The sequence below is a fragment of the Gorilla gorilla genome, chromosome 6 (assembly GCF_029281585.2).
Source record: "Gorilla gorilla gorilla isolate KB3781 chromosome 6, NHGRI_mGorGor1-v2.1_pri, whole genome shotgun sequence".
Taxonomy (NCBI): Eukaryota; Metazoa; Chordata; class Mammalia; order Primates; family Hominidae; genus Gorilla; species Gorilla gorilla.
This window is the reverse complement of record NC_073230.2, coordinates 65,266,733-65,338,821: the sequence shown is the minus strand read 5'-3', so window position 1 is coordinate 65,338,821 and position 72,089 is coordinate 65,266,733. Positions and strand designations below refer to the sequence as shown.

The 72,089-nt window shown below is 41.7% G+C and overlaps 1 protein-coding gene and 1 pseudogene across 1 annotated transcript; both read right to left on the bottom strand.

Moving 5' to 3' along the window:
• Nucleotides 1–20,658: 20,658 nt before the first annotated feature.
• Nucleotides 20,659–44,245, bottom strand: ZNF716 (zinc finger protein 716). The gene is made up of 4 exons (XM_004045494.4): nt 44,095–44,245; nt 31,611–31,737; nt 31,029–31,124; nt 20,659–25,486 (listed from the first exon to the last, which is right to left on the bottom strand). Exons 1-4 carry the CDS (start codon nt 44,131–44,133, stop codon nt 24,261–24,263), a joined length of 1,488 nt encoding a protein of 495 aa, XP_004045542.4. The 5' UTR covers nt 44,134–44,245; the 3' UTR covers nt 20,659–24,260.
• Nucleotides 44,246–66,172: 21,927 nt separating this feature from the next.
• Nucleotides 66,173–67,544, bottom strand: LOC101150235 (suppressor APC domain-containing protein 2-like; annotated as a pseudogene).
• Nucleotides 67,545–72,089: the final 4,545 nt, after the last annotated feature.

Below are 72,089 nucleotides of genomic sequence, written 5' to 3'. Positions count from 1 at the left end.
AGTCAGTTCGATGATGATTCCATTCAATTCCATTCGATGATGATTCCATTCGAGTCCATTCCATGATGATTCCATTGGAGTACATTCGATGATGATTCCATTTGAGTCCATTCGATGATAATTACATTCGAGTCCATTCCATTCCATTCCATTCCATTCCATTCCACTGCATTCCATTCCATTCCTTTCTTTCAAGAGTATCTCACTCTGTCACCCAGCCTGGAGCACAGTGGCAAAATCTCAGCTCCCATTCCATTCCATTCCATTTGATTCCATTCGATGATTCCATTCGATTCCATTCGATGGTGATTCCATTCGATGATTCCATTCGATTCCATTCGATGATGATTCCATTCGAGTCCATTCGATGATGATTCTATTCGAGTCCATTTGATGATGATTCCATTCGAGTCCATCCGATGATGATTCCATTCGAGTCCATTCAATGATGATTCCATTTGAGTCCATTCGATGATGATTCCATTCGAGTCCAGTCGATGATGATTCCATTCGAGTCCATCCGATGATGATTCCAGTCAAGTCAATTCCATTCAATTTGAGTCCATTCCATTCCATTCAATTCCATTCCATTCCACTCCACTCCATTCCTCTCCACTCCTCTCCAGTCCACTCCACTCCACTCCATTCCATTCCATTCCACTGCATTCCTTTCCATTCTACTCTTGAGAGTATCTCACACTGTCACCCAGCCTGGAGCACAGTGGCACAATCTCAGCTCCCATTCCATTCCATTCCATTCCATTGCATTCCATTCGATTTGATTTGATTCAATTTGATTCCATTCCATTCCGCTCCACTCCACTCCACTCCACTCCACTCCATTCCATTCCATTTCACTCTGTTGCATTCCATTCCTTTCTTTCGACAAAATATCACTGTGTCACCCAGACTGGAGTGCAGTGGCACAATCTCAGCTCACATTACATATCAACTTTCCATTGCAATGCATTCTATTCCATTGCTTTCCATTCCATTCCATTGCATTACATTCCATTCCACTGCATTCCATTCCACTCCACTCCACTACATTCCATTACATCCAATTCCATTCCACTCCATTCCACTCCTCGCCACTGCACTGCACTCCACTCCACTCCACTGCACTGCACTCCACTCCTTTCCATTCCATCCCATTTCATTCCACTCCATTCCACTGCAATCCACCCCACCCCACTCCACTCCACTTCATTGCATTCCATTCCATACCATTCCATTCCTCTCCATTCCACTCCACTCCACTTCACTCCACTCCACTCCACTGCAGTCCACTCCATTCCATTTCTTTCCTTTCCACTGCATTGCATTCCATTCCATCCTTTCGATAGTATCTCACTCTGTCACTCAGCCTGGCATGCAGTGGCACAATCTCAGCTCTCATTCCATTCCATTCCATTTGATTTCATTTGATTCCATTTGATTCTATTCGTTTCATTTCCATTCAATTGCATTTGATGATTCCATTCGATTCCATTCGATGATTTCATTCGATTCCATTTGACTCCTTTCCATTCTATTGCATTCGATGATTCGATTCAATTCCATTCAATGATTCGTTTCAATTCCATTTGATGATGATTTGATTCGATTGCATTCGATGATGATTCCATTCGATTCCATTCAATGATGTTTCCATTTGATTCCATTCAATGATTCCATTCGAAGATTCCATTCAATTCCATTCGATGATGATTACATTCGATTCCATTTGATAATTCCATTCGATTCCATTCGATGATTCCATTCGATTCCATTTGATGATGATTACATTTGATTCCATTCGATTCCATTCGATTCCATTCGATGATGATTCCATTCAATTCAATTCAATGATTCCGTTTGATTCCATTTGATGATTCCACTCGATTCCATTCAATGATTCCGTTCAATTCCATTCGATGATTCCATTTGATTCCATTCGATGATGGTTATGTTCAATTCCATTCGATGATTCCACTCGATTCCATTCCATGATGATTCCGTTCAATTCCATTCCATGATTCCATTCGATGATGATTCCATTGGATTCCATTAGATGATTCCATTTGATTCCATTCGATGATGATTCCATTCAATTCCATTCGATGATGATTCCATTCGATTCCATTCGATGATTCCATTTGATGATTCCATTCGAGTCCATTTGATGATGATTCCATTCGAGTCCATTCGATGATGATTCCATTCGAGTCCATTCGATGATGATTCCATTCAAGTCCATTCCATTCCATTCCATTTTTTTTGGAGTCCATTCCATTCCATTCCACTCAACTCCACTGCACTCCACTCCACTCCTCTCCACTCCAGTCCACTACACTCCTCTCCATTCCATTCCATTCCAGTCCACTGCATTTCATTCCATTCCTTACTTTTGAGAGTATCTCACTCTGTCACCCAGCCTGGAGTGCAGTGGCACATTGTCAGCTCCCATTCCATTCCATTCCACGTGATTCCATTTGATTCTGTTTGATCCCATTCGATTCCATTCCATTCCATTCCATTAGATGCGATTCGATTCCATTCCATTCCATTCCATTAGATGCAATTCGATTCCATTCCATTCCATTCCATTAGATGCGATTCGATTCTATTCCATTCCATTCCATTCCACTCGACTCCACTCCACTCCACTCCATTCCATTCCATTCCATTTCTCTCCATTGCTTTCCATTCCTTTGTTTTGACAGCATATCACTGTGTCACCCAGGCAGGAGTGCAGTCACACAATCTCAGCCCACATTACATGTCAAGTTTCCATTGCATTGCATTGTATTCCATTGTATTCCATTCCATTCCATTCCATTCCTTTCAATTCCATTCCATTCCGCTGCGTTCCACTCCACTCCACTACATTCCCTTACATCCGATTCCATTCCACTCCTCTCTACCCCACTGCACTCCACTCCACTCCTTTCCATTCCATCCCATTCCATTCTGCTCCATTCCACTGCAATCCACTCCATCCCACTCCACTCCACTTCATTCCATTCCATTCCAGCCCATTCCTTTCCTCTCCATTCCACTCCACTACACTCCACTCCACTCCACTCCATTCCTTTCTTTCAGGAGTATCTCACTCTGTCATCCAGCCTGGAGTGCAGTGGCACAATCTCAGCTCCCATTCCATTCCATTCAACTCTATTCCATTTGATTCCATTCGATTCCATTCGATTTGATTCCATTTGATTCCATTCTATTAGATTCCATTTGATTCCATTCAATGATTCTATTCGATTCCATTCAATGATTCCATTCGATTCCATTAGATGATTCCATTCAATTCCATTCGATGATTCCATTCGATTCCATTCAATGATTTCATTCAATTCCATTCGATGATTCCATTTGATTCCATTTGATGATGATTCTATTCTATTCCATTCAATGATTCCATTCGATGATGATTCCATTCAAATCCATTCGATGATTCCATTCGATTCCATTCGATAATACCATTCAATTCTATTCGATGATGACTCCATTTGATTCCATTTGATGATTCCATTCGATTCCATTCGATGATGATTCCATTTGATTCCATTGGATGATGATTCCATTCGAGTCCATTCGATGATGATTCCATTCGAGTCCATTCATGATGATATCATTCGAGTCCATTCGATGATGATTCCATTTGATTCCATTCCATGATTCCTTTCAATTCCATTTGATGACTCCATTCGATTCCATTAGATGATGATTCCATTCGACTCCATTCGATGATTCTGTTCGATTTCATTTGATGATGATTCCATTCGATTCCATTCGATGATGATTCCATTGGATTCCATTCGATGATGATTCCATTCAATTTCATTCAATGATGATTCCATTCGAGTCGATTTGATGATGATTCCATTCAAGTCCATTCAATGATGATTCCATTCATGTCCATTCCATTCCCTTCGAGTCCATTCCTTTCCATTTGAGTCCATTCCATTCGAGTCCATTCAATTCCGTTCCATTCCACTCCACTCCACTCCATTCCATGGCGTTCCTTTCCATTCCATTACACTCCACTCCACTCCATTACAATCCACACCACTCCACTCCATTCCATTCCACTCCACTCCACTACATTCCATTCCGTTCCATCCCATTCCATTCCTCTCCATTCCACTCCACTCCACTTCACTCCACTCCACTTGAGTCCACTCCATTCCATTCCATTCCATTCCTTTCTTTTGAGAGTATCTCACTCTGTTACCCTGCCTGGAGCGCAGTGGCACAATCTCACCTCCCATTCCATTCCATTCCAATTGATTTGATTCGATTCCATTCCATTCCATTCCATTCCATTGCACTCCACTCCACTCCACTCCAGTCCATTCCATTTCACTCCATTGCATTCCATTCCTTTCTTTCGACAGGATATCACTGTGTCACCCTGGCTGGAGTGCAGTGGCACAATCTTAGCTCACATTACATGTCAACTTTCCATTGCATTGCATTCTACTCCATTGCATTCCTTTGCATTCCATTCCATTCTGTTCCATTCCATTCCATTCCATTCTCCTGCGTCCACTGCACTCCACTCGACTCCACTGCATTCCATTACATCTGATTCCATTCCAGTACTCTCCATTCCACTGCATTACACTCCACTGCTTCCCTTACCATCGCAATACATTCCACTCCATTCCACTGCAATCCACTCTACCCTACTCCACTTCATTCCATTCCATTCCATCCCATTCCATTCCTCTCCATTCCACTCCACTCCACACACCACTCCACTCCACTCCAGTTCACTCCATTCCATTCCATTCCATTCCACTGCATTCCATTCCATTCCTTTCTTTTGATAGTATCTCACGTTGTCACCCAGCCTGGAGCGCAGTGACACAATCTCAGCTCCCATTCCATTCCATTCGATTTCATTCGTGTCCATTTGATTTGATTCGATTCCATTTGATTCGATTAGATTCCATTCGATGATTCAATTTGATTCCCTTCAATGATGATTTGATTCAATTCCATTCAAAGATGATTCCATTCGTTTCCATTTGATGATGATTCCATTCAATGATTCCATTCGATTCCACTCAATGATGATTTGATTTGATTCCATTTGATGATGATTCCATTTGGGTCCATTCGATGATGATTCGATTTGATTCCATTCGATGATGATTCCATTTGAGTCCATTCAATGATGATTCCAGTCGAGTCCATTCAATGATGATTCCATTCGATTCCATTTGATGATGATTCCATTCAAGTCCATTCAATGATGATTCCATTCAGGTTCATTCGATGATGATTCCATTCGAGTCCATTCGATGATGTTTCCATTCGAGTCCATTCCATTCCATTCCTTTCCATTCCATTCCACTACATTCCATTACATCCGATTCCATTCCACTCCCTTCCACTCCTCTCCACTCCACTCAACTCCACTCCTTTCCATTCCATCCCATTCCATTCTGCTCCATTCCACTGTGCTCCACTCCGCCCTACTCCACTCCACTTTATTCCATTCCATTCCATCCCATTCCACTCCTCTCCATTCCACTCCACTCCACTTCACTCCACTTCACTCCATTCCACTCCACTCCAGTCCACTCCACTGCATTCCATTCCATTCCTTTATTTCCAGAGTATCTCACTCTGTCACCCATCCTGGGGTGCAGTGGCACAATCTCAGCTCCCATTCCATTCCATTCCATTCGAATCTATTCGATTCCATTCGATTTGATTCCATTCAATGCAATTCCATTCGGTTCCATTCTATTCCATTCGATGATTCCATTCTATTCCATTCAATGATTCCATTCGATTCCATATGATGATTCCATTCGATTCCATTCCATGATGATTCCGTTCGATTCCATTCGATTCCATTCGATGATTCCATTCGAGTCCATTCGATGAAGATTCCATTCAAGTCCATTCAATGATGATTCCATTCGAGTCCATTCGATGATGATACCATTCGAGTTCATTCGATGATGATTACATTCCAGTCCATTCGACGATGATTCCATTCGAGTCCATTCCATTCTATTCCAGCCCATTCCATTCCAGTCCATTCCATTCCATTCCACTCCATTCCACTCCACTCCACTCCTGTCCACTCCACTCCATTCCATTCCATTCCATTCCATTCCATTCCACTGCATTCCATTCCATTCTTTTCTTTCAAGAGTATCTCACTCTTTCAACAAGCGTGGAGCACAGTGGCACAATCTCAGATCCAATTCCATTCCATTCGATTCCATTCGATTCTATTCCATTCGATTTGATTCCATTCAATTCCATTCCATTCCATTCCATTCGACTTGATGCAATTCGATTCGATTCGATTCCATTCCATTCCACTCCACTTCACTCTATTCCATTCCATTCCATTTCACTCCATGGCATTCCATTCCTTTCTTTCAACAGGATATCACTGTGTCACCCAGGCAAGAGTGCAGTGGCACAATCTCAGCTCACATTACATGTCAACTTTCCATTGCATTGCATTCTATTCCATTGCATTCCATTCATTTCCATTCCATTCCACTGTGTTCCACTCCACTCCACTCCACTACATTCCACTACATCTGATTCCATTCCACTCCATTCCACTCCTCTCCACCCCACTGCACTCCACTCCACTCCTTTCAATTCCATCCCATTCCACTCCATTCCACTGCACTCCACTCCACTTCATTCCACACCTTTCCATCCCATTCCATTTCTCTCCATTCCACTCCACTCTACTTCACTCCATTCCACTCCACTCCACTGCAGTCCACTCCATTCCATTCCATTCCATGCCACTGCATTCCATTCCATTCCTTTCTTTTGAGAGTATCTCACTCTGTCACCGAGCCTGGCATGCAGTGGCACAATCTCAGCTCTCACTCCATTCCATTCCATTCGATTTCATTTGATCCCATTCGATTCCATTTGATTCCATTCGATTCCATTTGATTCATTTCCATTCGACTGTATTCGATGATTCCATTCAATTCCATTTGAATATTTCATTCAATTCCATTTGATTCCTTTCCATTCTATTGCATTCGATGATTCGATTCGATTCCCTTCCATGGTTCGTTTCGATTCCATCCAATGATGATTCGATCGATTACATTTGATGATGATTCAATTCGATTCCATTCGATGATGATTCCATTAGATTCCATTCGATGATTCCATTCGATTCCATTCGATGATGATTACATTTGATTCCATTGGATGATTCCATTCGATGCCATTCAATGATGATGCCATTCGATTCCATTTGATGATTCCATTAGATTCCATCCAATGATGATTACATTCAATTCCATTCGATGATTCCGTTTGATTTCATTTGATGATGATTCCATTTGATTACATTCTATGATTACATTCGATTCCATTCGATGATGATTCCATTCGTTTCCATTCGATGATTCCATTTGATTCCATTTGATGATTCCATTCAATTCCATTCGATGATGATTATGTTCGATTCCATTCGATGATTCCACTCGATTCCATTCCATGGTGATTCCGTTCAATTCCATTCCATTATTCCATTCGATGATGATTCCATTGGATTCCATTCCATGATTCCATTCAATTCCATTCGATGATTCCATTCGATGATTCCATTCGAGTCCATTCGATGATGATTCCAATCGAGTCCATTTGATTCCATTCGATGATTCCATTCGATGATTCCATTAGAGTCCATTCGATGATGATTCCATTCGAGTCCATTCGATGATGATTCCATTCGAGTCCATTCCATTCCATTCCATTTTTTTTGAGTCCATTCCATTCCATTCCACTCAACTCCACTGCACTCCACTCCACTCCTCTCCACTCCAGTCCACTACACTCCTCTCCATTCCATTCCATTCCATTGCATTCCACTGCATTCCATTCCATTCCTTACTTTTGAGAGTATCTCACTCAGTCACCCAGCCTGGAGTACAGTGGCAAAATGTCAGCTCCCATTCCATTCCATTCCATGTGATTCCATTTGACTCTGTTTGATTCCATTCGATTCCATTCGATTCGATTCCATTCCATTTCATTCCATTCCATTAGATGCGATTCCATTCCACTCCACTCCACTCCACTCCACTCCATTCCATTCCATTCAATTTCTCTCCATTGCTTTCCGTTCCTTTGTTTTGACAGGATATCACTGTGTCACCCAGGCAGGAGTGCAGTCGCAAAATCTCAGACCACATTACATGTCAAGTTTCCATTGCATTGCATTCTATTCCATTGTATTCCATTCCATTCCATTGTCCAGCGAGGCCAGCATTCCAGTGACAGGGATTGCTGCCATCACCCATTCCCGGCTTCCTCTTGCAGACCGTATCGTGGTGTGGCTTCATTTCTCAGAGAAGAGCCGTGAAAAGATACAAGCATCTTCTCTGACGTGGGTCCACTGCTCTCCTGCGGGACAAAGAGCCCCTGTGGGGCTCTTGTCCTCGGCTGCAGTGTGTTCATCTTGATCCTAGAAAAGAGGCCTCTCAGGATGGGGATGAGATTTCAGTTGCTCCGGGACGGACGCATCTCCTCACGTGGGCCAGGTCTTCACACACACAAAGCGGATCCGGGCTGGCGAAAACCATTGACAATCGGCCTCATGACCCAGGCAGAGACGCAGAAAGAGGCTCACCAAAGATGGGCTGCCATGCCAGAAACCGCTTTGTGGCGCACAGGGCACATTCAGCCAAAGACAAACACGCACACAGGCACACACACACAAACCCACAGAGAGAGGGAAAGAAACACACAGAGACCGAGGGACAGAGATAGAAGAGAGAATGGGTGACACACACACACACACACACACACACACACACCCCACACACACACATAGACCCACACACAGAGTCATACAGCAGAGGCATTGAATCACGCACCCCCAGGCAAGCCCTGAGGCTGCGGGGTTCTGCTCTCGAAGAGAACTACCCTCGGGTGAGAGAGCAGCCCAGGGGCATGCAGGCAGACCTGTCCTCGAGATGACGGTGGCACGACTTTTGGGGAGACTCACCCCAACCAACACCGTCCGGGCAGGCCTGAGGCTGGGATGCCATGCTGCCTCCCCCGGACTCGGCCTGGGGTCTCCTCATCCTGGTTGGCCCTTTGCGACTCCTGGCATCCGGAAATGTCCCCGTCGACCCCGTGGAGTGGTCAGGCCAGAGCCTCAGAGCCCCGACACCCAAGCACTGCCACGGAGGGCTCCTGTTAGCCAAGCCTCGGGGACTGGTTTCTAAGTATAAATATTGCCCCATTTTATTAATTATCTTGTTTATTTCTTTTCTTGGGTGGTTTTCAGTGTTTTATTGTCTGGATGAGTAGCCAGAAAGGCAGTCTAATGTTACCGTCTATTTATTCTTTGAATATGTCATGTGAGAAAACCCTTGTTATTTAAAGTAATTTTTGAAAAATGTAACTTTTTTGAGAGATGTATTTGTGATTAAAAACATAAAATTACCATTTTAAGTATTTTAGTGTTGTATACTTAAACTATATGTTGAGTGCTTTTAAGTATATTTACACTATTTTGAAACAGGTCTCTAGATCAATTTTATCTTTAAAAGTACAATTTGGCCAGGTGTGGTGGTTCACACCTGTAATCCCCGCAATTTGGGAGGCTGAGGGAGGTGGATCACCTGAGGAGTTCAGGAGTTCAAGACCAGCCTGGCCAACATAGTGAAACCCTGTCTCTACTAAAAATACAAAAAATTACCTGGGCATGGTGGCAGGCACCTGTAATCCCAGCCACTGGGGAGGCTGAGTCAGGAGAATCACTTGAACCCGGGAGGCTGAGGTTGCAGTGAGCCAAGATGGCGCCATTACACTCCAGCCTGGGCAACAAGAACGTTACTCAGTCTCAAAAAAAAAGTACAATTTAATATAAAATAAACTGTCTTCTCCTTCTCTCTTTTCTGTTTCTGAAGAACATCATTTTACTTTCTGTTTTGTCTGTCTCTTTTTGACTGTCTTGTTTTAGTCAATATATTTTTCCCACATCTTCAATTTTAACAAATAAGTTATTCTGCTTTCAGTTAAGATTCATCAGGAAATTGAATCATATCCAGAAGAATTAAAACTGAAAGACTAATATGTTTGTTAAAGCAATGCAGATTCCCATTCTAATAAACCCTAAAATTTCTAAGGCTTGGCAAAATAATACATTTTCTCACACATCACCATCCCCTTTGGTTTATTTCTGGTTAAGAAAACTTGGCCGGGCGTGGTGACTCACGCCTATAATCCCAGCACTTTGGGAGGCTGAGAAGGGCGGAGAACGAGGTCAGGAGATCGAGACCATCCTGGCTAATACATTGAAACCCCGTCTCTACTAATAATACAAAAATTTAGCAGGGCGTGGCAGCGGGCACCTGCAGTCCCAGCTACTTGGGAGGCTGAGGCAGGAGAATGGCGTGAACCCAGGAGGCAGAGCTTGCAGTGAGCCGAGATCACGCCACTGCACTCCAGCCTGGGCGACTGAGACTCCGTCTCAGACAAAAAAAAAAAAAAGAAAACTTCTTTGTGATTATTCAGATATTAGATTTTTTTAAATTTTCTCTCTGCACTCTCTCTTTCTTCAGCCAACAGATGAAAAAAGATTCAAGGAAGACACATTTGCTTTTTATTCACACATCACTTCCCGTCGCTATGCTGACCAGAGTCAATGTGAGCAGAGTTGAGAATAGCAATTTTCTGGCAGGACAGCCACTTCTCAGCAAAAAATTACGCAATACTAGTATAAATCTTTCATGGAAGGCTCATGTATTTTCAGCTAATTAAGCATATGCATGAATAAAATTCCTGTGGAAAAAAGGGTTCATTTTGTTGATTCCTATTGTAGTGTTGGATGAAAAGCAAGCAAATATAGAGCAAAAAATTATTTGAAATAGAAATATTGTGAAAAAGTTATTCTGTCAATTAAAGTAAAAATATTTTTATCTCACACTAGTCATCTTACCTATAGTTGTACAACATCAAATGCTACCTTGTATTAACAACTGTACTTCAAATAAGTATTCCATTTATATCACACTTATTCACTGTTTCAATGGCTTCTGCACTTCATATCAGTGAAAAACAGGCCAGCTGGTGCCAGGAAATTGATGTGGTGCTATTGCTACTTTAAGAGTGATGAGGAAGAGCACTTGTCTGAATTGTTCCCATGAGACAAACACTGTTCTCTGGCCCAAAGTACACACATTTCTTATTTTCCTCTAAATTTACTGATGAAATAAAATTCTTAGCTAAGAAAGGCTTGATCTCATTCAAAGATGTTTTATGATATTTGCTTGACATTTCAGTGTGTCTGATTTAAATGGAATATTGAAAATTTTTATGAATCCAAGTAGAGTGTTATACATGAACAATCTCTTACTAAAAGCCTTTCTAAGGCACAGTAAAATTCATAAAGTTTCTTTATAATATAGAAGAAATGTGTTAGCTATGCTCCCGGGAATCAACTCTGAACACTGAGCATTCTCAGTTCCCAGTATTCACCCTGAGCCATTCAGGAAAAATTGGTATCTCTGTAAGGAGACAGAAAAAGATGTTTGGGGGAGGGTCACAACATTGCACATAAATATTTTCTACATGCGCTTTTTAGGATCTTAATCTAATTGATCTATTATTTGCATGGCTAGTTACTGAAACTAGTCACACTATTTTGCTTTTTGCAGCTAATGATATCTGTTACCTATAAGTTTCATACAATAGCTTGCTCAGCTGAAACACGAATTTGTTGTTAATTTACCCTAAATGGAGGAACTAGATTTACAATTTCCAATATTTCAAAGTTAAAGCAAATCAGAAAAGAGTAATGTGTGTATGTAGTATGCATTTTCTTGCCCAACTATCAAAATTCTTCTCATATTGCCTTTGACACTCCAGGTAGCCACCTAAAATATATGCCATCCTAATTTTTTAGCCAGGATATTAGATTTCAAAAGGTCAAGGACTTAATAATTGGTCAAAGCCAAAATCTTGCCTTTGCTTCTTGACTGTATCAAAGAGCATGGCAATTATGCCAAGCCATTGAAAGATGTGGTTCTGATGACTTTTATTTTATTTCAAATGTTTTCTCTAATTGTTAGTCTTACTGCATTAATCTAAAAGAGAAACTATCTACATAAAAATTTATGTATTCAAGAAATATGTTAAGGTGTTCAAAGTTCAATATTGTGTTACAGAATGGCAGAATTCTCCAAAATTAGAAAGTCAGATTATTATTAATAAATTCCTTATTTTTTCAACATTTTCCAATCTTGAAATTAAAGAATTGCATATGCTTTTTCATAAGTTCAGTTCTAGGAAGGTACTCATGGGTCTGCCTGGTACTTTTGTCAAAATTATGTAAAACTGAGTTACCTGAATGGTGCAGAAATGCTAATTTAATCAGAATGAGAATGAATACAGCCTTGTTGGTAGACTACTGGCATCCCAGAGGCTGATCATTTATTTCGGCTGTGTAGACATTGCTTCATAATGCCAGTGAGCCCTTGCAACCAAGTTGCCTTTGTTGCCCATTGATGTGGTCATGTTCTGGTCTCTGTTTTTCGTAAGCTGTCCCAGATGAGGGGTGATTATTTCTTGCATAAATGAGATTCCTTCTTTTTTCTCTGCCATGAGATCCTCCTATTCTCTCTACTGAAAGCAACATGTTGAAAGCAGAAATAGAGACAATATATAAATATATCCCTTGCCATGTGGCCAGGATAAACAGCTTATGACATCTCTTATCAAGAAGTTTGATTAATTTCAGGGAAGCAGGGGTGTTTTTCTGTGATGTGCTCTTTCTCTTAAAAGCACCTCTGATTAAGGCTAATAAAGATAATCTCTCTTACGATAAACAATAAGCCAACACATTAGTAACGTAATTACATGAATAATGTCCCACCACAGTCACACATTTTCTCACACTCAAGAGAAATGGATTACACAGCAGGTGTGCACGGAAGTGGGAACCTGAGGGTCATCTGAGAATTTTGCCTACCCACCTGAATAGATTTCCAAAATCACCTTTCAGTTGCTTTTGTTGTCTAAGTAAACAAAGATATCATCTGCCAATAATAATTAATTGAACTGCTTTTCAATTTTATTCATTAAAATAATTATTAACATTTTCTGGTTTACATGAAATAGTTCTCATTTATATTATACATTCACATACATACATATAAAACAATACAAATGTATCCATTTTAAATTTTTGTGAAATTTTTAAGAACGGATGTTAAAGGTAACTTCTTTTCTGTTTGAAATGGTTTTTATTATTGTATTCAAGAGTATTATCTCCGGAGTCAAAGTTGCTTGTGTTTTACTACTGGCTCTGCTATTGTAAGCAGGTTATTTCTCTCTCTGGCTCTGTTTTTTTCTTTGTAAATTGAGGATAATAATACCTTTGTTATTAAGTTACTGTGTCTATTAGTCCATTCTCACATTTTTGTAGGGATGTACCCAAGGCTAGGTAAATTACAAAGGAAAGAGGTTAATTTGACTCTCAATTCAGCGTGACTGGAAAGGCCTCAGGAGACTTACAATCATAATGAAAGGGGAAACAAATATGTCCTTTTTCATATGGTGACAAGAAGAGAAAATGTGCTGAGCAAAAGGGAGAAAAGCCCCTTAGAAAACCATCAGATCTTATGTGAACTCACTCACTATCATGAGAACAGAATGAGGGTAACTGACCACATGATTCAATTACCTCCCACCAGATGTCTCCCATGACACACAGAGATTATGGGAACTACAATTCACAATGAGATTTGGGTGCAGACACAGCCAGACCATATCACTGTGAAAACAAAATTTATTAACACATGTATAGTGTTATGGTTATTGCTCAGTACAAATTAGCTATTATTAACTAGATATTTATATGCTGCATTATGTTAATACATGCTTTCACACAAATATTTTTCCATTACATGAGTTTTCCAACCAATAGATGAATATATATTTAAATTACAATTTTATTCTAAATGTGGTGTATACATTTAGAATAATAGCATACACAATGGATCCTATGTAGCCTTAAAAAGGGGGGAAATATTGTCAATTGAAAAAATATGGATACATTTAGAGGATACTTTGCTAAGTACAATAAGCCAGACACACAAACAAAAGTACTGCATGATTTCATTTATATGTGGAATCTAATAAAGTTTTAATAACAAAGCAGAATGTGGAATAATTGTTTACCAGAGGCGGATGTTGATAAAAGAATGCAGTTTTACAGACAAAATAAAGAGCTTTTGAGATCTATTGCACAGTAGGGTGATTATAGTCAATTATAATGTATGTATGTTTCAAAATAACTAACAGTAAGCTTTAATGTCTCACCACAAAAAATGATTGGTAAGTGAGGTGACAGATATGTTAGTTAACTTGTCTTATTTCATATTTTATACACATATCAAAACATTACACTGTATCCCATAAATATGCAATTTTGATTTGTCAACCAAATATTATAGTAATACATGTTTTCTTTTTGTAAAACTTAACTTTAAAAATTGGGCCAGAGAAATAAATGATTCTTCATATCTTATAATTTCAGGAAAGATATGCATTTATTTTTAATTACACACAGCTTGGTTACTTAGTGATGTTGGTAAGTAAACTTTTGATATCATGAATAGTGTGAACCTATCACTCAATAATAAAATATGTTAATTATCATTGTTCAGAATAATATAATTCTTTCTTTTCTTTTCTTTCTTTCTTTTTTTTGAGACAGAGTTTCACTCTTGTGGCCCCAGTTAGAGTGCAATGGTGCCATCTCGGCTCACCGCAACTTCCATCTCCTGGGTTCAAGCGATTCTCCTGCCTCCGCCTCCCGAGTAGCTGGTGGTATGCGCCACCATACCCAGCTAATTTTGTATTTTTAGTAGAGATGGGGTTTCTCCTTGTTGGTCAGTCTGGTCTCAAACTCCCGACCTCAGGTAATCTGCCTGCCTCGGCCTCCCAAAGTGCTGGGATTACAGGCATGAGCCACTACACCTGGCTTTATTTGAAAATAGAATACTTTACAAGATAGACTCTAAAGCAACTGTTTAAAGTAAAATTCTCTCAAGATAAATTATTTTCTTCAATTATAGAGAAAAGTTATTTAAATATACATTTTAAACTACCTTTAAATTTACCAAGTAAACCTAAAAATTAGTTGGCAAAAAATAATTTATTAAACAAGTAGATCAGAAAACAATTTGTCTCCTTCTCTAATTTTAAAACTGACAAACACTCAGCATTTAAGTGCTTATTATCTAGTGTTACTAGAGTAGTAAAGAGCAGTACAAAATGAGGGATCTTTCTTTAGTATTTATATTCATGCTGTATGAGAATATATGAGAATTTGCCAAGGATAATATTAAAAATATCCATTGACTATTATATTCCCAAACTGACCAATTAAAATGAACGTGGATTACAACCCCCTGGTGTGGCCATCTTGTTGTTCCCAGGCTTAACATTGGTCCTGATCTAAAAAACTTTACAAATCACCAGAGCTAATAAATTTTCTGTGCACTTGCTATATGCTGGGCACTCTTCTGACACCTTTATTTGCATTAATTGCTTTAATTTTACCAAAACCATAGGATTTAGGCAGTATTATCCTTACTGTACAGCTGAAGAGTCAAGCACAGAGATATCAAGAAACTGTCTCCAGGTCACACAGCCCATAAGTGACAGAACCAGGATGCAATCAGGGACCACCAGATACTGAGCTTTAATATTAACCATTATGGTCAGCCCCATCTCACTCATGGTTTTTTTTCCCATTTTTTATTTAACATTTTTGCTTTGAATTTTCTAATTTAGTAGAAATGAAGCAGAATTTTAAAACAACTTTTTTGACCCCTAAATAGTATGGAGAACTTCATTTTGGGTACAAAGTACTCATAACAAGCCTAACACAAATACTTCGGTTGGTAAATGGTTTCTAACAACCCTGCTCCTCTCATTGCTTAAAAGAGTCACTAATGGTACTTTTGAAAAATGTCTTTTATATTAAAAGCCAGAATGAAACCGGGTGCAGTGGCTCAAACCTATAATCCTAGCACTGTGGGAGGCCAAAGTGGGCAGGTCACGAGTTCAGGAGTTTGAGACCAGCCTGACCAACATGGTGAAACCCCGTCTCTACTAAAAACACAAAAATTAGCCGAGCGTGGTGGCACATGCCTGTAATCCCAGCTACTCATCAGGCTGAGACAGGAGAATTGCTTGGACCCAGGAGGTGGAGGTTGCAGTGAGCCAAGGTCACGCCATTGCACTGCAGCCTGGGTGACTAAGCGAGACTCTGTCTCAAAAAAAACCAAAAACATACTTTTTCATATAGAATGAGTAAAGAATATTGTTTTCTCAGTGACTAAAATGAAACAAATTAGAATTACTAACCAGTCACTTACAATGTGGTTTTAAATGTGATTTAATGACCACATGTGTAGTTTCTTTGAACTCATTTTAACAACTTATTTCTATTGCTTCTTCACTTCTGTTAGAAAATAATTAAAATTTATGTTACTGAAAGCCTATGATTTTTTTATTATTTATTTATTTTATTTTATTTTTGAGACAGAGTCTCTCTCTGTCACCAGGCTGGAGTTCAGTGGTGCAGTCTCTGCTCACTACAACCTCCATCTCCTGGGTTCAAGCAATTCTCCTGCCTCAGCCTCCTGCGTAGCTGGGACTACAGGCACCCGCCACCCGCCCTGCTAATTTTTTTTTGTATTTTTAGTAGAGATGGGGTTTCATCATGTTGGCCAGGATGGTCTTGATCTCTTGACATTGTTATCCGTTGGCCTCGGCCTCCCAGAGTGCTGGGATGACAGACGAGAGCCACCGCACCTGGCCCTAAGCCTATGAATTTTATTCTAATCTTAGTGATCATCTTAAAGACCTTGTATGCTTATGATCATAGAAAGCCTATTCACTACTTACATTTAGAAGAGAAGTAACTACTTTGCAGTAAACCAAATGGGATAATTCTTGCTATATTATAAGCATTACAATATTAATACCATCATCTAGATAGAACTTATAGATATCTGCATGTTCAAATTGTTTTAACATATAATAATTTAGAAACTATTAAGTTTTATAAACTATAAAGAACTAAAAAATGTATCAATGCATTTTCCTCAGTTTTTCTGTGCTATTTGTTATTTAACTTGTCAGCAATAGCGACAGAAAAATCTGGTATTTTCTATTCTGGGTCCAGCAGAGCATGGGAGGAGCCAATGTGCTTTAGGGCTTTTACTTTCAGCTTGGGCACCTTTAGTTTCTGGTGCTGATGGCAATGTAACGGAAGACACTAAAAATCAGGGGTTGCCCTCTGTCGCATGATTGGTCACTGTGTGAACACAATAAACATATTTGCATGAAAAATAACTGAGTAAATGTTTTAATCCAAAGGCTACCATAATCTCCAAAATTTGCTCAGAGAAAATGACCAAAATGTTGGCTACAGTTAGGTGACTAAGAGTGAAACTGTAGACTGTGAACTTTACCCACTGAAAAATAATCATAAAATAATAGAAAAATCTCTCAAGATTGTAACATTAATATGAAAAAGAAATATTATTCCATATTTTAAATCACAGAGCTCATTTTATTTGCAACATTTAACATTCAAACTCAAAAATACAAGATCCTGCATGAAAACATAAGTTGTGCTATAAATATATCATAAAAATAACGTAATAATTATCCCTTAATATTAACTCTCCTATAAATTTAATTTCTAAGATATATTTTCTAAATAATTTTGTATGTGCCACAGTTTGTGTTAGAATCTAAAAATTTTTTTTTTTACAAAGACAAATAGCGCTACCTGATTTAATTGTCTCACTTGTGGACAGTGGATACCTCTTATCTCAATTAACTGATCTGGAAGTTACATCGAGAAGCTATAAATAAGCTCAAACTCCCAAGTTTAACACAGTTTTTCACCATATTAAAAAATTCCAGGCCGGGTGTGGTGGCTCACACCTATAATCCCAGCACTTTGGGAGGCCGAGGTGGGCAGATCATGAGGTCAGGAGATCGAGACCATCCTAGCTAATGAGGTGAAACCCCATCTCTACTAAAAATACAAAAAAATTAGCCGGGCATGGTGGCATGCACCTGTAGTACCAGCTACTTGGGCTGAGGCAGCAGAATCACTTGAACCCAGGAGGCGGAGGTTGCAGTGAGCTGAGAATGTGCCACTGCACTCCAGCTTGGGCAACAGAGCAAGACTCTGTCTCAATAAAAAAAAATTAAAAAAATTCCAAACTTCTCATCAGAACCTACAAAGTACTGTGTGAAATGACATGGCACAGAGAGAACAGTGAGAAAACCATAGCCATAACACAGAAAAAAGGGGAAGGGCTGTGATGGATACATCATTAAGATAAACATAAAAGGTCACAAAAGATAATCAGAAAATTTAAAAGGCAGAATTTTTATGTAAATTCAGAGAGGCCGTTCTGCAGCCTGGGAACAGATGTCCTCTGCACATGCATAATCAATGTTATTTTATCACCATTAATATTTCCCATCTGTGACTGACAGTTACAGACACTCAAGCAGGAATATTTATGGCTAATTATGAAGCATCTAATATACAGATAGCCCTATCATATATTTGTGCGTTAGTCTCTTTTTATACTGCTATACAGATACTACCCAAGACTGGAAAATTTATATTGAAAGGAAGTTTAATTGACTCATGGTTCCATATGGCTGGGGAAGCCTCAAGAACCTTACGATAATGGGAGAAGGTGAGGGAGAAGCAAGTATCTTCTTCACTGGGTGGCAAGAGAGAGGGAGAGCAGGAAAAATGACCACTTATAAAACCATCCGATCTCATGAGAACTCACTCACTATGAGAACACCATGGGTATCATTCTGCTCCTGGCCCCTTCCAAATCTCATGCCATTTTATATTTCAAAACCAAACATGCTTTCCCAACAGTCCCCCAAAGTCTTAACTCATTTTAGCATTAACCTGAAAGTCTAAGTCCAAAGTCTCATCTGAGACAAGGCAAGTCCCTGCTACTGATGAGCCTGTAAATCAAAAGCAAGTTAGTAACTTCCACGATACAATGGGGGTACAGGCCTTAGGTAAATTCTTCCATTTCAAATGGGAGAAATTTGCCAAAACCAAAGAGCTACAGGCCCCATGCAAGTTTGAATTCCAACAGGGCAGTCAGTAACTCTTAAAGGTCTGAGATGTTCTCATTTGACTCCATGTCTCACATGTGGGCCATGCAGATGCAAAGGGTGGGCCCTCATGGCCTTTGGAAGCTCCTTCATGGACTAGAATTGAATGCCTGTGGCTTTTCCAGATGCACAGTGCAAGATCATGGTGGATCTGTCATTCTGGGGTCTGGGGCATAGTGGCCTTCTCACAACTCCAGCAGGCAACTTCATTGGGGACTCTGTGTGAGGGCTCCAACCCCACATTTCCCTTCAGCATTGTCCTATCACAGGTATTTTATGAGGGCTCTGCCCCTGTAGAAGACTTCTGACTGAATATCCAGGCATTTGTATACATCATCTGAAATCTAGGCAGAGGTTCCTAGAGCTCAACTCTCGTCTTATGTGCACTCACATGCCCAACACTGCATGGAAGACACCAAGGCTTGAGGATTGCACTTTCTGAAGAAATAACCCAAGCTGTGCCTTGGCCCCTTTAGCCACAGCTGGATGTGGAGCAGCTGGGATTAGGGCACCAAGTCCCAAGGATTCACAGAACAGTGGGGCCCTCGCCTCAACCATGAAACCATTGTTTCCTCCTATGGCTCCTGGTCTGTGATGGAAGGACCTGTCTCACATCTGACATGACCTGAAGACATTTTCCCCATTGTCTTGGCTATTAACATTGAGCTCCTTTTTGCTTTTGCAAATTTCTGCAGTAGCTTTAATTTCTTTCCAAAAAATGGGTTTTTACTTTCTACCTCAGGGTCAGGCTGCAAATTTTCCAAACTTTTATGTTCTGCTTCCATTTTAAACAGACGTTTCTCATCTCCATCTGAGACCACCTCAGCTAGGACTTTATCATCCATATCACTATTAGCATTTTGGTCGAAAGCATTCAACAATCTTTAGGAAGTTCCAAACTTTCTCACATGTTTCTATCTTTTTCAGAGCTCTATATTACTCTGTTTTCACACTACTATGAAGATACTACCAGAGACTGGGTAATTTACATAAAAAGGAGGTTTAATTTACTCACAATTCTGCATGGCTGGGGAGGTCTCAAGAAACCTACAATTATGGTGGAAGGCAAAGGAAAACAAGCACCTTCTTCACTAGGCAGCAAGGGAGAGGGAGAACAGAAAAAAAAAAGCCACTTATAAAACCATAGGATCTTTTCAGAACTCATTATAATGAGAACAGCATGGGGGAAAATTACCCCCCATGTTCCAATCACCTCCCAGCAAGTCCCTCCCTTGACACGTGGGGATTACAATTTGAGATAAGATTTGGGTGGCAAAAGATTTTACTGTAATGAATTCAATACAAGGCACATAATATAGATTTTGTTTTCAGAATATGAGGTTTCCAGGTTTCTAGTTAATTATCTACCTTATTAAAATGATCTTTTTGTTTCAATATTGTTCTTTTCTGAAAATACATAAAAACTCACACAAACACAATAGCTTGCTACATAACTTTCTTATGCTTAAGGTATATCTTTTATTTATTTATTTATTTATTTTGAGATGGTTTCTCACTCTTTCACCCAGGCTGGAGTGCAGTAGCACCATCTCAGCTCACTGCTACCTCCACCTCCAAGGTTCAAGCAATTCTCCTGCCTCAGCCTCCTGAGTAACTGGGACCATGGGCATGCACCACCATGCCCAGCTAATTTTTTGTATTTTTAGTAGAGATGGGGTTTCACCATGTTGGCCAGGCTGGTCTTGAACTCCTAACCTCAAATGATCCTCCCACCTCAGGCTCCCAAAATGCTGGGAGCCACTGTGCTCGGCTGGTATATCTTTAGAGTAATATATTTGTATATGTAACTCTATGTAAATTGAAACTAAAAGTCTGTTTTTGTTCGTCAGCAGAGATGCCACATGTGCAAAAATTATATAAAACAAAATTTTAAAAATGTTTAATCAAGACTCAGAAATGTATGGGTATTAATTATACTCATGTAATTTTTATGATCATAAAATGACCCTGTGGTTAATAGTAATTCAATTGCACATATTGAAATAACTAAAACTGTACAATGGGATTGTTTGTAATACAAAGGATAAATACATGCTCGAGGTGATGAATACCTCATTTACTCTGTTGTGATCATTAAATATTATGTGCATGTGTTAAAATATCTCATATATGCCATAAGTGTGTATGCACACTACCCACAAAAATAAAAAAAAATTAAATAAGGTAAAAAAGTACAAATTTGTCCTATGGGAACAAAATTCTTCAACTTGTTTGCTGTTTAAAACCTCTAGCAGGCCAGGCATGGTGGCTCATGCCTGTAATCCCAGCACTTTGGTACACCGAGGTGGGTGTATCACCTGAGGTCAGGAGTTTGAGACCAGCCTGGCCAACATGGGGAAACCCCGTCTCTACTAAAAATACAAAAATTAGCCAGGAGTGGTGGTGCATGCCTCTAGTTCCAGCTACTTGTGAGGCTGAAGCAGGAGAATCACTTGGACCCAGGAGGTGGAGGTTGCAGTGAGCTGAGATCGCACCACTGCACCCCAGTCTGGGTGACAGAGTAAGACTTAGTCTCAAACCAAACAAACAAAAACACTGGCAAAAAAAGAGATTACTAGTGATGTCATTCCCCTACATTAACAAATAGTATATTGTCACCATCTTTTATGCAGAACCTTAAGATGAGACACGATAGAGTCAATGGCAGCTTAATACTTCTTTCAAAGCACAATAGTTTTAGCTCATTAAAAAACAACCTTGTTTACATAAAGGTACAATTGATAAAATAATTTACTACTGACATTCAAAGATTTTCCTCACTAGAATTTAGAATATTACTCTGAACACTCGCCTTATACATCACTAAAACAATGTTATAAGTCAACCACAAAGAACCTCTCCATTTAGATTTTCATTATGCATCTTACAACTTAATGTCCTTACTCATCCATAGAAAAGTTCATGAATAATGGACACCTATAAAAAACAATCTCATATCTCTGATTCAACAATTGGTCCAATACTTTCACATAAACAATGGGAAGAAAGGATCAACATGAAGTAATTTGAAACTTGAGTTACATTACTATTTGCTTTTCAGAAAATCTATATCTTTTTTTACAAAGAAAGAAGCATACCTCGAATGTAATTATAATCTCCAAATAAATCTACTTCTTTAAATTTATATTGTTAGATTTATATCTTTTTTAGACTCAACACTCCGATTTAGTGTAATGTCTGAAGTTTCAGCACCTTCATTCTTTCTACTATGAATCCTCAAATGTTTATGTAGACTTAATTTTTGATTAAATATATTTTCCCCATTTACTGCATCTGCAAAAATTTTTTTTAGTATAAACTAGTTTTCTAAACTGTAGTTTTTGAACAAATATTTTTTGACATTCATTTACACTTTCTCTCCAATACAAATTCTCCGATGTTCAACAAAGTTTGAGCATCTGTTTCAGGGTTTTCCTTTGATATAAAATGTGTACAATAAAATCCGTAATACAAATAAAGGTACTACACAATCCTCTTTATGTTTTAATGTTTGTCTTTAGAATAAATAGTCTTTACTTTAAAGGCCTATATTTTCTGAAAGGTCTTTTTACAGTAATCACATTTACGCTTTTTTTTTTTTTAAGATGGATTCTTGCTCTGTCACCCAGGCTGGAGTATGGTGGGGTGATCTTGACTCACTGCAACCTCCACCACCTGGGTTCAAGCAATTCTCCTGCTTCAGCCTCCTGAGTAGCTGGGATTACAGGTGCACACCACCATGCCTGTCTAATTTTTGTGTTTTTAGTAGAGATGGGGATTCACCATGTTAGCCAGGCTGGTCTTGAACTCCTGACCTCATGATCCACCTGCCATGAGCTCCCAAAGTGCTGAGATTACAGGCATGAGCCACCACATCTAGCCTATAATGCTTTTGTTAAGTATAAACTTTCTGATATTGAGTAAGATATGAACAGATGTTAATGGCTTTTCACATTCTTTATATTTTTACAATCTTTCTCTAGTATAAATGCCTTCCTGTGCAATAAGATGGGAAAATTTGTTAACAGTTTTGCCACATTTTTCATATTTGTCTGAGTTTTCTTCAGTATAAATTATCTTACCTACCATAACATGTAACTACCATTTAAAGGCCTTACCTCATTTAACACATTTCTAGAGTTTTTCACCAGTATGATTTCTCTATTTTAGAAAAATGTCAGGTATGGTTAAATGCTGTCACATTTTTTATGTATGTAGAGTTTCTCTCCAGTATAAAATATTTTAATTAATAAAGATGGAGAACCAGTTAAGAGCTTTGCCACATTTTTTTTTTTTACAATTGCAGGGGTTCTCTCCAGTAACAATTATTTTACATTTATTCAAACAAAAAGTTTGAGGACTTTTAAAAGATATTTCCATATTCCTTATTGTAGGGTTTTTCTTCAGTATCAATTCTTTTAGTGTATAATAAGGGTTCAAGACTAGGTAAAAGCTTTACCACATTGTTTTTGTAGAGTTTGTCTCTAGAATGAATTATCTGATATTGTGTAAGGCCTGAGATGTGCTTAAATGTTTTGTCACATTTTTGACCTTTGTAGAGTCTAATATAAATTCTCTTAGGCTTTGGGAGGCTGAGGCAGGTGGTTCACCTGAAGTCAGGAGTTTGAGACCAGCCTGGTCAAAATGGTGAAACCCCATCTCTACTAAAAATACAAAACTCAGCCAGTGTGGTTGCACGTGCCTGTAATTCCAGCTACTCAGGAGGCTGAGGCAGGAGAATCGCTTGAACCCAGGAGGCAGAGGTTGCAGTGAGCTGACATCGTGCCACTGCACTCCAGCCTGGGTGACAAAGTGAGACTCTGTCTCAAAAAAATTTTTTTAAATAAATTCTCTTGGGTTCATTAAGGTTTGAGGGGTGGTTAAAGGCTGTTACTTTTCTTTTTTTTACATTTATAAGATTTTTGTCCAATATGAATTATTTTATGGACAGCAGTGGTTTGGAACTGGTTAAAGAATTGGCCACATTCTCCACACTTGTAGTGATTTTTTCCAGTATAAATTATTTTATGTATTATAAGGCCTGAGGGCTGGCCTTTACCACATTATTCATATTTGTAGGGTTTCTCTCCAGTATGCATATTCTTATGATTAGCAAGACTTGAATGCCACTTAAAAGTTTGGTCACATTCTTCACATTTGTAGGGTTTCTCTCCAGTATGAATCCTCTTATGAGTATTTAGAGTTGAGGAGAAGGTAAAGGCTTTCCCACATTCTTTACATTTGTAGAGTTTCTCTCCAGTATGAATTATCTTATGTTTCTTAAGGGTTGAGGAGCAGTTAAAGGCTTTGCCACATTCTTCACATTTGTAGGGTTTCTCTCCAGTATGAATTCTCCTGTGGTAAGTGAAGGTTGAGGGTAAGCTAAAGGCTTTGCCACATTCTTCACAAGTGTAGGGTTTCTCTCCAGTATGAATCCTCTTATGAGTATTTAGAGTTGAGGAGAAGGTAAAGGCTTTCCCACATTCTTCACATGTGTAGATTTTCTCCCCAGTATGAACTATCTTATGTTTCTTAAGGGTTGAGGATAAGCTAAAGGCTTTGCCACATTCTTCACATTTGTAGGGTCTCTCTCCAGTATGAATTCTCTTGTGGTTAGTAAGTGTTGAGGAGCGGCTAAAGGCTTTGCCACATTCTTCACATGTGTAGGGTTTCTCTCCAGTATGAATTCTCTTGTAGTTAGTAAGTGTTGAGCGGCTAAAGGCTTTGCCACGTTCTTCACATGTGTAAGGTTTCTCTCCGGTATGAATTCTCTTATGTTTAGCAAGGGATGCAGACCAGCTAAAAGCTTTGCCGCATTCCTCACATCTGTAGGGTTTCTCTCCAGTATGAATTCTTTTATGTCTAGTAAGGGTTGAAGAGCAGTTAAAGGATTTGCCACATTCTTCACATTTGTAAGACTTCTCCCTAGTATGAATTATCTGATGTTGATTTAGGCGTGAAAGCATGCAAAATGATTTGCCATCGTTTTTACATTTGAAATGTTTCTTTCCAGTATGTCTTGTCTTGTGTCTATTGGGATTTGAAAATTTACCAAAGACTTTGACACATTTATGAGTCTGAAATGTTTTGTTTTGGGTAGCTGACAAACATTGGTTAACATAATTATAACCTCCTTTGTGCATCTCACACTCACCTACACTTTTACAGCATTTTTTTACTTGTAAATTCTCCTGTCCACATTTTCCATATCTTCTCAGTATCACTTTTTGGAGTGAATCTTTTATGCCCTGCTCTGACTGAAGGTCTTGGGTGAAATGAGAACATGTAACTGAAAGACATAAAAATCACAAGTTTCTCCACTTACTACACTCAGATAAATATATTTTGCAAATCAAATATATAAAATTATACAAAGTACATTAGCAAAATGGCATATCAAAATACCACAAGCCGTAATTCCTTCATAGATGTATAAATGTAACAAAATAGTAGTGATCAAAATACCTTTGTGGGAAATTTATAAGTAAAGTAACTGTGGGCACCAGGTGGGCACAATGCCAAGAGCCATAGAGAGACAAAAGAAAAGTCTGCTACATTTACCCAACACAGCCCTTCCTCATCCCCAATAGAAGAACATGGTGTCTTTAGGAGCAAACTGGCTTTTATCTCAAAAGAAAAATACTGGCACCTATATCTTTACTTTTGGCTTATGGGAGCCTTTCTCTCTTCCATGACAGAAAGTGCTGAATGAAATGCTGGTATACTTTGAAATGACACCTTTAAGTCTTTTGAAATCAAAAGTGAATGTTAACAACATCAGAAAGACTGCTGTACCATGGACAGAAAATAGGTGTAGAAAGTAGTTACTGACTGCTAAGAGGAAACATGAAGAAGTCTTTTAACTGAAAAATAAATACAAAATTGCAGACAAGACACATCCTGAGAACATGTTTGAAAGACTCCGAGAATCTCTAGCCAAGACAATCGGTTTCAGGCTATGCCAGGAAAGAGCTGCATTATAAAGATCGTGAAAGGTAGTTTTCCATTAATGTCTAAATCTCGACCAAAGATTACTATGTTTATAAAATATTAGGGCAACAAGGTCCAATCAAAAAAATCAAAAATTTTGAAAAAGAAACTATTAAGCTAAAGATTTATATATCAATTTTAAAAATATAAGATAATCCATATTATGCTCGGTGAGAGAAATGCAAAACTAGATACCTAAATAATATCAGAAAAATAAGAATATCAACAAAAGCTTGGAATAATAAAAATAAACAAACGTGTAGGTAAAAGAAAATAGCTGAAAACATTTAATGAAGAAGCTAAACAAACAAACTAGGATATACACAGAAAGGTCCATAACACATATTCATGCAAAGTTTCAAAAGTCACAAACTAGAAGATAATCTTGGGAGCTGCAAGATAAACGTGAGGTGTTATTTATAAGCATAGTCCCCTGAGACAACTAGTGAATTTGTCAACAGAAACCTGGCAGATCAGAAAAAAACGTGCAAAATGGTCAAAGTGCTGAAAAAAAATCTTCATGGTGAGAATAACATAACCAGCAAACATGTACTACAAAATAAACAAAAAATAAAGATCTTCCAGAATAAACCAATGCTGGAAAAGCATATAAGCACTGCATGTGCCCTAAATAACAAAATGCTGAAAAGAGGTCCTTCCACTTAAAATTACATGATGAAAAAATACATAACTTTCTGGAAAACATATGCATCTACAAAAAATAAAAGTCTGTGGCATTATTGTGATCAAGCGGAAAACATTTTTAGTTGTTCTTTAAAATTTGAAAGATATAAGCATAAAAATAATCAAAAAACATAAAAAGATATAATTAGCAACATTAATAAGACATATGGGATAGATATAATGAGAATAAATTTTTCTATGCAACTGAAGTCATTTTTTTACCAGTTTAAAATATACTGTTGTAACATTAAGAGGTTTTCTAAAATCTCCAATGTAGCACAAAGAAAAAATCTTTATAGACACACAAAAGAAAATGAATCAATTACTAGCATGAGACAAATATTGATATTATTGATATTGATATTATATAATGGTAAAATGAGCCCATTTACTAGGAATCTGTAACTATTATGTCTACATATATGTATATGCATATATAATATCAGGGCTTCAAAATATATATTTATATACAGCAAATATTGACAGAAATGAAGCAAGAATTAAAATAGCAGCATAAAATTACAAACATTAAGATCTCATTTTCAATAATAAAAAAATTCAAATAAAAAATCAATTAAAAAAACAGAAAATCAGAAGAACATAATATAGTGTATTAATTCATTCTGCATTGCTATAAAAAATTGCCTGAGACTGGGTAATTTATAAAGAAAAAGATTTCTTTGGTTCACTGTTCAGTAGAGTATACAAGAAGTATATGCCAGCATCTGCTTCTGGTGAGGATATGAGGAAGCTTACAATTATAGTGGAAGGCAAAAAAGAACCAAACATGTCACATAATGAAAGATGATGCGAGCGTGAGGTGGAGGAGCCAGGTTCCTTTAAGCAACCAGCTCTCATGTGAATTAATAGAGTGAGAACTCTATGATTACCAAGGGGATTGTGCCAAGTCATTCATGAGGGATTTGTCTCCATGATGCAAACACCTCTCATTAGGCCCCACATCCAACACTGGAGATTACATTTCAACATGAGATTTGGAGGGAACAACCATCTACACCATATTATAAACCAACTAGGCTAAACAGACATATGCAGAACTCCCCAGTCAATATTGCAGTTGGACACACAATATTCTTTTTTTTTTTATATTTTCATAATATGTTGTTTTTAATCATTTTTTTTAATTTATTTATTATTATTATACTTTAAGTTTTAGGGTACATGTGCACAATGTGCAGGTTAGTTACATATGTATACATGTGCCATGCTGGTGTGCTGCACCCAGTAACTCATCATCTAGCATTAGGTATATCTCCCAATGCTATCCCTCCCCCCTCCCCCCACCCCACAACAGTCCCCAGAGTGTGATGTTCCCCTTCCTGTGTCCATGTGTTCTCATTGTTCAATTCCCACCTACGAGTGAGAATATGTGGTGTTTTTGGTTTTTTGTTCTTGCGATAGTTTACTGAGAATGATGATTTCCAATTTCATCCAAGTCCCTACAAAGGACATGAACTCATCATTTTTTATGGCTGCATAGCATTCCATGGTGTATATGTGCCACATTTTCTTAATCGAGTCTACCATTGTTGGACATTTGGGTTAGTTCCAAGTCTTTGCTATTGTGAATAGTGCTGCTATAAACATACGTGTGCATGTGGACATGCAATATTCTTATTTGCTCCTGGTGCATTCTGTTAGAACTCATAAGTCTTAGTAAATTTCAAAAGATCAGCCAGGTGCAGTGGCTCACAGTTGTAATCCCAGCACTTTGAGATGCCGAGGTGGAAGGATCACTTGGGGTAAGAAGTTTGATACCAGCCTTGGAAACACAGTGAGACCCTGTCTTTACAAATAGTTAAAAATTAGCTGGGCATGGTGGGGTATGTCTGTAGTGCCAGCTACTCAGGAGGCCAAGGTGGAATGATTACTTGAGTACAAGAGGTTGAGGCTGCGGTGAGCCAAGATTGTGCTACTGCATTACAGTCTGGGCAACAGAGTGAGAAACGCTGTGTCAAAAAAAAAAAATGTAAGAAGAGCAAAATCATACAGTGTATGTTTTCTAACCAAAACTGAATAAAAAGAAAAGTAAAACTGGCAAATCAAAAATATATGGAAATAAACACTCTTCAATGTATTCTCGCCCAGGGTTAAATATGTCAATTTAATTCAACATTTTTGCTCACGGGTCAAAATATTTAATTGATATCTTAATTTGCTAAGTTGTTAAGATAACCCACAGTGGTGAACAAATTTAATATAATCTGTATCAAGATTCTAAAAGTATATTTATTACTAAAATACTATTTAACATTTTTAAATTTTATTATGAACTATAGCTAGAGAAACACACATGAAAAACACAGAGGCATTATACTTCATAATTTCAAATCATAATAAAAAGCTGCAACAACAATAACTATGTGGTATTCACACAAGGACAGATAAAGACATGATAGAACAAAATAGGGAGGCCAGCAATGAACTCTTCTGTGTATGACCAAATAATCTGCCACAGGGTTGCCATGAGCAGACAATGCAGAAAATAAAATCCCTTCAACAATGTTGAAAACTGGATATCTACATTGAAACAATGAAGTTGGATGTTTTAATTACATCATATAAAAAATTTTTTCAACAAAATACTTAGACTGAAAAAAAAAGTAACGAAACTCTTAGAAAAAAATATAGTGGGAAGACAGGACATTGGTCTTGGCACCATTTTCTTAGATATGCCATCAAATGCTTGAGCAACAAAGAGAAGAACAGAAAAATTTAACTAAATTTCAAACTTTCTGCAATCAAATACAACATTTAATAGAGTGACAGTGCCACCCAAGAAATGGGTGACAATATTTGAAAATCACATGTGATAACACTTAATATTGAGAATACATAACTCCTAGAACTAGACAACAATAATTGAATTACATGATTTAGAAATGGACAAGTGAGCCGGGCGCAGTGGCTCACGCTTTTAATCCCAGAACTTTGGGATGCTGAGCTGGGCAGATCACCAGAGGTCAGGAATTCAAGACCAGCCTGAACAACATGGCGAAACTCCATCTCTACAAAAAATACAAAATTAGCTGCACATGGTGGCACATCCCTGTAAACCCAGTTACTCAGGAGGCTGAGTCAGGCGAATCATTTGGATGTGGGAGGCAGGGGTTGCCATGAGCCAAAATTGCACCATTGCACTCCAGCCTGAGCAACAAGAGTGAAGCTCCGTCTCAAAAAAAAAAAAAAAGAAATGGACAAATGATTGAACTACATTTTAATTTAAAAAGATATACAAATGGGAAGAACTATTTGAAAGGTTGCACAAAATTAATAATTTATAGAAAAATGCAAAACAAAATCACAATACAAAACAAAAAAACAAAATTACCTTACATCAATTAGGATGGCCACTATAAATTTTTTAAAAACACAAACTATGTTGATGATGTAAAGCAATTGAAACCTGTGTAAGCTGTTGATGAGAAAAAAAGACACAGCCATCATAAAAATTATCATGAATGTTTTTCAAATAATTAAAAATGAAATTATCATACAATAAACAATTCCATTTATGAATCTATGTCTAAAATATGCAACACAGTAACATGAAGACATAAGAGGTACCCTGCTTGCATATTCCCCCACAGCAAGTCTCATAACCCAGCCTCTAAATAAATAAATAAATACATGGATAAAAATTTAAAAATAAAAAAATTGTAAAAAAAATTTATATGTCAAGGCTATAGTAATAAAAACAGAATGGCATGTGCAGAAAAATGGACAACCTCCAATGAAACAGAAACTACTATTCTCACACGTCTGAGTCATGATGCAAAAAAGAACTTAAAAATGGTTTCACATAGAGTTTCTCAAAAATGTGCAGATATTTGTGTGTCCCCAAAAGCAATGGCAAAGCAGTCAGTTTTTGCAGTCCCTTATAAGCCATAAAGAAAACTTTAGCTCACACTATGAACTTGAAGGAAGAATACTAAACCGAAAGTAGAATCCTTAGAGAATTTAAAAGCATGGAGTAGAAGGTGTCCCTATGTAAGCACAATAGAAAAAAATGACTCTGGCTTCTCAGAAACTCTTCCATCGAAGTACACCTCCCGAGACCACATTTTAAGGACTGGCTTCCTCCTTGACTTTTGTAACTCTCATCTGTGTCATCTGCTTCATTCGCTCTCACCTACCTGGGTGTTTGGCTACCATCTCATTTCTCTTTATATTCTGGGGCTCTTTATTTTGCTCCAGACAGGTGATCAAGTCTGGCTTAGAGAGAGCAATACCTGTTTTATTAAGGAAAAAAAAGTAACATAAATCTGGCTGAATTCTTTAATTACCAAACAAGTATTATGCTTAGTAAAGAGGATATGATAGAAAATTCTAGAAAATTAAGATTGATTTGTAACAGATCTTTGTAGCTATTTAGAAAATGCTTTAAATTTGTAGGTCCTTAATTTCACTATTCAGTGCTACTGAATCAAAAATTGGTGGTAGGAACTGAATTCTAAATTGTGGGCAATGATATTTTATGCCACGACAGTTTTGGAATTGCCACTAACCAAGAGCAAAAGATACGTAAGCGCAAGAAAGGGAAAAGTTCAGGTCAAGATAAAACATCTTGAAGAATTTGCTCTATACCAATGAATCCCCAAGATTTTCTTAAAACTGGAGAGCTAAAATTCATTCATGCAAAGCAGAAATTACCAAAATCATCTTAGAAAAGAGAGAAAGGCAATATATTAGGAATTGTGTATTGAAGTTTTCCTCACCCAGGGAGACCAGGTTTCTGTAGTTCTCTAACATCACATCTCTATATAAATTCTGCTGAGCATGATCCAGGCATTGCCATTCCGCCAGAGAAAATTCTATAGCTATGTCTCTGAATGTCAACAGTCCCTAAAAACAAAAAATAAACAAACAAAAAAACACTCATGAACACACAAACAGTTACCATGTTGCCATAGGCAGAGATTTTTATTTGACTCATGTTAAATAAGAGAGTAAAAAGTGGTTCTGATTTGTAAGAGTGACTAAAATTATTCATTAAGATAATGTTTAACATGGAAGTATTCTCTAACTGAGAAAAGAGGATAGCATAAGATCCACAATACCACTGTAGATATGATACTTTTCTGGGTGATGAATTATAAAATTAAGGGCATCAATATGGACATGTCTTTTTTTTTTTTTAAACTGAGGCTCACTCTGTTGCCCAGGCTGGAGTGCAGTGGCATGATAATTGGCTCACTGCAACCTCCGCCTCCTGGGTTCAAGTGATTTTCCTGCCTCAGCCTCCTGAGTAGCTGGGACTACAGGCATGAGCCACCATGCCTGGCTAATTTTTGTATTTTTAGTAGAGACAGGGTTTCACAATATTGGCTAGGCTGGTCTTGAACTCCTGATCTCAGGTGATCCACCCACCTTGGCCTCCCAAAATACTGGGATTGCAGGCATGAGCCACTGCACCCAGTCGGACATGTCTATTTTTGAGTGCTATATTTACATCATACAGAATAAGTTATTTATATTTCTCAGGTAGAACATTCATGATGAGTTGGAAGGTTCCTCTTAAGTCTTAATATGTGCAATAAACTAAAGATCTTATACAGATTTTGTTTCAGGAGATTTGGGATAGAGTCTGAGTTTCTGAATTTCTAGCAAGCTCACCAATGTTTCTAGCCCAGTAAGAATAGTTTGTCAAACATCTAGTAAATGGCAGAGTCTGGGTTCTTCCCAGTTTCTCTCACCCGTAAATAAAGCTAAAAGCCTTCATTTTTAAAAGACAAATATAGATGCAAAAATCATCTAAAAAAAAGGACAGCTTCCAGATTAAATGTGATGGTTTATGCACTTCAGCTAGTAAATGTCCTAAGTGTACTTAATAATTAAGGGAATAATAATTAACTCTATAGTAGAAAAAATGCCATAGAGATCTTGAGCCAAGTGAATAAAATTGTTATCAACTGTACTGGGACACATTTTTATTATGTGCTGATGCACACAGGACACAACATCACTGCTGTGGTATTTCTCTCCTCCCAGAAAAGTAAATTGTAACTATATATATTTTATGAGACAAAATCTCTCTTTGTCACCCAGGCTGGAGTGCAATGGTGCTATCTTGGCTTACTGCAAACTCTGCCTCCTGGGTTCAAGCGATTCTCCTGCCTCAGCCCCTGAGTAGCTGGGATCACACGTACACGCTACCATACCAGGCTAATTTTTGTATTTTTTTTTTTTTTTTAGCAGAGACAAGGTTTCACCATGCTAGCCAGGTTGGTCTCGAACTCCTGACCTCATGTGATACAGCTGCCCAAGCCTCCCAAAGTGCTGGGATTACAAGGGTGAGCCACTGCACCTGGCCTAAATTTAATTATAAAAAAAAAATCAGTTTTCTGCAAAGTTGAAGATACAGATAACTTCCCTGGCCATAATTTGTAATAGTAATTTTAAGTAGTCTTTCCTTAGCACCCTGGAGAGCAAGTATCTCCTAACAGTTTTTAGAACTTTCTGGGTAATAAATGCCATCCTGTTTAAATGAGCGTTACCTGTTCTGCATGGAACAAATAGAGCACACAGATGAAACCTCAACATGACATGTTTCACTTTTCACTAATACCAAAGACAACTGTGTTTCCCCAAAGAAATCTTGAGTATCCACACCTTCTCATGATCAACAGCTACAATAGGAACATTTTAAATATCGCAGGTCATAAATTTGTGGTGAGAATTCTGCACGGATACAAGAACCCGAGATGAACAGAATGTATAGAAGGCTATGGTATACAGAAAAAAAATATTTTTTTCAGAACCCCTTGACTATCATAAAAATAAAAAATAATTGAAACAAACTCATTAGGGATAACAACACAAGTAGAGAAGTAAAAATTTGCAAGTTCCGAACACATGGCATTCCAAAAGGCAGAGTGGACGCTGCCTTTTTTTTTTTTTTTTTTTTTTTTTGAGACACAGTCTCACTCTATCACCCAGGCTGGAGTGCGGTGGTGCAATCTCAGCTCACTGCAACCTCCACCTCTTGGGTTCAAGCGATTCTACTGCCTCAGCCTCCTGAGTAGCTGAGACTACAGGTGCATGCTACCACTCTCAGCTAATTTTTGTATTTTTAATAGAGATGGACTTTCACCATGTTGGTCAGGCTGGTCAGGCTCGTCTCGAACTCCAAACCTCATGATCTGCCCACTTTGGCCTCCCTAAGTGCTCGGATTACAGGCGTGAGCCACCGCACCCGGCCTGAATGCTGCTCTTGATCTGAGACATGCTCACCTGAGAAAAAGTGATTTTTTTTCTCTTCCTCCTCTTTCGCTGAAATGCATTATCAGATGAGATGCTCTGGACATATCAAACCTGCATCTTGAGAATATGCCTTTAAAGCACAACCTATTCACCCGCTACCACCACACACACCCACGGGCAGAAAGACCGAGACTTGCAGAAAACATTCACCCATTTTTGTTGTTTATAACTGAAAAGATTTAAGAGCAATGAGAGAACAACAAGCTTCTCCATAACTATTAAAATATGTTTCTTTTTCCCCTGCCCTCCCCTATCAGACACGAGCAATGTTCTTTACAGTAATGGGAGCATGAACCGCACTGACCTCTTCCTACCAAACTGAAACAGGGCAGGCAGTGCAGCCTTCCTTTGATGCAAAGGTTGAACTAAACTCTCATGAATGTGTCTTGAACCCCTCAAGTTTATAAATCACTTGGTAATCTTGGCCCTGCTTTATGCAATGTGATTCTGCGGGATCCAAAAGGGTCCAGGAATGGGCTTTTTCAACAAGTCCCCTGTAAATGCTGATTGTGCTTTCCCAGACACATTATTAGCATTAGCAAGAGAAAGCAGGCACAGAAGAGTCCCTTACACATACCACATTTGTCACAATACTAATACTTCTGCTACAAATAAAGACAACTAATCTCCATCCCAAAATATTATATTTTTTGTTGGCTTTTTTAAGTTTACAGAGACAACAGAAGACAGCAATGTCTGAGTGAATCTGCACTTGGGAAACCTCTACACATGTACTAATAAAATGTTTATTAAGCAGGTACTGTGTGCTCAGGAGCATGTCACAGAACACTGTGCTGGGAATAACACATTTTGTGATTTAATTTTCATAGCACCCTGGGAGCTGGTACTAAGTGTTGAATAATTTTTAGCATTTAGATTAAGAGCACAGCATTTTCATTTCTTCTTATGTTTATCATTAATTTTAAAAAGAAACTGTATAGAATAATTCAATACAAAAAACATGTGAAATGATACAATTACATAAAAATTGAATAATCAGCTTCCAAATGGCTATTTTGTAAATAATGAAATTAAGCCAGAAATAAAAAAAATTTTGAAACTAATTAAACCTGAAATACAACATACCAGAAGCTCTGGGTTACAGCTAAGGCAGTGTTAAGAATAAAATGTATATCACTAAACATCCACATCAACAAGTTAGAAAGATCTCAATTTAAAAATCTAATGTTAGAATTAAAAGAATTTGAAAAGAGCAAACCAACTTCAAAGATCACAAAAGACAAGAAATAACCAAAATCAGAGCTGAAATGAAGAAGGTTGAAACATAAATATTTATAGTTAAATAACTATTTATAAATAACTATAAAAAGTTCAATGGGCCGGGCACGGTGGCTCATGCCTTTAATCCCAGCACTTTGGGAGGCCGAGGTGGGCAGATCACAAGGTCAGGAGTTCCAGGCCAGCCTGGCCAACATGGTGAAACCCCGTCTGTACTAAAAACACAAAAATTAACCAGGTCTGGTGGTGGGCTCCTGTAACCCCCGCTATTTGGGAGGCTGAGGCAAAAGAATCGCTTGAATCTGGAAGGCAGAGGTTGCAGTGAGCCAAGATCGTGCCACTGTACTCCAGTTTGGATGAAAAGAGTGAAACTCCATGTCAGAAAAAAAAAAAAAGAAAGAAAAAAAAAGTTCAACAAAACCAGAAGTTGATTCTGGTGAAAGATAAAACACTACACTAACAAAGAAAAAAGAAATAATTCAAATAAACACAGTCAGAAACCAGAGATTTGTGAGGTTGTGAAGAAAGGGAATGCTTATACGCTGCTGGTGAGAGTATAAATTTGTTTAAACATTGAGAAAAGCAGTTTGACAATTTTTCAAAAACCTGACAACAGAATTACCATTTGACCCAGCAACCCCACAATTGGGAATATACCCAATGAATATAAGTTATTCTACCATGAAGACACATGCACACATATTTTTATTACAGCACTATTCACAATAGCAAAAACCAGAAATAAATCTGTATGTCTTCAATGGTAGACTGGATAAAGAAAATGCGGTACATAAAGACCATGAAATACGATGCAGTTATAAGAAAGAACAACATCATGTCATTTGCAGCAACATGGACGGAGCTGAAGACTGTTATTTTTAGAAAACTAGTGCAGGAACAGAAAATCAAATACTGTATGTTGTCACTTATAAGTGGGAGCAAAATAATGAGAACATGTGGACAAAGATAAGAGAACAGACACTGAGGCCTCGTTCAGGGTGAAGGGTTGGAGGATGAAGAAAATCAGAAAACAAATCTGTTGGGTACTATGCTTTCTACCTGAGTGATAAAACAATCTGTACACAAAAACTTTATGATATGATTTTACCTATACAACAAACCTGCACATGTACTCCTGAACCTAAAATAAAAGGTAAAAGAAAAAATGTGGCTGTGTGTGGTGGCTCATGACTGTAATCCCAGCACTTTGGAAGGCCAAGGCGGGCAGATCACCTGAGGCCAGGAGTTCGAGACCAGCCTGGCCACCATTGTGGAACCTGTCTCTATTAAAAATACAAAAATTAGCTGGATGTGGTGGCACACAACTGTAATCCCAGCTACTCAAGAGGCTGAGGCAGGAGAATCGCTTGAACCCGGGAGGCAGAAGTTGCAGTGAGCCAAGATCACACCACTGCACTCCAGCCTGGGTGACAGAGCAAGACTTCATCTCAAAATAAAAAAAAAAAAAAAATTCATGGGTGGGAAAGGGTGCAAGGTAAGTGGTAGGACTGGTTTGTGCCACAGACGTGCTACAGACAGTGGTCCATGTGGGGCTATACTCTGATTTAGTCCTGTGTCCATGCAGGCAGATGAGACTATGATCAAGTGGTATAGACCCCTACATTGGTGGAGGAAACAGGTTGCTGCTGCAGATTCAGTGTCTGGGGTTGGGGATATGCCAGGAAACTTGTAGGCACTTTGGTGGGATTTTGGCAAGAAACACTAAAAGCGTAAGTGCTGTGGTGGAATTCTTGAAGGTGGTGCCTAGTCCCGGGAGGGGTGTGGATGCATCAATGTCTAGTGGGTCTGTCTGTGAATGCATGAGAATCATGTGGTGGCAGCTCTGAAAGGAGGAGGTCTGTTATCACAATTCCTTTTCTCTAAGTTTTTAGCCCCCTTTCACCCTGAGAGGAGACCTAGAATCACAGGACAGTGTGCAGTGTGACAGCCTGTGTGCAGGAGAACAGAGACTCCCCTTACCAGACACCCAGAGTCCCCCTCCAGGCCAGGCCTCTGTAATATCTCTTTTCTGACACCAAATCTGCGGAGTTTGCTAAATACCAAGCAATTTGTTTTTTTTTTTGAAATGCAGTCTCACTCTGTCGCCCAGGCTGGGGTGCAGTGGCACGATCTCGGCTCACTGCAACCTCCACCTCTTGGGTTCAAGTAATTCTCCTGCTTCAGCTTCCTGAGTAGCTGGAATTACAGGCACCCATCACCATGCTTGGCTAATTTTTGTATTTTTAGTAGAGATGGGGTTTCACCATGTTGGCCAGGCTGGCACCATGCAAATTTTTAACACCAACTTGTTGTCCAACATTTCCATCCTGATACCTCCCAGAGTCAGCACAGACCATAATACAGAGCTCAGTCTCATCATATTGCCCTTACTGCACATGCCTGTCACAAATCCCAGGGACCCATCTATGCTTCCCAGCTACTGTCTGTAAACTGGAGACTCCCATAATCTCCCTTAAGTTCAATAATTTGATAGAGATACTCACAGAATTGAGCTAAACCCTGTACTTACGTTAACCAGTTTACTATAAAACATGCAACCCAGAAGCCGGGCGTGATGGCTTACGCCTGTAATCCCAGCACGTTGGGAGGCCGAGGTGGGTGGATCATGAGGTCAGGAGTTCAAGACCAGCCTGGTCAAGATGGTGAAACCCCATCTCTACTAAAAATACAAAAATTAGCCGGGCATGGTGGTGGGTGCCTGTAATCCTAGCTACTCGGGAGGCTGAGGCAGGAGAATCTCTTGAACCTGGGAGGCGGAGGTTGTGGTGAGCCGATATTGTGCTACTGCATTCCAGCCTGGGTGACAGAGTGAGATTCAATCTCAAAAAACAAAAAACAAACAAACAAACAAACAAAAAACAAAAAAAATCATGCAACCCAGAAACAGTCAAATAGAAAAGATGTACAAAAAAAAGTTTGGGAAAGATGGGGCATATAGATAATCCTGGTAAATAGCTGTGATTAATAAAATTCCCCAGCCAGGCGTGATGGCTCATGTCTGTAATCCCAGCAGTTTGGGAGGCTGAGGCAGGTGGATCACCTGAAGTCAGGAGTTTGAGACCAACCTGGCCAACATGGTGAAATCCCTTCTTTACTAAAAATGCAAAAAATAAGCCAGCTGCAGTGGTGGGCACCTGTAATCCCAGCTATTTGGGAGGCTGAGGCAAGAGAATTGCTTGAATCCAGGAGGTGGAGGTTGCAATGAGCTGAGATTGTGCCACTGCACTCCAGCTAGGGTGACAGAGTGAGACTCTGTCTCTAAATAAATAAATAAATAAATAAAATTCTCCATCCTTTGTGGTCTTCACCAACAGCTTAAGAGAAACACTTTTTCCTATTATGACTTAGATGGTTTTGTATTTTCTTACTTATCACATAGCCAGATATAGACTCTGGAAATTTCCACCTCTTTCTTATAAAAGAATCAGCTAAATACTTTTCTTCAGTGGCCAAAATATTTTTTAATCAACTTTGCTTAAATTTTTCTCTTCTCTCAGGGCTCCTGAACTTTGAGTACCTTCAGTCTGAGCCAACATACAACCCCATTTTCTGTCTCTCCTTAAGAACATGCTGACTTCAGGGTAAAACATTCTCTGATCTAGAATCTAATTTTGCCCCCTTCCATCATACCATTCTTACTCCATCCTCTTTCTAAACTTGTTTGCTATTCTCTATAAAAGAAAGTCCTTGTCTGCCTATATGTTGATACCCTGAAAAATCTTACAGTTGACACTTTTTTCTGTTGTTGGGATTCAGAACTTTTTTTTTTTTTTTGAGAGGGAGTCTTGCTCTGTCACCCAGGCTGTAGTGCAATGGCGTGATCGCTGCTCACTGCAAGCTCCGCCTCCTGGGCTCATGCCATTCTCCTGCCTCAGCCTCCCAAGTAGCTGGGATTATAGGTGCCCGCCACCACGCCTGGCTAATGTTTCTGTATTTTTTAGTAGAGATGGGGTTTCACCATGTTAGCTAGGATGGTCTCGATCTCCTGGCCTCGTGATCCGCCCGCTTCGGCCTCCCAAAGTGCTAGGATTACAGGCATGAGCCACCACTCCCGGCCGGGATTCAGAATGCTTACCTAAATCTGAATATCTGAATTTGTTTTATTTTATGAAGTCCAGAAACTGCCCCAAAACACCTTTATTTTCAGTAAGATCCTCCCAATTCCCATCCATTCTAACCCTAACTACATCTGCCTGTGGGTCCCCAGGTTTCCCTGGCTCTGTTGCTTATCTCAGTATAAAGGCTTCTTCTGTGGCTGGAGTGAGCAGGCTGGGACATCTGCAGGGAAGGCTCCCTAGAAAGAACTGACTAGGCCTTCAATAATCTCCTTTTGCAGGCTCCATATTGCTCATAGCTTGGAGTCACAGGGCTCAGGCTTTAATTTTCAAGTCAGAGATGTTCACTTAGTTTTAGAAACTAAGTGGTGATAAATCCAGAAAAATTACTGAAATGCAGTGTTTATACAAGGGAAAAATTTTTAAGGTGCTTACATTTTATAGCTCAATAAGAGAAGCAAAAGTATCTATCTCTTTCAGACAATACACATATCATTTACTCATTTCCATAAGAGGACATTCAGTAAACATTAGTAATATGAACAAACTTCTAGAAGGTGCCCAGTCCCATCTCATAAAGTTTAGCATAAAATTCAGAAATCAAGATAACAGGGCCAGGAGCAGTGGCTCATGCCTGTAATCCCAACAATTTGAGAGGCACAGGTGGGCAGACCACCTGAGGTCAGGAGTTCGAGACCAGCCTGGCCAACATGGCAAAACCCCATCTTTACTAAAAATACAAAAATTAGCCAGGTGTGGTGGTGGGTGTCTGTAATCCCAGCTACCTGGGAGGCTGAGTCAGGAGAATCACTTGAACCCGGGAGTCGGAGGTTGCAGTGAGCCAAGATCACACCACTGTACTCCAGCCTGGGTGACAGAGACTCGGTCTCCAAAATAAAAATAAGACAACAGGTGTAGAACACAGGTTTTACTGTCACATATCAATTTTGCAAAAAGAGAGACTGATGTTTTGATGAATCTATCTAATTCCCCAGTTATCTCACACATTTTATTGTGCAAATGTATTCATTTCCTACAGCCATAATGGAAGAGACATTTTTCATATTCTTTCCCTTGGTAATATTCACAAAGCTAAGCCTTAGAATACTGTTTGAAATCACATAGCCAAAAAATAACACACCTGAGAAAATTTCTACACTTACTCTGAGAAAGAAAAGGGCAAATGTGAATTTTTAACCAATAGAATACGTGACTACATTTTTTTTCTGAAACTTCCCTCTTTTATGCCCTTTGTAAATATTTTCTTACATATTGAGCTCTACTGATAAAATGCAATTTACAGTTAACTAACTTAAGTCAAAAGAAGTGAAAATATCTTTTCAAGGTGACAAACCCAGAGTGACAGTGCTGATTGGAACAGACATGTCTGACTCATGTGTCAAGTCAAACCATCCGATCACTTGAGAGAGTCTCCCACGCGCATCCTGCTCACTGAAATGCTCAAGGACAACCATTCCAGGAGACACTGCACTGTGCCCTCATGAGTTCCCCAGGTGCAATTACTTTGAGATTCTTGCACCAACTTATTGGGGTCAGGTTTTTTTTTGCCTTTAGGGGTAGTTTTCTTCCCTTCACAAATCTGACAGAATCCAGAGGGCAGAAATTACTTGTGTGTTTTTCTCTCAATACCCGCATCTGATTGGCTGACCGGCAATATGTCTCCATGAAACCAAAGCTGAGTTGGGTAAAGATGATTCTAATGTCCCAAGGGATTAGCATTTTACGGGAAGAGTATACCAGGAGATTGCGCTCAGCCCCAGGCATCCATTTGCTCTCTTGGAAGGCTACACTTCATACCGCGTGCTATTCTCAAAAAGAAAATAACTCAGGGGATGATATTCACTAGACACTCCAGCAGACACGGCCACAGTAGGTATCTTGGTTTATCCCCAAGCAGTACTAAGACCCAGAACCAGGAAAAACCTTAAGTGTGGCTGAAGAAACATTACCCTGTAGGGTTTCCCCCAAAAAACTCAACCCACACATTATGATGTCTGTGCTTGGAGAAGACAAAAGAAGAGGCACAGAGATTTTTTACAATACAGTGTCAGAGGCTTAATCTCTGCTTTCTTTTTTTTTTCTTTCTGAGACAGAGTCTCAATCTGCTGTCCAGGTTGGAGTGCAGTGGCACCATCTTGGCTCACTGCAACCTCCGTCTCCTGGGTGCAAGCAATTCTCCTGCCTCAGCCTCCTGAGTAGCTGGGATTACAGGCACTCACCACCACGCCTGGTTATTTTTTTTTTTGCATTTTTAGTAGAGATGGGGTTTCATCATGTTGGCCAGGTTGGTTTCCAACTCCTGACCTCAAGTGATTTGCTCGCCTCAGTCTCCCAAAGTGCTAGGATTACAGGCATGAGCCACCGCACCCGGCCCCTGCTTTCTTCTTATGTGAAATATTTACAAATGGGAACTTTTTTTTCCCCATTTGACATTGAATGACACTTTTAAAGTGCCATCCAATGCTTTTAAAAAAAATAATTAATGTAAGTACTGTGTCTGAAACACACAAGAAAGGACAAATAGATAATAATGTGAGTTAGAAAGAAAAGTTGACATTTGGGAATGTCACAAAAACTGAAAATTTAATATTTTATTGCAAGCCAGAGTTAGTCTGTGAGAACAGAATGGTTGACTTAAGACCCTGCTTAAGACACAGCTGAGGAAGGGCATGGTGGCTCATGCCTGTAATCCCAGCACTTTGGAAGGCCAAGGTGGCCAGATCACCTGAGGTCAGGAATTTGAGACCAGCCTGGCCAACATGGTGAAACCCCATCTCTATTAAAAGTACAAAAATTAGCCATGTATGGTGGTGTAGGCCTGTAATCCCAGCTACTTGGGAGGCTGAGGCAGGAGAATCACTTGAACCCAGGAGGCGGAGGTTGTAGTGAGGCAAGATCACGCCACTGCACTCCAGCCTGGGCCACAGAGTGAGACTCCATCTCAAAAAAAAAAAAAAAGAAAAAGAAAAAGAAAGAAAGAAAGAAAGAAAGAAAGAAAGAAAGAAAGAAAGAAAGAAAGAAAGAAAGAAAGAAAGAAAGAAAGAAAGAAAGAAAGAAAGAAAGAAAGAAAGAAAGAAAGAAAGAAAGAAAGAAAGAAAGAAAGAAAGAAAGAAAGAAAGAAAGAAAGAAAGAAAGAAAGAAAGAAAGAAAGAAAGAAAGAAAGAAACAGTTGAAAAATGCAGGCTGGGTGTGATAGCTTATTCCTGTAATCCCAGCACTTTGAGAGACAAAGGTGGGCAGATCACTTGAGGCCAGGAGTTTGAGACCAGCCTGGCCAGCATGGCAACACTCTATCTCTACTAAAAATACAAAAATTAGCCACGCATGGTGGCGGGTGCATGTAATCCCAGCTACTCAGGAGGCTGAGGCAGGCGAATCACTTCCAGGAGGCGGAAGTTGCAGTGAGCTGAGATCGCACCACTGAACTCCAGCTTGGGCAACATTGTGAGGCTCTATCTCAAAAAAAAAAAAAAAAAAAAAAAATCCAAGGGAAAACCAATTTCCTGTGGGGTGTAAAAATATTTAAACAGCAGCCAATTAGACTGAGGTGGATTGATTCTTCTCGGCTCTCACTTAAAAAAAAAAAATCTATCTCAAATGTATCTCTTACAGCTGGGCGTGGGGGGATCACGACTGTAATCCCAGCACTTTCGGAGGCCAAGGCAGGCGGATCACTTCAGGTCAGGATTTCGAGAGCACCCTGGCCAACATGGTGAAACCACGTCTCTATTAAAAATACAAAAGCCGGGTGTGGTGGTGGCCACCTGTAATCCCAGCTACTCCGCAGCCTGAGGCGGGAGAATCGCCTGAACCTGGGAGGGCGGTTGCATTGAGCCGAGATCCTGCCATTGCACTCCAGCCTGGGCAATAGAGCAAGACTCCCTCTCAAAAAAAAAAAAAAAATGCATTTCTCGGAAATTACTTTCTTGAAGAAAAATATTCAGGCCTAGTCAACCACAGACTGCCAATTAATCTCTGATGACATAACCAAGCCATTTTCACCTGGATCTTACAAACAAGGAAAACTACCTAACTGTACCAAACCAATTATTTAATCGGGTTTGCTTCATCATGAAACTTATAACAAACTTTCCTTCAAGTCTCTCCCATGGATCACAACCCACAAACCATAGCTGGGCGCTCTAAGATTCTTGAATCACACTTTGATTCAATTCTCTGATATTTTTACAGCGACTCCCCATACATCTCTAAAAGAAAAAATGAGGAACTAGGGACCCCAGGGAACACAGCTCTTTCCACTCACGAATCCTGCACCCTAAGTCTGGATTCTCCCCTGATGACTTTCCCATCCCTGCACAGTCTGGGTGAGATGAGGCGCTGGGAGTGTAGAGCTGCCCAGAGAGGGCTCCAGTCCAGGGCAAAGCCACTGCAGAGGAAAAAGACAGAACTCCCAGGGTCCCAGCCGCTGGTCCAGACAGCATCTTAAGGCTCGAGGGGACTAAGAGCCGAGCTGGGACAAGGAGGATTTGGGTCCTCAGACTCCGGAGCTGACTGCGAGGAAGTTTGGGTCCTGCTACAGCCACTTTCAGTCAGTTCCAACCAGCCCCCACCCCTCTCTCACGGTGACAGACCCAGCACTCACCATTTCTCGGCTTCCAGGGCGTCCCGGTCTTTTAGCCATAAATCTGCGAATACTTTCAGGACACAAGGCCACAGAGGCTTGGCCTCCAGGAGCAGAGGACGCAGAGCAGTGAAGAGAAGGACTGGAGCTCTGGGCGCAGAGAAGCAAAAAGAACCCGCAACATTACGGAAGCGTCCTGTTCTCTCCCACTGCATTCCTGATTGGACAGTTTCTATTCCACGGCCCCTGATTGGATAAGGTTTGAGGCCCCACCCTTCATGCCCTGAGTGACGGAAAATTTGATCAGACACTGGGCTGAATAAAGCAAAAGTAACAGGTTAGGCTGCAGCCTTTACAGCCAAGTCTTCTTCCCTGATCTGAGCCAGGCCAACCCCAGAGGATACTTGCATTTAACCTTGTGTATAATGTCATATGCATTTATAAATGATATATAATATAGTTATTCATAAATTGAAAAAATATAAAGAATTATTTTAAAATTTCAGATTTTATGACCTTCCTTGCTGCGGATCCTTTGCAGTGATATGGTTTGGCTCTGTAGCTCCACCCAAATCTCATCTCAAATTTTAATTCCTGGCCGGGCGCGGTGGCTCACGACTATAATCCCAGCAATTAGGGAGGCCGAGAGGGGAAGGCGAAGGTGGGGGAGGGGAGGGCGGGGGGCGGGGAGGGATCACTTGAAGTCAGGAGTTCGAGACCAGCCTGGCCAACATGGTGAAACCCCGTCTCTACTAAAAATACAAAAATTAGCCAGGGTGGTGGCGGGCGCCTATAGGGTCAGCTACTCGGGAGGCTAAGGCAGAAAAATCACTTGAACCCAGGAGGCGGAGGTTGCAGTGAGCCGAGATCGCGCCATTGCACTCCAGCCTGGGTGACAGCAGGGAGACTCTGTCTCAAAAAAAAAAAAAAAAAAAATTGTAATTCTCACATGTCAGGGCAGGCACCGGATGGGAGGTGACTGGATCTTAGAGAGGGATTATCCTCATGCTATTCTTGTGATAGTAAGGGAGCTCTCAAGATATCTGATGGATTAAAACTGTGGCACATCCCCCTACCCTCCCCATCCCCAGTTCTCTCTCTTTTTCTACCCAGTAAGATGTGCCTTGCTTTCCCTTCACCTTCCGTCATGGTCATGAGTATCAGAAATTACTTCACATTATGAGAGAACTTAGATATGTAATAAATAGGTAGGAAATATACATTGAGTGATGGCTAATGGCAGCTATGGGGGGATACTCGGCTTTTTGCAAATTTGAATCAGAGAAGTGTGCTCCTGGCCACCTAAAAGGTATGAAAATGTCCCCTCCCTGCACTGAGAAGTAATACGCCAATGGGAGATGGGCTAACTTTCTCTTTTGGGGATCCAGGCTCTAGTATAAAAATAGGAGTCTTAATTTGGGGGGATCTGTTTTGCCTTCCAGCTGTGCCTACTTATTAGGCTGTAGAAACTGCTTGGTTTTTGCTTTCCTGGCCCTGTTTCTCTGAGGCATCCACTCTGAAGCCAGGGTGGGAATCCAATTAAAAAACTGACAAATGAAAAATCTTAAAGGTACTTGATCTTCTTCTGCCATCTGTGTATTTTATATGTGTTGTGTGTGCAATATGAAAGAGCTTTGAATAATTGGTTTAAAAAGAAGAGCTCAAATCAAATATTTTCTCAGAAAAATAGAAACCGTGGTGTGTTTTACTAAAGTCATGTTTTAGTTTTCATGACTTTAGTAATCTTTGGGAAATAAAAACAGTTTTACATGTTACGTATTTAAAAAAAGTAAAATATGTTTTTGGTAAAAGATTACAAGAAGTCATGGGAATGTGGATTACTTTTGGCCTAAATTATAGAGCTGAAGGTTTAACCAAGTTATGAAAGGTTTGTAAAAAATTAAATCTTTTTTTTTTTTTTTTGAGACGGAATCTCGCTCTGTTGCCCTGTTGGAGTGCAGTGGCACAATCTCAGCTCACTGCAAGCTCTTCCTCATGGGTTCACGCCATTCTCCTACCTCAGCCTCCTGGTTAGCTTGGATTACAGGTGCCCACCACCACACCCAGCTAATTTTTTGTATTTTTTTAGTAGAGACAGGGTTTCACCGTGTTAGCCAGGATGGTCTCGATCTCCTGACTTCATGATCTGCCCACCTCGACCTCCCAAAGTGCTGGGATTAGAGGCATGAGCCATCGTGCTTGGCCAAAAAATTAACCCTTGTAAAAGGAATTCTGTGTGTTAACATATTGGCTAAAATTAAAGGTGTATTCCGTTTTTTTAATAAATTGAACACTGGAATAAAAGCACAGCTGGTTTTCGTTAGAACACTAATCTGCTCTTTCACAAAAATTGTAAAGTGTTATCAAAGGATTATAGGACTCTTACCTTATGATCAAACTGATTAAGACTAGATAGATTTGTCTATAAGATTTTATTAAGAATTAGGTTTGACATCAATAGTGCACTAATGCAAGGGTGAGATTTAGCTTTTTCCCATGAACAAGATTTTCATGTAATATTTTAAAAATGAAAGATTTTTGTCTGCCCTTTTGAATAAAATGGAGCAAAAGAAAAGGGGAAAAAAAGATTATTTGGAAAGTAAAGTCTTCTCTCTCTTAATGAGTAAAGGTTTTTGCCTCTTTAAATTTTTTTTTTTTTTTTTTTTTTGAGATGGAGACCTACTCTTTCACCCAGGCTGGAGGGCAGTGGTGCGATCTTGGCTCACTGCAACCTCTGCCTCCAGGGTTTAAGCAGTTCTCTGCCTCAGCCTCCTGAGTAGCTGGGATTACAGGCCTGTGCCACCATGCCCAGCTAATTTTGTATTTTTAGTAGAGACAGGGTTTCAACATCTTGGCCAGGGTGGTCTTGAACTCCTGACTTTGTGATCCACCCGCCTCAGCCTCCCAAAGTGCTGGGATTACAGGTGTGAACCACCATGCCTGGCCTTAAAATTTTTGAGTTATCATTTTGGTTAATGAGTGACTTATGATAACCCGGGATTTGATATTTGACAAACTTAAAAATCAAATTATAAATTATGTATCTTTCTTACCTAAGTATCTTTTAGACATTAGATCCCTTAAGGGACAAAAACGACATTTGGCTTATTTGTTATAAAAATCATATAGGAAGAATTGTTGGAAAGCATTGTCAGGCCGGGCACAGTGGCTCACACCTGTAATGCCAGCACTTTTTGAGACTGAGGAGGGTGGATCACCTGAGGTCAGGAGTTAAGAGACCAGCCTGGCCAACATGATGAAACCCCGTCTCTACTAAAAATACAAAAAAATTAGCCAGATGTGGTGGCAGGCATCTGTAATCCCAGCTACTCAGGAGGCTGAGGCAGGAGAATCGCTTGAACCCAGGAGGTGAAGGTTGCAGTGAGCGAGCTGAGATTGCAGCATTGCACTCCAGTCTGGGCAACAAGAGCGAAACTTTATCTCAAAAACAAAAAAGAAAGCATTGTTAAATATGAAATATTGTTTGGTTTTCCTTGGGCTGTATTTGTAGAAATACGTTATTGGTATGTGTTTCAAAATAATGGAAAATCCTATAATTCCGATATGACTTAGTGTATGTTATTAATAGTAATAATTGTTATGTAAAATTGTTGTATGCAACAGAAGTAACAAAAATCTCCCTGTCAGTTGTGGATTTAATAATGGCTGTCCTAAGACTTCTTTGTCATCCACAGACAATTGTTGTCTTGTTTTAATCCTCTTTGAAAGGTGATTGATAATCAGCTATAGGATGTTGACAGGTGCTATTAAATGCAGGTTTCTGATAACTTTGGAAATATTTGGCATTAGAATAAAGAAAAAACTTTCAGGACTCTCAAAGAGAGGTGAAATAGTCATGAATATCAAGCAGAACAGGAGATAACCGCATGGAGTAAACTAATATAAGACTGAAGTAACCTTTTTGACTCTGCTTAAAATATTACTGATCCTTTGTTCTGTTATTAAATGCCAGTTTTATCTGTTGTTTTTGAAATATTTTTTGAAAGAAGTTGAATCTTTGAATAAACCAATAACAAGTTCTAAAATTGAGGCAGTAATAAATAGCCTACTAAGCAAAAAAAGCCCAGGACTAGATGTTTTCACAGCTGAATTCTACCAGAGGTACAAAGAACAGCAGGTACCATTTCTTCTGAAACTATTCCAAACAATTGACAAAGAGGGACTCCTCCCTAACTCATTTAATGAGGTTTGCATCATCCCGATACCAAAACCTGACCCTGGTGGCACTGGTGGTAGTGCAGCATGAGAGGGGGTGGGGATGGGGTTTATCTCTGGGCCAGGGGTTAGAGGATTCCCTGGGCAGCACACTGCCTGGCTCTATTCTCTTCATCTTAGATGTATTGGGAGGGTATGATACACAGAGAAAGAGGAGACCCATTTCAATAAAGGGTGTGAATAGGGGACTGGAATCAAGGACCAATCTTTAGAGGAAGGCTGCTTGTATCTAACTCTGAGAACAGACTGGGGCGGCATGGGATTGCAGGAGAGGAGGGAGCCTCTTAAGAAAAAGGCCCCAAGAGGTTGGGCCCCTGCTCCCTCCCTTCCCCACAAGGCCCCTTTGGCATCTTCTATCCAGGCCCTGTCAGTATCCTGTCCTTTCATCTGTGACTAGAAAATCAAAGTTCCAGGTGGCTGAAAAAAAATGACTATCAGCCCAAGGAGCAATTTTGGATCTGTTTTCAGGCAGTGAAGTAGCTAAGTGAGAATGAGACAAGAGAACCCAGCAAATTAGCAGAGGGAGGAGAAGACTCTTTTGTGGCCAGCTGCAGAGAGCCTGTGGCCATAGCTCCCTGGTCAGTGTCAGGTCCTGTTGCATAGTGACCACTGGGGCACAAATATTCCAGCTGGGCAGGTACCGGGAGGGAGACCTGAGGTGTGACTCCCAGTAGCCTCACAGCTGCCTTAATGTCCTGCAGCTGCAACCATTTCTGCCAGCTGCCGCCCCCATCCCAGCAGGCCAGCAGCTCATTCAGCAGCTGTAGTGTCTGAGGCTCCACCAGAATGTGATTCAGGACATCAGCCCTGTACCATCCTTGACCTAGAGAGTGAGCCCCAGGGGACAACCTCGATGCAGGTGGCAACTTAGCTTCATGGTGTCTGTTACCAAAGACCAATAGCTCCTGCCGGTTGGGATTAGATCCCAGGACCTCTGCAGGTGAGGTGGGTGACCATGAGGCAGGCACCCCAATATTTGATGCTCTGGGGCTTAACACCCCCACAATAGGCACATGGCACCCCCACTTTACAGACACCCCAGTGAAGGTCAAAGCAGCCCTGAGTGGGGAAGACTCTGAACCAGAGCCCAGGGTCCCACCTGACAATTCTCAAACCAAGGTCTAAAAACTCTTCCTCAAAATGGCTAGGGGTCAATATTCGCAGCTTTGCCAACCCCTCTCGATTGCAATGACTCAAATCTGCAGCTGTAGCATGACGGCAGCCTCCTGCAGACAACCTGTGAGTGAAGGCACAAGGCTGCAATCTCATAGAACTTTCCTTACAGGCACTGAAAACTCCAATTTCAAAACGCCACAAAGTATGATTCTTCTTTTGGTTTGTTCGACCATTTGGAGATGTAAAATTCATCCTTGGCTCATGGGAGACAGAAGAGCAGGTGGGGACAGGCTGCACTTTGATGACCTCTGGCAGAAATGAAGCTAAGAGGAGGAAATGAGAGGATGGGGCAAGGCCTGCCCCCTCTCAGCTGAGATTTACCCCAGGAGGGGTCCCTGTCAGCACCACCCTACTTATCCCTCATCTTGGCTTCAAGAGCAGTTCAGATGAAGAGCAGGGGAACAGAAAAGACCTCAGCAACAAAAAGGAAGGAGACACAGGGTTGGTCAGCCATGTGGATGGGTGGCACACAACAGTGCACGTGGCAGCAGCCATTTTTTAAAAAATTTATTTATTTTATTTTATTTTATTTTATTTTATTTTATTTTATTTTATTTTATTTTATTTTTTGAGACAGAGTTTTGCTGTGTCACCCAGGCTGGAGTGAAGTGGCACAATCTCAGCTCACTGCAACCTCCACCTGCCAGATTCAAGCGATTCCCCTGCCTCAGCCTCCCCAGTAGCTGGGATTACAGGGGTGCTCCACCACACCTAGCTAATTTTTGTAATTTCAATAGAGACAGGGTTTCACCATGTTTGCCAGACTGGTCTCAAACTCCTGACCTCATGATCTGCTTGCCTCTGCCTCTGAAAGTGCTGGGGTTACAGGCGTAAGCCGCTGCACCTGGCCTGATTTTTATATTTTTAGTAGAGACAGGGTTTTGCCATGTTGGCCAGGCTGGCCTTGAACTCCCGACATCAGGTGATCCACTTGCCTTGGCCTCCCAAAGTGCTAGGATTACAGTTGTGAGCCACTGCACCTGGCCAGCAGCAGCCATTTACACCAAGTTGAGCAAGGCACAACCAGCCCTAGGGGGACAGTAGTGGGGGCTCTGTGTGGTAGGGGACATTCTGTATTCTGCAGCTTATATGGAAGCTCCACACAACAGTCATTACAGAAAACACACTGGGAAAAAGGGCAATATACAAATAGGACACCAGTACTGGCCAATTGGGTCTCAACGGTCAATGGGGTAAAGAGGTCCAAGTGGGCCCACAAGGTGTGGCTGGTGGTTGGCTTGTGTCTGCGGGAAGCCTGGGACTCCCATCTAACAGAGGAGGACCCAGCCTGGGGTGAGGAAGCCATCAGAGTCACCAGGTGAGTGGGTCAGAGCTGGAAACACAGAGCAGGCGGGGATCCCTGGCCTCTCCCAGTGAGGGCTGAGAAGCTGGGGTGGGAACACAACCCACGGGCAGATGCCCATGTCCCTGGGCCCTTCCCACTGCCCAGTGACTGCCCAGTTCCTAAGGAACCACTGAGGCCTGAGACCCAGGGACACACAACCTGATCATCACCCCCTGGCCTTTCTGCCAAGACCAGACAATGCCCAGTGCAGGCAGGTGGTCTGGGATTGGGGTCTGGAACAGGGGTGCATGTTTCTACTGGCAGGTGCCCTGACCTAGACCTGCCTGAGCTGGCTGTATCATCTCCTCTTATTCTGCCTATGTATGGCCTAGATTCAAAGGTCCAGCTGTCCATTCTGGCCACACCATTCCCTGGCTCCTCTGCCAGGCCCAATTGTGCCTGACCTGCCTAAGCCAGCCCCCCTGCCCAGTGATCACCAGAATCCTGCCAGCCAGAAGGACCCACATTTGTCCCCTGAAATATCCACAGGAGCCTGTCTTATTTATTTATTTATTTATCAAGACGGAGTCTCCCTCTGTCACCTACGCTGGAGTGCAGTGGTACGATCTCGGAGGCGCCTGTCTTTTGCAGGGGCCACAGCTCAGGGTCAGCTTTCTGGAAGCCCCAGAGTCAGGTGTACTCCTGTCCTGACTTCCAGCCTTCCAGTTCTGGCTGTCATGTCTTTTGGGGACCACTCAGCATTGGGAGCTGCCTGAGGCCCCCAAATGGCAGAGAACATGTTGATCATGACAGCCTCAGCCCAAGACCCTGGCCCAAGAGCAACAGCCAGTTGGTTCTAGTGTCTGGATCGTGACAACAGATGAAGCCATCTGCACAAATACTGCCTTCAACCTGGTCCAGTGATGGACTGGGGGGGCCACAGAGCAGCCCCCAGGCCAGCCCTGCCCAGTGTTTCCATCAGTGTGGCATGAAAAAAGGACCCTGTACTCAGTCAAAAACTGAGCCCTGACCTGCCCACCCACCCTGCCCACGAGGGACTCTGACTTCAGGCAGAGGCAGGTAGAAGAGCTGTCAACTTCTGTGATTCTATCCCAGGGCCCACAAGGGCCTCAGGAGACCCAAAAGGAGCTGAGCTGGGGGAGTCAGGGAGGGGCCTGCTGAGTGAAGGGCAGTGTGGGCCTGGGCGTGAGTCGGCACTAAGAGCACATGGCCTGGCTCCCACTGGAGAGGAGGCAGCAGGGGAGAGTCCTGCAGAGCCCTCACACACTCCACTCAGCTCCCAGGTACATGTAGTGCCCATAAGCCTCCCAGGAGACCCAGGAATGGTTCTTTCTTGGTCAAGAAAAGAGGCAACCCCACCCATACCTACACAGGCACTGATGCCCACACACATCAGAGAACAAAGCTTTTGTGCCCAGGGTGGGGCAAAGGGGGAATATCCCCTCCTTCCCCCTGTGGATCCCATAACACTCGCTCCTCCTGGTGCCCCACCCCCACCCCACAGGGTGCTGACTACAACCAAAGTGCCCCATGGAAAGAACAGCCCATGGATGGAGCCCAAGAGGCACTATGTCCTGAATGGGCCATGCTGGGTCTAAGGTGATATTTCCCAATCACAGAGTCTCTAACTTTGCCACCCACTGGCCCTGTGCTTCCATTTCCCTTGGTGGCACAGGGTAACAATCCCACTCTGAAGGCTGGGGACCCAAAGAGGCCACCACCCCCAGTTAAATGTCTGCATTGTGAAAGCGGGGGCAAGAGACATTCCCTGCCTTGGGTCTCTTGCCTTGGGACTGATGTGCATCAGGCCACGGCCAGTCCAGCCTGCTGGAGAGGGCTGTGTTCCCTGTGCTCTGTGTGGGGAATGGTGCTCACAGTTCTGGGTCACTACTAGTAACTACCCCAAAACACAGGGGCAGGCATGCTCCATTACATAAGCCTTCAGTCAATCCCAGTGAAAAAGCATCAAATTCCCTCATGTCTGAAGCTGGCCGCCCCAAGGCATTTGGGTTTTGGGGTGAGATAAGGATCTGGAGTCAGCAATCAAGTGTTCTGGTTTTGGAAACACATGAAGTTCTCTGCAGCTCTCCGAAGTACAGGACATGGTGCCAGGTCTGTGCTTTAAAAAAGCCTAAGAGGAGGGGGTGCCTGGGAGGAACTCTGAAGCCAAGGGTAAGGGTTTCACCTTTCCTACCTCCCCACCAGAAACATTCCACAAAGTCTCATGACAAACTCAGAATAGGGAAAGAAAAAAAAAAGGAGGCAGGGTGCACGAAAGTGGAGGGGAGGAAGTGAGTAATAAGACATTACAGGGGATCATCTGGCCCAATCCTGAAACACCCCGGCCATATCATGCCCTATCAGTCCTCTCAGACAGCTGAGGTATCTGAGGTCTGGAGGAGGCACCCAGAGCCTGGACAGGCAGCTGGCAGCCTGCAGCCCCCAAGGTCCAGGCAGATTCTACCACAAGCCTGAGCCAGAGGCAGCGGGATCCCCTAGTTCATTCACTTGGAAATCACTCAGGTTGGCTGGGCCACTGGCCCTCCCCAAACCCTCCCCTCCCACTTATCAGGCGACAGCCTTCCTGAGAAGCTGCCAGGCTAGGGATGAGGATGCCTCGGTCCCCCTAGGAATTGGCTGTCCCCAGGAGGCAGGTGCCCTGCAGCCACACACCAGGCCACTGCTCTCTGCTTACTGCGTGGAGCCTGGGGCACATGTAAGGAGCAGGTGGCACGCGGAGCGCATAGTCTGGCTTGGCTGGGGACTGTAGGCACTGCACCTTGGGGACCATGGTACCCCTACAGGTTGAGGTTGGTGCACCCTTACTCCTGCTGGCCCCACAAACCCTCCTAGAAGACCCACCATGTCCCACCTGACCTTGACAGCCAGCGGCTCCACAGCCCTGGGACATTGGCCCACTCCCCTCCTCTTTGTGTTCTGCATACCTGGGGAAAGACCTATTAGCTCGCCAGGTATGAAAGCAGGATGGGGGCAGTGGTGACGCTAGAGGGTGTCACGTTGTCATGCTGGGCACTGGGGGCTGGACATGAGCTCATGCACTCACACCCACCCTCCAAAGTCCAGCCTCTCGCTTTTGCCAAAGCTGGCCAGGAACTGGGGCCTTGGGGCAGAGGGAACAGATGTCTCCGTGCCGGCTCCTTGCAGCATCCTCGCAGTTGGGTGTCACTTCTGCCGCTGCAGGTGCTACATCAAACGCTGTGCCCAGGTGACTCCAGCTGCGATCCTCAGGAAGCAGGGACAGCAAAACCGGGCATTGGCCCCACAGTGCCACTCACACCTGGTGACCACTTTCCACCCAGGCACCCGTTCCATGTCCTCGAAGCCTCAACCCGCTGAACCTGGGCCTTTGCCTTGTGCAGGCTGAGTAGCTGAGTCTTTCTTCACCTGCCATTCTCCAGGAGCTCCGAGGAGGCGCTGGCCACAGCAGCCACAGCGAGGCAGAGCGCAATGGTGCAGGCCGAGGTGCCCAAGGTGGAGAGGGGACCTTAGCGTCTTCAACTAGTGCCCTCAACTACCAGCGGGCATGCTCCCCCCAGGCCCGTCTATGGCACCTGCAGAAGGAGGGTTATGAGAAGCAGGCTGCTCATCATAACTCCAGTTCTGGGCCCCCTGGATGTGGGATAGAGGGGGACAGGCAGAGCTGGGATGTGACTGTGATGGGGATGGGTCTGTCAAGGGCTGGCTGGGAGCTCCAGCCTCCTCTCTTCTTAGTAGGGGGTCTGAGGCCCATCTGCAGCCTCTTTGACTCCTTTTATTCTGCAGAACACCCAGACTCCAGCCTTCTCATGGGAATCATAAGATGCACGAGGCCCAGGGTTCTTTCGGCCTCTTCCCAACCATGGTCTTTGTATTTCCCCCATATATTTGGAGGACAGGAGGCCCTTATTATGAACTCAAATTCCACCCACCTTATAGTTGGTCCTGGGATTTGTCCTGTTGGTCAGAATCTAAGAGGATGGCTCCTTACCTAGAAGAGGCCATTGGGCATCTCATCTCACATTCCGTGGACATGACCTGCTATGATGTCCATCTACTTTGAAGGAGTGTCTAACTCCTTGAATAGAATTGAGGCCCAGAGATCTGTATGCTGTAGTCATTGAATTATGCCAAGGTTCTAGCAAAGTAACCACACAAAGTTAATTGCTTAATATTTCTGTGTTAAATGAATGAATGCCAACCAGAACCTGCTTAGATATGAGTGGGCAAGGGACCCCTGTCTCCAGCACCCAGGGACCCCTAAGCTGTCTATATAAAGGATGACGACTAGCTAGAAAAAAAATCCTTCACACTTTCTTTAAAATGGAAAACATTATTAATTTGTCTTAATGAATAAAACAGATTTGCTTTCTATGTGCTGTTTTAAATACAATGTAAAAAATGTGGCAAAGCCTTTAACAACTGTTCACACTTTAGTCAACATCAGATAATTCATACTAGAAGATCACTATACATGTAATGGATGTAGATAGAGTTTTATCTTAAATATAAACCTTAGAAATAACCAGAATTCATAAAGAATTCTTCCATAGGGAAACTTTTCAAATGCAATAAGTGTGAGGGAGTATTCAAAAATCAAGTCTAAATAAACCTCAGAGAATTCCCACGAGAAAGTACAAAGGCACTATAATTTTCAAACTTTACATTAGACAAGAATATTTAATATAGAGAATAATCTAAAGTTAAAACAATTAGATAATTTACTGGTTTGTATTTTCGCAAGAGGCAAGGACTATGATATTTGGACAGGTATAATTATATTTCAATGGATACTTGCTTTGTATTGTCATTATTTGAGATTATTTAAGGAACATCTACTATTGATGTAATTCAACTCTTAAATCGGTTGTCACTATGCCTACATTCCTAGTGTTTATATGAAAACACTATAAACAATGTGACCTATTGTTGCTGCATCAGAGCTGGGAGAGGCCATTCTATATGAATTTCTCCATGGAAATTCATGGCAAATGTAAAATTAAAAAATAAAAATTGAAAAAAAAGCTGCTGGATCACACCTGTAATCCCAGCACTTTGGGAAGCCAAGCAGGGTGGATCACCTGAGGTCAGGAATTTGAGAGCAGCCTGGCCAACATGGTGAAGCCCCGTCTCTACTAAAAATACAAAAAAAAAAAAATAGCCAGGTGTGGTGGTGGGTACCTGTAGTCCCAGCTACTGGGGAGGCTGAGGCAGGAAAATTGCTTGAACCCGGGAGGTAGAGGTTGCAGTGAGCAGAGATTGTACCATTGCACTCCAGCCCAGGCAACAAGAGCGAAACTCCATCTCAAAAAAAAAAAAAAATTAAAGAGAGATGCTGTTTGTGGTTTACTTACTCTGCATGAGGTAGGTATACTGGGAATTATTCTTCTCTATTAAAGGAAGAGTGAAAAATTCTGAATTTTTGAAATAAATAATTTTACCAATCATCTCTCCTTAAGGGATAAAAAGGCTGGGCAGTTTATTAAAATACCAGTGTATTATAGTAAAAGGTTAAAGTCTTAAATATTATTCAGTGTGATAATTTTTTTTTAATTACAGATACAGAGAACGCCTCCATGAAAGGTTTTAAATGTATTTTAAATCAATGTTTCCTAAATAACCTTCATCTTTAAAAACAGACAAAGGAAGTAGTATCAAGATAATTTCATCAGAGAAAAAAATACTGCTTATTCAATGTTTGTGACTGTATTTTGACCAAGAAGACTATAATGGATTTTGGAATGCCTTACTTAGACTATGTGTTAACTTAGTTTTAATTAATAAACTAAATGTTTTTCAGTGTTTTAACACTGATATGCAATAAATGAAATGTTATCCTGCCACAAATGTTAAACTATTTCACTTTAATCAAGATTGGGGGCAACAGATGGTAACAATATACTATTGGGTAATACAGTGAAATGACATATTTAGTAATGATTTGTTCAGAGAACTTAAATAATATGGAGACTATTGTCAAAAGTTCTACTTCATATTTTTTTAACTTTTTGGTAACTACAGGAAGATTATGTCAGTTATGATAAAGATCAGAAAAATACAAAAATTAGCTGGGTGTGGTGGCGTGTGCCTGTAATCCCAGCTACTTGGGAGGCTGAGGCAGGAGAATCACTTGAACCCAGGTGGCAGAGGTTGCAGTGAGCCAAGATCGCGCCACTGCACTCCAGCCTGGATGACAGAGACTCCGTCTCAAAAAAAAAAATTACTGAATATTTTTCTTTGCACATTTCCTGTACATGGGCCAACTGAACACATAAAGATTTTTGTGCTTTGGTTTACATTGAATGCAATATACAGATATATTAGGCTAAAAATAAACTATACGTGTAAGAGAAATATAGAGGAGGAAATTGTGTGTGTATGTATGTATGTGTGTATGTATTCTTTAAATTGAAAAGGAAATTGTGGACCAAAAAGATAGTGTTGGAAGAGTTGACAATTTGCTAGCAAATCAGGAACCTCACAAATGCTTCAAGCAAAATGAGTTTCTCTACTGTACACTGAGCTTATTTTTCCCAAATCTCAGGTCTCCTGGGTTCAGAATCTTCCTTATATATATATATTTTTTTTTTGTTTAGTCGCCTATTATTCACATGAGAACAAATATATAATTTTTTGTTCCAAAGTTTATGAAATATTTTTATGTTATCTGCTCAGTGATTTTAAAAATGTTTTCATAAAACTGAATGTTGCTCAGAAGTTTCTTTGAAGATTTAATTCTACAGTGAGTGAGCGTATTACATTTTATTTCACTATTGCATTCCATTTTCTCCCTTACCGATTGGAGAAAAAACTATTTAAGTCAAAATTTTCTTTAGTTAATTGTTCCTTCTATTTATGTTAAGTGACAGCATACAATTTTAAAAATGTTACCAGGCTGATTTTTTTTCCGGTGGAAATTTATGAGGTTTTATAAGTTATGAAGTTGTTTTAATGTTTATATAAAGTAAACAAATATAGAGGACAGTGCTGTGTGTGTAGCAGGTACTCAACATTTAAGAGAAAACTGTTTCTTTTTTTTTTTCTTTTTTTTTTTTCTTTTTTGAGACAGACTCTCATTCTGTCACCCAGGCTGGAGTACAGTGGCGCAATCTTGGCTCACTGCAACCTCCGCCTCCTGGGTTCAAGTGATTCTCCTTCCTCAGCCTCCCAAGTAGCTGGGACTATAGGCACATGCCACCAAGCCAGGCTAATTTTTTGTATTTTTAGTAGATACGGGGTTTCACCGTGATAGCCAGGATGGTCTCGATCTCCTGACCTCGTGATCTGCCCATTTCGGCCTCCCAATGTGCTGGGATTACAGGCATGAGCCACCGCACCCGGCAGAGAAAACTGTTTCTATTGGAGTAATATTACATCTTTCAGGTAAGAGACTGAAACATTTAGAGTGAAGAAATAGCATTGATTGTGCATGTGGAGAGAGGACACCTGCTCTTCAACTGAACTGACTGAATTTAGAAAAGAAAATTCTGCTTGTTTTATTTTATAATTATCTCCAGTTCCTCATTCCCTCTTTATTTTTATCCCCAGTTACATATGCATCAAAGCCATTTTCTTGTCTGTCTTATAGTTACAGCTTTGTCACTGCTCTCCTTACCCCATGGAATCTCACACAAGGCATTTTCAGTTCTGATGAATAGTTTGGAATTTTTGCAATGCAATGATAAATGGTTTTCTACTGAAGAGTTTGAGGCCACTTATAGGTTTTAAATAGCACATTCTGATCACTTAATTGAGGTAAGAGAAAAGTAATGCAATAGTCCAGAGGATCAGATCACTTTCACATTTGGATAACCAACACCGAAGTCCACTAAAAACCATTCAGACACCTGTGTCTCTGACTGCATCTTCTGTGGGCCAATATCCTTGCTGGAGAAGACACACAATACGCACCCAGATACTGGTTCTCCAAGTGATTTCCCTGAGCAAGCAGCATTGGAAACACCTGAGAACTTGTAGAAAAAGAATATTCTTGAGCCATAGACAAGAACTACGGAGCGAGTAACACGAAGGAGAGCCCAGTAATCTGTGATATTTCAAACCCCCCAAGTGATCCAGACGCACCTCAGGGTCTCAGCTGGACTATACCCACCATTTTGAGAAAGAAAAAAAATGTCTCTTCTGACTGGCATTCCCAGATATAGTGCTCTGTTCTCCAGGTGACACAGTGTGCATTTTAACACTTATTTCTCTCACCTATTTCATCAATTTTGTTTATGGAGGGCAGAAGGATTCCATCTATTCAAGCAACACCAGGATTAGGATATGCACTGTTCTTTGCAATACAGCTTATTTAGACATGGATTTCTAAATGTTCACAAAGCCCTCTAAAGACCACGTAGCAGTCATGTGACCTGGCTCCAACAAACTCAACTACAATCTCAATTAAAATCTCATCAGCCCAGGGACCAAATAGGAGAAAGTATTTATCTTTCAAAACTATCCTATGATGAGTGGCAGATGTGTTTACTCCTTCGTCTTCAGGGACACAAACATAAGGCTGCACAGATCTTAAAGAATCTGAAAAACATGATCATCACCCAAAGAAACTAATAAAGCTGTAGTAAAAATCTGCAAAGAAATGGAGGTCTCAGAATTGACTGACAAAGAATTGAAAATAATCATCAAGAAATTTCAATAAGATGCAAAAGAACACTGACAGAGTACTAAAAATGTTATGAAACAACACAGAAACAAAATGAGAATTACAATAAAGAAATAGGCTGATCATGGTGGCTTATACTTGTGATAATTGCAATTTGGGAGGCTAAGGCTGGAGGATTGCGTGGGACCAAGAATTTAAGATTAACCTGGCCAACATAACAAGACCCCAACTATATTAAAAATTATTTTAATAGATAAATAGAAACCATAAAAAACAACCAAACAGAAATCCTGCAACTGAAATAAACAATGGCAGAACGGGAAACATGTAATAGAAATGTTTAACAGGAGACTCAATCCTAAAGAAGAAAAATTCAGCAAATTCCAAAACAGGCTATTTAAAAGTAACCAATATATAACCAAGTGAACAAATATACACATTTCAGAAATTTCAGAAAAAGGGAGAAAGAGGAAAAGAGCTTTAAATATGTAATGTCTTAAACCTTTCCAAATCTAGAAAATAATGTGAACATCCAGTTTTATGAAGCTCCAAATACCTTCAGCAAGAAGAACCTAATAAAGATTGCCCTTGGACACATTATGATTGTCAAAATACAGAGATAAAGCACAAACCTTGAAAACAGCAAGCGATAAATTCTTCACATAGAAGGAAACCTTTATAATGGTATCAGTGGATTTTTCAGCAGAAACCTTGCAAGCAAACTGGGAGACCATATATTCAAAATGCTGAAAGATGAAAAAAACCTGACAGTTAAGAAGAGTATATCCAACAAGGCTCTTTAGAAATAATAGAGATCAAGACATTCTAACATTCCAAGACAAAAAAGAGGGTGAGGGAATTTATCACACCTCAATCTGTTCTGCAAGAAATGCTGAAAGGAAGTCTTCACATTGATATGATCGAAGGCTAATAATACCAAAAATATTGAGGTATAAATGTCACTGAAAATGGTAAATAAACAGTGAAATTTAGAATACTCTAATACTGTAGTGGTTTTGCATAAGTCACTTTGACCTTTAGTGTAAGATTTATAAAAAATATTAAAAATAAAATAGCTACAATAATTTGTTAATGGACACACAACATAAAAAGTTGTGAAGTGTGACATACATAATATAAAATGTGTGAAAGGGAGAAAATTTGTAAAGTTTTTCTATGCATAGAAGTTAAATTGTCATCATCTTAAACAAGGTTGTTAAGATACAAGATGTTTTATGTAAGTCTCATGATAACCACCAGGAAAAAAAACTGTAGTAGATACACAGAAGAAAAAGAGAAAGTAATTAAAGCATATAAAAACAACAAAAATGAAACAAAAATTTAAGCTTGGGTGGTGGCTCATGCCTATAATCTCAGCACTTTGGGAGGCCAAGGTGGGAGAATCATGTGGCAGCCACAACTAAGGGCTGTGTTGGGTGTCTGCCATAGAATCCCTGTACATCAGGTGCCTAATAAGTGCTGAGGCAGGTGAGGCTCCTGGGCAGATGGGTGGGTGACCTATAGACCTTCTTGCACCTCAGCGAGCACCTCCAACAACAAATGGGCCAGGCCTCCACTTTTCTTTCTATCGGTCCCATCTCATTTGACTTGCCCAGTCACTGTGCAGTTGTCACTATTCATGTCCCATATCCACTGCCTGCATGTGGACACGGAAGGCTGGGGGTGAAGAAACTCATCGAGGTCACACAGTTGGTGAAACATGGAGCTAGGATAAGACCCACATCACTGGACTCTAGTCAGGGAATGGCTGGAGTGAGACAGCTGGTGCCAGAGGCATGGCTTGACCCTGCCCTGCCCTGAAGAGCAGAGCTGCTCCCCCCTTCCATCAGTCAACTGCTTTGCCAGCAGCTGGGGATTGCAATGCCTCAGAAGAGTGTGCAGCTGGAACCAAAATGCCCAGGCAAGGGCAGTGTGGCTATGCCATGGGCCTGTTACTGGGGAGCATAAGCACCCCCCTCAGTGGGTGCAGTGGAGGCTGGCAGCTGTGAAACATTGTAACCCACTTGCCATCTGCCTTCCTCAAAAACAGGGTGGATTCTTTGGGAGGCCGAGGCGGGTGGATCACCTGAGGTCCGGAGTTTGAGTCCAGCCTGACCAACATGGAGAAACCCCGTCTCTACTAAAAATACAAAATTAGCCTGGCGTGGTGGCACATGCCTGTAATCCCAGCTACTCCGGGGGCTGAGGTAGGAGAACGGCTTGAACCCGGGAGACAGAGGTTGCTGTGAGCCGAGATCTCACCATTGCACTGCAGCCTGGACAACAAGAGGGAAACTCCATCTCAAAAAAAAAAAAAACAGGGTGGATTCCACTGTTGGGGTGCATGAAAGTACCTGGTCTCCACACTTCTTCCTTGGCCTTGTGGCAGCAATAGCAGTGGCAGTAGTGACTGTGGCAGGAACCCCAGGGTGGACCATTGGCCTTTGGGGCCAGGCTCTCGGAAGAATGCTGGACCACAGCCGAAATGCTCACGCAGGGGCAGGTCAGCTGCACTGTGGACTCGACACTGGGGAAGGCAGGTGTTGTCTAGCAGGACCCAGTCATCTCACAGATCTCTGAGGCTCAGTTTATTTTTCTTCAATCATTCGTCTGAAATATTGTCTTCAGATTGGTTAATTTCTAGGGCTCTGTCTTTAAGTTTATTTCTTCTGTTTCTAATCAGATGATCCTCTCAATAGTACTTTTTTATTATCATCTTTCTATTTGGTTTTTTTATAATTTCCATTTCTCTTCTGAGATTCCACATTTGCCCAATCATTATGAGAATATTTTTCTTTACCTCCATGACCATATTTATAATAGCTGCTTTCCAATTGTTGTCATCTTATTACAACACCTTGGACATCTTTGAGCTAGCTTCTGATGCCTGTTTTACTTTTAATCTTGTATATGAATTACATTATCCTGCTTTTTTCACACATCTCATGAATTTTAAAATTATATGCTAGAAACTATAAATGACAGATAGACACTCTAGATTCTGTTATGCTTTTTGAGGAGTATTGTTATTTTTCTAGAAGAAACTTAATTTGACTAAACTCAACTCCAATCCCTAACTCCCCTACAGTGGACAAAGCTGAAATTCTCATTCACTTCTTACCCATACATGTATTCTACCATATGTATTACACATAAATATATTTCTATATAATTACACATTTTATCAAAAATGTATTACTTTTCCTGTGAGAGTCTTGTTAAACAAGCTAGGAAGCCAGAAATTCAGTTTTGTTTGCTTTTTGATTTTTTTAATGAATGGAATTAGGTACTATGCACGCTTTTTAATTTGGTTTCTTTTATGCAGCATTATGATATTCATTCATACCATGGTATGTATGTATAGTTTTTTTTTTTAGCAAGGAAACATTTGGTAATCTGACATGAAACTGTAAAGGTGGTTTGAAGTTAGAGTTATTCTTTAACATCCATTTTGTTGACAAGGACTGAGAGGAGGCAATTCACCTGAGCAAAAGTTACCTAAGAAAATGAGCTCACTCATTCTAAACTTCAGAACCCCGCTGTGGCTACTCTGCTCTTTTCAGGAATTAGGTACATTTATTTTTCTCCCAGTGGCTCTCCTTTCTAACAATCGCAGGGTCAGGGCCATCCTGCTTCTACAGGTAACATGACAATTATGGGCCTGACGGAGATAAACTGACAGCATCCCTTCCTTATAACCATGGCTCAGGGACCACAATTCACACACAGACTCACTCCAAGACTCAGCTAGGTGAGCGTCTGTTTCTCAGCTTCATTACCAGTGAGGATCAAGACTCAGGTGGACGATGTCTGTAATTCTCTCATGATTTGTTCTTACATCTCACTGAATTATAACTAGTCAGTACATGTTTCTAGATGAAATATTAATATTATGAATATACAAATATATAGATTTGTGGAAGAAAATTTGACATTATGTAATTATATTTGAATTTGAATTTTGACTATTTTCCATTTTAATAAAGTAGTACAAATTATTTTATGCATTTATGCAAATCTTTACATTTTAAGACACTACAAATCTGCACTGATTCAGAGTGATGTAATTATACTACTTCAGGTTTATTTAAATTTGGAGATGCTGTAGTGTATTTCTAATACTTAAGGACGATTTGAACGATCATGTGATAAAACAAGATTTTTTTTCATATTTCCAGAAATCTTTTTTATTTCTTTAGATATATAAAACACTGTTACTTTATATTCTCTCTGATAATTCCAGTATCTGTGTCTACAGAGTCTACCTGTTGTTTCTGCTGGGTCTCATAGTGTATTGTTTTCTTGTGGTGTTTATGAATTTTAAAACTGGAGATCACATTTTCTTTTCTTTTCTTTTTCCTTTCTTCTTTCTTTTCTTTTTTCTTTTCTTTTCTTTTTTTTTTTTTTTTTTTTTTTTTTGTAGATATGGGGGGGTCTCTCACTATATTGGCCAGGCTGGCCTCGAACTCCTGGCCTCAGGTGCTGGGATTCCAGGCGTGAGCCACCGCGGCCGACTGAGATATTCATTTTCCTTGGAACCTGATCAACACAAAATCCTGAGGCCTAGTGTGGTTGTTTCCTCTGGGGCTCATTCTCAACCAGGGACACTTCTGCCTCCAGGGACACATTGTGACATCCTGAGACAGTTCTAGGTGTCATAACTGTGTGTGCATGCACGTGTATGTACCCGCGCATGCTACTGGCACCTCATGGATAGAGGCCAGGGATGCTGCTCACATCTTGCAAGGAGACTGACCCACCCAGCGTCACTAGGGCGGGCTCCAGGCAGGGTCCGCATGTGCCTCTGCCAGCCACCTAGACTATGCCAGCCGGGGCCACTTTAAATTCTCCCCTCGTGGTCTCTAGGGCCACACACTAGCCTGATTGCAAGCTGTAAACTTGGATGACCCATATTTTTTTCACCTTGCATGGAACACCAAGGCTGAGAGGCAGTTTTCCGGGAGGTGCCAGCCTGTCTCACATTTCTGCTTTAGCTGCGGGGTCCAGCTCTATGTGGGCGGTCTCCTGATGAAGTCACCCTGGGACAGGCACTGTTCTGTCTTCTGCTTCCAGTCCTGTAAAGATGCCCGGATCCCCCAGGGCATGGCAGGCACCCTCAAAGGCAGATGTGGGGAGGCCCTGGTGGGCAGACCCCAGCCTGCTGATGTCGGGGGGCTTCTCCCGGCTGCCGCTGGCCCATCCACTGCACTGCAGTCCACCTGGTGCTGGCGCTGTGGGACACAGGCCTTCAGGACCCGCTCCCTTTCCCACCCAGGAGGGTTGAGGCCTGGCGTGCTTATGTCCTCTGGAAGCCTCCCTCCCATCCTCAGAGTAGGAAAACAGCTGCACGCTGGTCTGGCTTGGGCCTGTCCTGGGACACCTCTGCAGCCCGGGTGCAGCAGGAGATGTGGCTCTGTGGGGTTGCTGTGGGCAGGTTATCGTGGAGCTGGGTTCCAGAAGGGAGTTGCCGCGCTGGCTGCCAGGACCCCTCCTCTGAGACAGGGGTGCCTTGTGGGACAGTGCACCAAAGTGCCCTGGACACGAGGGGATCCTGCGCCCCACACACACTGACCCTGCATCGGGGGCCCTGCGCCCCACACACCCTGACCCTGCATCGGGGGCCCTGCGCCCCACACACACTGACCCTGCATCGTGGGCCCTGCGTCCCACACACCCTGACCCTGCATCGTGGGCCCTGCGTCCCACACACACTGACCCCGCATCAGGGACCCTGTGCACCCCCCCCCCCCACACACACACACACACACACTGAACCTGTACTGGGGGCCCTGGGCTGCAGAAGCCATCCGTGATATTGCCGTGCCCCTGGATCTGGTGGCACTGGGGGCCCTCCAGGCTGGGCTGAGCATGAGGCCCCCACCAGTGCGTACCCCAGCACCAGCGGGAGTGGGCCTGGGCACAGGGGCAGGGAGTGACACCCAAGGGGACCTGTCCCAGACTCCTCCTGTACCTTGGCTGGGTTCTCCTTTTCCTTGGCTGAGAGAAGTGGTTCCTCCTGGATGAAACCTGGGATCAGGCTGAGCGTGGGAGGAAAGCGGGGTGAGCAGGACCCCAGACCTTGAGAATCCTGAGTGAGGGGGTGACAGACTCTCCCTATGACACGCCTGGAAAGTGGGGGCCCAGGCACCTGGGGACACGGCCCTCCTGGGGAGCCAGGTTCACAGGTTGTTTTGTGGGACACAACGTGGGGCAGCGTCCTGGCCAGGATGAGGAAGACCATCACCGCGGGGTCTGCGGGAGGCACAAGCAGGCCAAGCTCTCGTCCACCCGGCTCCGGGATCTGCTGCAGCCAGAGTCTCTCAGCCTTGGCCAGGACCTGAAGTCCGACCGCCATCCCTGGAGCTTCCCTGCCAGGCGAGCAACCCCCGCTTAGAGGCCTTCCCCATCCCCTCCATCTGCTCCCGTCCGAGCGACAGCCTCCTTGTCCTGGTGCCCTGGTTCCCTGGTTGAGGTGGGGATAAGCTGCCCTTGGACCCCCCCAGGTCTGGGGCGCAGCCTCAGCGCCGCATCTGTGCCGTCTAGCGCCCTCTGCTGGCCGTTATCGGAAGTGCAGCCTGGCGTGAGCAGTGCCTTTCCCTGGAGATGGGACCCAGGGCAGCACCGATGGAAACCGGGCGACCAGAGATCTGGTAACTGGTGGAGGGGTCCCTCACTGTCCACTGACAGCGGCAGTAGTAGCTGCGGACTATGCGGACTCAAGAGAGCCTCAGCCCATGTCAGCACCGGAAGCCAAAACCGAGTCAAGGGCTCGGTGTGGGGGCCAGACGGGGACAGGCCCGGGGAGCCTGGATGGCAAGGGGTACAGGAAGGCGCCCATTCCGGGACTGCCTGGGCCTGCCGGGGATCTCCAGCCAGAGAGGTTGGGTGCGACAGAGTGCTCGCTCCGAAGGGCTGAGTGCCAGGCTGGCCCTGTGGGCCGGCTCAGCCCACACCAGCAAGATGAAGGTGGGGTCCAGAGGCCCCCCCGTCCTGCTGGCTCAGGGCGCGGGCCTCAAACAGCTGCTTAATGAGCGCTGACTTCTCCTGCTCCAGCTGCGTGATGCACTCACTCTTCTCGGTCGCCTCCTGGGTAAGGAGTCAGTTCTGCTCCTTCAGCATGAGGATGGTCTGCTGCTGACAGCCCGGGGACGAGGTTGACCCTAGGGCAGAGCAGGGGGCCCGGAGGAGGACGTGGGCAGGGCCCAGCTGGCACAGGCCGCAGCCAGCAGCTCCCCCAGGCACCCGGTCACCTCCTGTACCTTGGACAGTAGCCGCCCCAGTGGGCGGGGGCTCCCCGTGGCCCCAAAGTCGGCGCTGGCTCTGCTCTGGCCCAGGCGGCACTGGCGCTCCTGCACCCGTTGCAGCTGCTGCTGGTACCAATCACGGCCCCGCGCCATCATCTCCAAACCCTGCAGCAGCACCTCCTTCTCCTGCTCCAGCTCCTTCATCTGCTTCAGCAGGCCGCAGTCCACGCCGCTGGTGATGGTGTGCCTCTGACGTTCTCCTCGGGCGCTGGGGGCCCGCGGGGCATCCCCTGAGTCTGCCTCCAAGGCCCTGCAGGCCGCTGCACCTGCGTCCGCGCTGGGGCTCTGTTCCAGGGCCGCGCTCTGAGACCGCTCCGGTTCCACGGGGCAGGGCGCCGCCTCGGCGGGGGCGCACAGCTGCTCTGGGCCGCCGGCCGCGCGGGTGGGACAAGCCAGAGAAGCGCGCTCGCCCAGGGGCAGGGGCTTCCTCTCCGGGACCATCCGCGGCTCGTCGGCCGGCGCGAACAGCAGGCGCTGCGGCGGCTGGTTCCCGGGCCAGGCCGGGCTGGGGCGTGGGTGGGGTCCCGGAGGCCGCCGTCGGGGCTCAGCAGCGCGGTGCGCAGGCCGGCCACGAAGCGCTCGAAGGTCAGGTAGCCGCTGGCCGGGGCCACCTCGCGCAGGCTCTCCAGGACCCCGCGGGGCAGCTCCCGCGCGTCGGCGCCCTGCCAGCGGGACTGGATCTCGCGCAGGTGCTCGCAACCGCGCCGCCGGTCGTACAGGATGTGGAACAGCGTGCGCAGGCTCTGCAGGAAGGCGAGCGGCAGCCCGTCTGTGCTGCGCGCGCGGCGGGAGGCATGCGGCTCCGCTGGGCCTTCGTGTCCCGGGCCATGGGCACCCGGGCTCAGTCCACGCGTCCACCTGCGTGCGTCCCCGCGCGGCCCCGTGGCGGGGCCGGCCAGACGCGCTCCCAAGGTTTTTAATATACTTCACATTAAGAAGATTTTAGTAGATGACCATAATAAAATTATGTTTAATCCTATTATACTAATTGCTAATAGGGAGTTTTTTTTACTACCACAAACTATCTGAAAAGAACACCTTCTGCTATGTATCTGCTATATAATTTTTACAGGATACATGAAACTTTGCATGCATGAATGTGATGTTCAGCATGATGTCAGACTGATGTGATATCACAGCCACTCAATGCATTATTATTTTTTTCCAAAATATATCAGGTGATTGCTTTTTCCATTAGCACAAAATCTACTTCAGTTCTGTTCTACAAACACCCATGATTCATTTTTATATATATGTCACAGTTCTGGGTGATGAAAACTAAATGAAGGAATGCAAAAAGTGAAAACTAAATGCTTAATAAAGAAGTGTGTCCTTGATACTATAGGAGCACAGATAATGTGCGCCCTCTACAGATGTGACTGTGCATGTGTGGGTGTTCGATCAACTTAATAATTTTGTTTATCATATAATGATCAGGCTGTAGGTTTAAGAATTTATATGTGATAATCAACATTAATCAAAATAAATGGATGGATTTAAAAATATAATGACGGTGATAATTTTGAATCTGAAGTAACATTGATGATGGAAGTTTTATTGGTTGATTTTTTCAGGTACATAAAATATTTCCTCTTTGCCATTAAAGTGAACACAGTTTCCACTTATGTTATCATTCAAAAGTGCCTTCTTTGCCCAAGCTGTTACTGGAGTCTTGGCCAACATCTTCCTCCTTTTCTCTGGTACCACGACGCTCCTTCTGGATCCTAAGCCCACTGACCTGACCACCAGTCACTTGGCCCTCGTCCACATCATGATGCTGCTCACCATTGTGTTCTTGGTGTCTCCAGACATTTTTGAGTCCCTTCATTTTGACTTCAAGTGTAAGACGCTTTTCTACCTGAGGAGGGTGATGAGGGACCTCTGCGTCTGCACCACCTGCCTCCTGAGCACGCTCTAGGCCATCACCATCAGCCCCAGCACTTCCTGGTTGGTGAGGTTTAAACATAAATTCACAAATCATATTTCATATATTCTTGTCTTCTTATGGTCCCTCAGTTGTCCTGCAGTAGTTACATAATCTTTGACACTGTGGTTTCTTTTAATATGACTCAGACCAGTTTTCTGACACTCAATAAAACTGCGTCATTTCCCCAAGGAAGTCCATCATCTGGAGCCTTATTTTTCTACTCTGTCATTATCCAGAGATGTCGTCTTTGTAGGAATTATGCTGCTCTCCAGTGCATACATGGTGACTCTCTTGTGCAGGCATGAGAGGCCGTCCCAGCACTTTCACAGCACTAGACTCTCCAAGAGTCTCTCCAGAAAAAAGGGCCTCCGAGACCATCTTGCTGTTGGTGAGTTTCTTTGTGGTCATGTACCAGATGGATTTGAGTCTCTCATCCTACTTGATTCTGATATAAACATATGATTCAGTCATCCTGGGTGTCCAGAGGCTTGTGACCAGGGCCTATGCCACTGTGAGCCGTTTGGTGCTAATAAGTTCTGAAAAAAGGATGATTGATATTCTGCAAATGATGAGACAAGTATTGTATATTTTTTTCTGTGAAAATAATTATCTGAAAAGGAGATTCTAACATCAGTTAAATTATTCAAGTATCAGAGGATTTGATAATTTATTTCATTACATTGTATAGAGTTTAGCACTTTTATTTTATGTAAATCATTTGGAAACTGATGCTGCCAAGGACTTGATGGATCCTTTAGTTCATTGTCCACCATGATTTGATAGCCCAATATGTTTGCAGTTTCTTGCATTTCATTTTGATTCCTTGAACTCCATTTTAAATTTTTTTTTCTTTTTGAAGTGTATTCTTAATAAGCTCATATTGGTAATAAGATTTCCCACTTTTTTACTTTTGGAAATCATTTAGTGCATCCTCACTTATTCAAAATATGTTAGTGAAGTATCTAATTATTGGTTGAACAGTGACTTATCTCAGCACTCTTACTTATTTCTCTGTTTTCTGACTGAACACGGGCTGTGAAGACTTTGCTCTCACCTTCATTGGTTCTCTCTTCTTTTCTCTCTTATGGCTTTAAAATTTTTTCTTTTCTTTGCTGTTATGCAGTTTGACTTTTATTTCTGTTGAGTATTTTTTATTGGTGGGTCACTATTAATCACAATACACTTCTGCATTCAAGGGTTCCCATCTGATATTCAGTTTCAGAAATTTATAAATATTTGTTATTAATGTGATTTGTTATTTGCATGTAAGCTAGTGAAACCAATGTATTTGATTTCATTTCATTTTATTCTTTGTACATGTATAATCATTTTTGTATTGTGATCATTTCGTTTTTCTGTAGTTCTTTTATTTATTCATCTCAGTATTCTAGTTCACTAATCCTGTTGTTATTAACTTGGTTTAATAATTAAACCATACATTGTATATTAAATTTATTTAAGTTTCAGTTGTTCAATTTCTGTTTGAGTCTTTGCAAAACATGCCTGTTTAGTGTGTGTGTGTGTGTGTGTGTGTGTGTGTGTGTGTTTGAGAAAGAATCTCTGTCACCCAGTCTTGAGTTCAGTGGTGGTCATAGCTCACTGCAACCTCAAATTCCCAGTCTCAAAAGACCCTCTCACCTCCACCTCCCCAGTAGCTGACAGTACAAGCACACACCACTGTGCCTGGCTTATTTTTTTAATATCTATTTGTTGTAGAGACAACTTTTGCTTTGTTGCCCAGGCTGATCTCAAACTCCTGGCCTCAAGTGATCCTCCTGCTTTGGCCCCCACAAAGTTCTGGGAGTACAAGCATGAGCCACTGCCCCCACTGCCCACTTTAGAACTTCATGTGTTTTCAAAATTATTTTGATATTCTCTTTCCCTATTTGTGTTATTTATTTTAAATACGTTTCCAATCCGAGAAGTTTATGTGATGTATAATTTCTTTCCCTTTTTTGGGTAGCTTCTTTTGTGTGCTTCATAATTACAATTTGGTTCTTACATTATAGAGATCTCACATTTGGGATGGCCCCAGTTAGTAATTTTCTCTGTATATTCCAAGGGGCAGAGTGGACGATTTTCACAGGCTTGAGGTCTGTGTAATCAGCCCTGCAATCAGAGCTGTACCTGAAGGCAGCTCTAACTTCTCACTTTCATGACTCCTGTGAATTTGCCTCTTGATTCACTTCTGGTCCTGGGAAGCTCCCATATTTTTCTATCAGTTCTGCTGGGCAGTTTTAAAATTCTTGTAAACTTTAAAGATTTTTAATTTACTACATTAAATGACCTTTGAGAATATGTTATTCTGTGCTAAAACATCAAATGTCCACATGCATATATGAGTAAAAAATTTTACAGAAATATTTTGTGTAGAACAGTGCCCCATGAGAAATTTCAGTTTTTCTCATTTGAAACATCTCAATGCCCATGTATTATACACTAACAATATCTGTGAAGTATAAATATTTTCTTAATACTTGGAAGAATTTTTATGTTTTGGACAAATATCTGAAGTGATCATGCTCCACTTTAATGCATAACTCCTGCATGTGGGCAGAATTGCTGTTTTTCTATAAAATTAAGAATGTTAATTAGTGGAATTAAATATATAAATTCAGGTCTTTTGGTTTCAGTCACAAAGCTTCCTCCTTAGCATTTCTCTGGTGCTGTAAAAGTAATGTCAGTTTGAATGTTCTATTTAATCTAGATGTCATTTAAAACAATCTTAGGGATCAAAGGCTACCCATTGGGTACAGTGTACACTGCACCAACATCTCAGAAATCACCACTAAAAACTTATCCCTGTAACCAAACACCACCTGTTCCCCAAAAACCTAGTAAAATAAAAATTCACATAAAATTAAAAAATAATAAAACAATCTAAAAGGAAATTTGCATGTGGCTACATGTTACTTGTTGGTTACACTTTAGTTTTTATTGTCATTTTAAAGTGTTCAAGAAACATTACTTATAGGATTTCTACCTCTGTGAAGTTAAAGACACTAATTTAGGTTTAAAATCTTGCAATATCAAATGATTTTCTCGGTATTGGAAAATTATAGGCCGGGTGCGGTGGCTCACGCCTGTAATCCCAGCACTTTAAGAGGCCGAGGCAGGTGGATCATGAGCTCAGGAGATCGTGACCATCTTGGCTAACACGGTGAAACCCCGTCTCCACTAAAAATACAAAAAATTAGCCAGGGATGGTTGTGGGCGCCTGCAGTCCCACGTACTCGGGAGGCTAATGCAGGAGAATGGCGTGAACCCGGGAGGCAGAGCTTGCAGTGAGCCGAGATCAAGATCGCGCCACTGTACTCCAGCCTGGGCGACAGAGACAGACTCGATCTCAAAAAAAAAGAAAGAAAGAAAGAAAAGAAAATTTTGTCCATCCTCTATTTAGTGCTCAAAAATGCTGATCACTTTTTCACTTGATTAACTTTCTAACAA

What these genes read in the sequence shown, in the direction of transcription:
- ZNF716 (XM_004045494.4), bottom strand. Translation starts at nt 44,133, where the DNA reads ATGGCTAAAAGACCGGGACGCCCTGGAAGCCGAGAAATG. An exon ending in GCCCTGGAAGCCGAGAAATG is followed by an intron (nt 31,738 to 44,094) that starts GTGAGTGCTGGG and finishes TTTTGTTTTTAG; the next exon opens with GGACTGTTGACATTCAGAGA. An exon ending in GATGGTAGCCAAACACCCAG is followed by an intron (nt 25,487 to 31,028) that starts GTAGGTGAGAGC and finishes TATGTCTTTCAG; the next exon opens with TTACATGTTCTCATTTCACC.